Here is a 72,089-nt window from a genome sequence, read left to right as displayed (position 1 = left end):
ATGGTGGCATGCTGAGGTCAGCAGACCACCATATATGCAATAGTTTTTTAATACAGCAATCTTTTTTTTAAAATGCAGCTATTTTCTAGGCCTGGGCGAAAATTCCGTTCTGCTCGTGGAAATTGCGATAATTTGACATGTTCACGTTCTGCGGAGAGCACGAAAATGTCAAAATTTCCGCAATCCGCATCTTACCGGAATTTTTTTTCTTGCTCGCGCTGTGAAAAAATACATTCTCGCGTGCGCGCGATCGCCTTACCTGAATCCCCGTGTTCGCCGACAAGTTTTCCCGATCTGGTCACGTTCTCCGCGAGATGTTGGATTGTTGGTAGCCATTTGCGCTGTCTCGCGACGGTTCGCGCCTGCATTAACGTTATTTGTCGCGCGATCACGTCATTCTTCGCGCGATCACGTCTTTCTTCTCGCGATCATGCACCGCGAGAGTATGAGATGATTGAGATCTCGAACACGTCATTCTCCACCGCGAGCGTGAGCGTGAGGATGCGGGTGCGTCATATCGAACGCGAGCGGGCGGGACAAGTGAAAACAAGATGGCCGTGCCCGTGAGCAACCGCATGGGTAAGTTGGTGAGCCGCGATCACGCATAAAATACCACGAACGGGCGGGAAAAAAATCTTCCGCGTCTTCGTGATATTTCCGCTTGTTTGCGGAGATTTTTAACATTTTCGTGATAGTTTGCGAAAGTGAATTTCGCCAATTCCGCCCACCAATACTATTTTCCTTCAATGAGCACAGCATGTGTTAAAAAAACACAAAAAAACTTGCCAGTTTCATTTTTTAAGACTGGGTAGTGGTCTGTCGGACCACTGCTTGCTCTCAAAAAATATCTGGTTTCCATTCTCAAAGTGGAAAGAGTCCACTGGGCTCCCCTTTCCTTTTGTGAATGGGTTACCACATCCTTCAAGAAGGTGACAAAATATGTAATTTTGCAACCTTAGTTCTGTTGCAAACATTCATACATCACATTCAGATCCAGTATTTGGAAGGGTTGTCCCTTCCATCTACAGAATCACAAAAACAAATTGCTTTTCAGTAAAGGTGTTTTCTTTTAAGTCCTCATACGTACGCCATTAGATTTATCCAGAGCCAGTTTGATTTACTCTGCGGCCCCCCAGTTGATTGGCACCAGCAAGAGAGCTCTGGTCTAAATGGATGCACTTTACACAGAACCTCTCGTATTCGGTCTGTTCAGCTCTTCTTTCTGATTGGCCCCGAGAATTGACCCGAGTGGTGAAGTATTTCTATGTAGAGGCATAATCAGTGGACGTGTATTCCCTGATTTTCATAAATTATCCAACTAATCCTTACATGGCAACCAAAACTCTGTCTTTTTCTTGCTCTTCTTTTCCCTTATAGTCTTATCTAATTTCATTACATACTTAATGGAGTTTATCCAATCTAAGAAAGTCGGAGGTATACACTTTATCCAGCATTTACAAATTTCTCTCCGAGCAAGTAGAATGAGGTAAAAACACAGCTTATTTTTATCTAAAGATAGTAGTTCATAGCTCGAAAAATACCAAAGAATACTAAAAAGGTGCTCACCTGGATATCAAAACCAAATATGTCTTCCATACCTCTGATAATAGAACCCCAGAATTGGTGTAACACAGGACAATTTATGAACATATGCTCGTCCTCTGCTTTTTCCTGCTGACACTTTGGACAGCGTGGAATAGCTTCCCTCGTGAACTTAGAAAGCTTAGAAGGAGACCAGTATACTCTGCGGAGAGAGAAGAGATGATTTCTTCTTAAATTGGCAGCTTGTACTGTGGAATATAGTAAATCATAAGATACTTGCCATATTACTTCTGTGCTGGAACCCGGCAAGCACTCGCCCCACAACTACGATGGAAGGGTGAAATCACCATCTGCCAGATCAATCAGAAGCCAATAAAGGTTTGCCATTTCTTTCTTATTTCGTTATGTCTTTCTTAAGGCCGTCTCTAGATCGTTTGTGTAGCCAACCGTTATACCAATCACCTGGGATCAACTTTTTATTTGTAGATATTTAAGTTTGGATAGTTGATTGTCCGTAATTTCCCTCAGGTCTTCCCATGATAACAAACATCCATCAGGAATTAGTTGAGCCCAAGAAATTATCCCGAATGATTTTAGCGGTGTTAGTAGTGAATCTTTAGCCATTCAGGTGAGCCTGGTGTATGCCAGATAGGAGCCATCGCGCTGTAGTAGCTGATCTTTAAGAGCGTCCCAATTTTGTACCAAGTCTTGGCTAGGTCCTTCAGAGATTTCAAACGGACCTTCTTGAAGAAGCGTGGATCGCCAAATTTATATAGAAAAGCGTGCTCTCCTCCTTTTAGATCCTGCAGCATTTCCCTATACATTTTTCCTAAATCCGAGGTATTTGGTTCACACATGAGCATTAGTCCTCATTAGAAAAACCCATGGATAAAAAATTATGTCCGGCGCACATAGTCCTCCCTTATTCTCCTTTCTCCGAAGCTTTTTATACAAAATTCTTATTCCTTTGGAGGCCCATATTAAGGAATTTATATTTGCCTGTATTTTCCTTAGACCTTCTTCCTTAAAAGCTAATGGCATATTTTGAAATAGAAAAATAAGTTTTGGTAAAAGCATCATTTTTGCTAGGTTGACTCTCCCTATTAGTGTCAAGGGTAAGTATGCCCAGCTTTTTAGAGAGTCAGAGATTTCTTTATCAACTCTACGTATGTTTGTATTGACTATATAATTAATATCCTGGGTAATTCTAATACCTAGATACCTTATTTCCCTCTTCACTATAGAGGAGCAAACGTTCAAATTCCAAGCCATGCACTCAGTTTTAGACTGATTAATCTCATAACCTGAAATACAGCCAAATTGCTGTGCTAAACTGTCTATGATCGGGATAGCCGTCACTAGGTCGGATGTATACACAATCATATCATCGGCATATAACAATACTTTTTTCCCCAGTTTTTTCATTTAAAAGGAAGTTTGCTCTCATGCCTTCTAATCCTTTCTGCAAGAGTCTCTATATATAGATTGAAGAGCAAAGGTGAAAGAGGGCATCCTTGTCTTGTCCCTCTCTGAACTGCTATAGGAGAGGAGAGGTTGACGTTTATCAGTATTCTGGCTGTTGGGGTTTGATAAATCGAGGAATCTGCTCTACAGAAATTTTGCCCCAGATTACATTTATTCAATACATGAGTTATATAGATCCAGTTGACCCGGTCAAATACCTTGGTAGCGTTAAGCGTGATAATAGCCATTGGGGTTTTATATAGTGTCGCCATATCTATGGCTCCAATTAGGTTATATGTTAGGTCTTGAATGCCTCCCCCTCTGACAAATCCCTTTTGATCTTCATGTAGTAAACCAGTTATAATTCCATTCAGTCTCTCTGCTAAAATATTGGCAAAATCTTATAATCAAGATTTAGCAGAGATATTGGTCTGTACGAATCACACTGCCTAGGCGACATAGATGGTTTTAAGATTAGGGCAACAGTGGCCTCATCCCACGATGAGGGCATTTTCCCACCCCTTTCAAAAATATGGGAAAATCGTTTATCCATTATTGGAATGAGGACCTCGCTCAGTGATTTGTACAGCTCAGCCGGTAGACCGTCCGGTCCTGGCGCCTTGCATTTTTCCTGTCTCTATTGCCTTCTTGATTTCATTCTGGCTTATTGGTCTATTAAGATTGCTGGACATCGCGTCACTGATTTTTTTTTAAGGGAAGTGTTCGAGCCATGCTTCTATCATCTTAGCCTGTGGGGTCAGTTCTTCTCGGTAGACTTTGTTAAAGTGCTTTCGGAAGGCTGCTTCAATATCTGGGGGGCTCTCACATAGATTTCCAGTATTGTCACAAACTACTTTTTTATGTTGGCTTTTGCTAATTCCTGTTTAGTTTTCCAAGCTAAGAGCCTCCCACAACCTTCCCCATATTCAAAATGAGCCAACTTGTTTACCTCCCATCTCTTTCTCAGCCTAGCATCTAACACCCCTGCCAGATTTGATTTAAAGGATTGCAGGATCTCTACCTGGGGAGTAGGCTCATTCCCTAGCTTCTGAATTTCACATTCTATTTCTTCTACCTCTGATTTATATTTCTTCTGTCTAAAAATTTGAATTGAGGTTATGCGGCCTCTTAAGAAGGCTTTATAAGCATCCCATACTGTATCTATAGAGATACTTTCCATGTTAATCAAAAAGTTGTTATTTGCATCTGTTATTAAACTTTCGATTACTTCCTCCTCTAAAAGGATGGCTTGATCTAGGGTCCATCTTCTGTTGATTTTATTTGGGAATTTCAGAGTTAATATCACTGCCACGTGGTCATATAAGTATCCTCCTAGGTGCTTTGTGTCTTTCACCCAGTCCCACAACTCCATAATGACTAAGAAGAAATCCAATCTAGACTTATGGCCATATTTCTTATGATGGAAAGTGTTCCCTCTCCTGGTTCCCATTCTTTCTCTCCAAATATCTATCCATCCAAGATGTTTCATCATGTTTTTCACTAAAGATCTCATTTTACAATTCTGAGGTGTTCTACTGTTTAAAGACCTGTCCATTACAGGATCTAAGGCCAAATTAAAGTTACCTGCCAGTATTAAGGGATCTCGAAAAAACAGTAGCTCAGCAAATAGATCCTTTAAGGGGGCTGGGTCGTCTGGGTTAGGGCCGTAATATCCTACTACTGTGAATTTATATGTATGAAATCTTATTTTGGCTATAACCCATCTTCCCATTTTGTCAACTTTAACACCTTCCAATGATAAGTTTTTTTTTTTAATGATTATAGCCACACCCTTTGTTGATACCTGCTGTGTAGTACAAATTACTTTGTGGCTCCAGCTTTTGGGTTTGCACAGACTCCTCATTTCTTTATCGGTAAGGTGTATTTCCTGGAGAATAAGAATTTGTTCTGGAGTATCTTTCAAGTACTGAAATATCCTCTCCCTCCTATGTTTTACCCTCAGCCCATTTAGGTTCCATGACATCATCCTCAAATCTGTTACCTGGTCAACTGAAGCCTTTGTCATCTCTCTTTATTTGGGTAACAAGTTGCTTGTAGGATTTGTTTTGGCGAGTTGGACTTTTTTTGTTGTTTTTTTTCCCTTATGCTCCCCACCCAGTGACCATCTCTTTGATCCCACCTCCACCGAACCCTGTGCTACCCTGGAGAACCCCCATTCTTCCCCTTATGGCTCTACCTTGGCCTTTGAGGCTTCCCTCACGTTGGTCAGGACGTTAAGAATCTATGGCTCTTCATGTGATTGCTAGCTAGTGATTTCAACAATTAATTCACAAGTCTTCTCCTAGTTTGCACAAAATTTATTACGAAAATACCCTACAGATTTTTAAAGCGGAAAAGACTAACTGAGCTAATGAGCCGATGATCCACTACCTTGCCCTGAAATAAACTGCAAAAAAGTTTCTGCCTCCTCCACCCACCTAAATACGTGCATTTCGTTATTAAACATCACTTTTAATTTGGCCGGTAATTTAAGCTGTGCTGTTGCACCTAGTTGTCTAAAGGGATCTACTAACTTTTCCAGCTCCCACTGTTTAGACGCCGTTATGGAGGAGACATCAGACCGGATTTGAAAAGAGAACCCTTCCGCACTTAATTCGTTCGACTTCAATGCTTTATTCAGTATTTCATCTTTTAAGTTGTAGGTCAAGAAGTGGACCAAAATGTTTCTGGGTCTGGTTTTGTTTAGACTTAGTCTGAAAGGGATTTGGACTTAGTCTGAAAGGGGTTTGGACTTAGTCTGAAAGGGAAGAGCAATTTACGTCTTGTACATATGTTAAAGCATTTTTGTGGTTGAAAATGGCCCAATCGGCTGTTTCCAACCAAAAAAAGTTTTGAAAATATGGCTCCAGGATGCTAATCTTGTGGCAGAACTTCTTCCTAAAGTGGCATGGCAACACAAAGGACCTGTCTCTAAATGCATCCGTAAAATACACACAGGTATGTTCTTATGCAATTAATGTCACTAACGAACTGTAGGGGATATCTAAAGTTTTTTTGTTGCACCCTTAAAGTATTTTTTATTTGTTTTTTTTTAAGCACTAAGGGGCAGATTTATGTTGCACTTGCGGCACTTTTGCGCCGCCGTTGCGTCACTTTTGTGACGCAGCAGCGGCGCAAATCCTGCGCCATGGTGCGGGGCATTTACAAACGTGACGCATCTCCCAGATGCGTCACGTTGTAAAGCCCTGCGCTACATGTAGGCGTTCCAGGGCAGGTGGGGGCATTCCGGCGCAGGAACGCCTCCTAAAAGTGGCTGAGTGAAATCTACAAGATTTCACTCAGTCACTTTTAGGCCCATGCTGCGTCAAAACCCTGTGCCTGCTTGAAGCAGGCGTAAGGATTGACGCAGCATTGTACAGATAGGGCCCCCCAGATCATTGCTGGAGCTGCGTCGCGCTTGCGAAGCAACTCCAGCAATGCGCCACTTTTCGGCACAGATGCGTCACGCATCTGTGCCGTTTTTGCCCCATGGTGCGCCGCATTATAAATGCGGCACATCCATGGTGGCGCAGCTGTGGCGCATAATAACTGGCGCATCCCTGCTGATATGCAGGGATGCGCCAGTCGTCATAAATCTGCCCCTAAGTTCCTCAACTATCATATAATTATGTTTTAAACTTACAAGTATGACCATTCACTTGTTTTAAATGAGGCTGGCGATAAACTCCACTCCATCTGCAGAGTTCGTGGAGTTTGGTCACTCCACACTCCACTTGGAGCTTGGATTTCGGGAAAAACTCTGCCAACCACCACATGGTGGAGTTTACCAACCTCCCCTGAATGCAACCATAATGATTTGTGGTACCGTTACTTAACATCATCTCTCTACGAGGAGTCTGTGCCGCAATTTGTATGGAAACATTGCACAGAAATTCCATCCATCCCTCGACTGGTGCAGGGGTGTTTCCATGTCGTGTTTGTCAGGGGCTTTCTTTCATTTCGATAGAGTGTCATGCACAGGCGGGCTCTGGGAGGAGGGCTGCAGCAGACCTGAGGTGTCAAACCCTAGGTGCTACAAGAAACAGAGAGCCAGCTGAGTCCATCAGCAGCAGCAGGACACCGGACCCTACCACGGTGGAGCAATGCAACCCCTTCTGCGGGGCAGGCAGGTGCCTCCTTCAGCATCACCAGTCTGACCGGGGCTCCAACAGTGAGCGCAGCACTGACTCCCTACAGCCCGGCTCTGAGGACAACCTGAGCAGCCCTCACAGCCTGCCTGACACTGAGTAGATCAAGGATCACTTCCGGGTGGACCGTAAGACATTTGGAAACTCAAGACCATGCTGCAAGGTAAGGACTGGCCCAGCAGTGATTGGGATGTAATGGCTAGCCAAACACGCCTAGTTTACTTTTCTCATTGGGAGTGGACTTTCCTTTGTCCACACTGCAATGATGCTTCAGAAACTGGACAATTGTTACTGCGTATGTGCGAGACATGGGAACATTTAACAAGACTCCCCCTGAGCTATTTTTAAAATATAAAGCCTCTTAAATAAAGTATTTCAAAAATCGTGCTCTGAAATCCACCATGGTGTTCCTTTTTACATAAATTGTTGGAATCCACCTACTCAGGCCCATGGAAAAGGGCTGAGTGGGAAAGGGTTCATTCTTGCCCAGGTCCCACCTCTTCCACAAGATTCCGCATACCGTCTGTAAGTAAAATAATATATTTTATTTATAGATTTTAAGAACAAATTCAACTAGACAGTGCCTGATGCTGACCTGGCTGTTTTCTCTTTTCTCATAGCGCATGTCTATTAACTTTGAAACAGGTTTTCTAATATGCCCCAATTATATAGAAACAGGGTTCAGTTGGGATACCATTATGCATAGTTAAATTAATCCTATTGGCACTCCAGTCATTCCATTTTCAATTGAGTTCTCATGCTCTAATTGCTTTAAAGTATTTTTTTTTAATAGGGATGAATATTGTGTATTTGGGGTAGTGTGCTTTTAGCTTTTTAATGATATCAGTAAGTTACTTCTATGAAGGCAAATACAATGGTTACTCTGAAATAACTCTATTATTGATGAAAATAAATATATGAACTTTTAAATGTACTGAAGCCTACAAGTTCCCATACGGATAATCAAAACTATTGGATTTTTTTTCAGAGCTTTATATAGCACGAACTAGACCATATCAGAGGGCTTCAAATGAGCACCACTTTCATTTCAAATGGACACATTCATTTTTGCTAGGCACGGGAAGATTAAGTGATTTTCCCAGAATCACAGGTTGTTGAGCGTCGTTGTTTTGTTTTGGAATGAAAAGTCTTAAAGTCTGGACCCTACATTATTCTACAATGCTGTTGGAGTGTTTGGGTTATTTTGGAATAATATTCATGTACATTGTGTTTCTGTAAGATCCAGTGTGTAATTTAACACCTTGGGTAGTTGGGTGTTTATAACCTGATAGCACCATATCCTTATATCGTAATTTCTTGCTATACTGTAATCACGATAAGCACAGTTCTTCTTGCATGAAGTGCGAAAAACTGAACCACTACTACCCCTCATTTTTTAGTAACAATGGTTACTCTACTGATCGATGAACTCAGAGTCCTTACTGGGGTCTGATGGAATAGTGAGTTTGTTTAGAATCGGGAAACCATGATCTCATGATTTCTGGAAAGCATGTCTTGTAAGTTGTGAAGCAGCTGTTGAGGTTTTTGTCAGGTAGTGCCGTACGAAGGTGTGGAACAGAACTTAGTCGAATCCGTAGAGCTTTTAGGTACCACAGCAGAATTCCACACCGCGAGTTCCGCCCACCCCTATTTTAATACCCTTTCAAAAGCCTGTGTTGTTGACCTGTCCACCATCTGCCACCACCCCTACTTATGTTGCTAGTGGTGCACCAATACTAGTACTCAGCCCCCAGTTGGCCATAGGACCACTAGGTCTCACCAAGTGCCAGTGAGGCTTGCCACCTTGCACTTCCAGAGGAACAGTTGGGGAAGATTTGGACTTCTGTGCCCCAGAAGGAAAAAAGGAGAAAAGATGGCACAGGGAATAAGTGGAAGTAACGCCCTGGCACTTACACTGATTTTAAGACTGCCTGCTGGACCTACTGCTGGAGGATAGAGCTTATCACTGGGAGTAAAATGAGCACAGGATTGTTCAAATTGGCACAATAGGGCCTAAGTTATGGCCTTTTAAAGGCTGGCAGCATTTTTCCCCTTGTAGGAAAGTGGAGCATGTGAGGCTCTGCCACTGTTTCCAGAATTACGTCCAGGGTTACCCAATGCCCAGGGGTCAGCACAAGACTTAATTATGTATTTGCCTTTGGGAGGGGGTGCACCCTCCCGAGAGATCTTGATGCTCAGGAATCCCAAACCCCCGGACAGTTCCAGCACAAGGGGGCCTGAGATCCCAATTCTGGGCCCCCCGCCCAACAACAAAACTGGGGAAGCCTCGTTGTGCCCTCCTCATAACAGAAAAAAGGTCCCAGGAACCCAACACTGGTCCCCGTTGCAAGCAATCTAGAGGGAGCACACCACCTCCCCTGAGTAGGCCTTGAACTGCTCTGCTTCACTACTCTGGGAGAGTCTAGCCCTACTATAGGGTGCTTCTTTCCCTATAAGAGGAAATCGTGCATGCCTCACATCCTGCACAACTAATAACCCAATTTCTTACACATGGTCCATCTGTCTCCAGTTCTTTTCCTATGTCAGCATTGAACTACCCACTGCAATCTGCAGCTTTGCTGCATAATATTGTGGAGTACTTAACATTACATACCTATCATTTCACTAGACTGAATTTATAAGTTGCAGTAGAGCCTAGGAGGCCTACTCCTCCACACAAAGCTTGTTATTTGGCTTTGGATTTCATTCAAATATTTTGCATTCAGATATACAAGAAGGACCTGAAACAAGTCGAGAAGGCATGGGAGAACATTCATTTCACTTGCATTGATCCCGCCCATCTACAAAATGAAGAAGCCATTCATTGCAAGCAGTTGCCTAGATCTCATGCATTTTCCCACTTTGAATGTTTGAAAAGTTTGGAGAAATTAAAGCGTTTCCCCCTTTATACCTGTCTCAAACAGGCATTACATTTTACTGTAAAACACTATGTACTATTGTTAGTACATAGGGTGTATGCCAAAAACCATGAGTGGTTGCATGGCAATGCATATGAACAACTCATGGTATGCCCCATTGATCCAAAGTAAAGCAAAGCTGTGCAAAGCGCTGCCTTGCATAACTTTTTTATATATACAATGCCTTGCCAGAGCCCATGTGGGCGGGACTACTACTTTGCAATAAAAACAGGTGCACGACATTACCTTGTCTTTGTCCTCTTGTAGTGCAGCCAGTGATCAAGGGCGAGATGACGCCCGAAACGCGTATGGCAAGCCAGCGGAATGGGGTGTGTCAAGCTTGTTTTCAAACCGCCGGCAGCAATTGTGTGTTCACCTCCTCGGGTGTGGCCTCTCCACCTTGGGCAACCTTCTTTTGAAATATTATGCGGCCAGCCTGGTCGCGGGGAGGCCCCGCCGCTTTCACATGGCGGATCTGCGCTGCTTATTACCACAAGCGGCGATTGGACTGAGGAGGGCCTTAGCTGCAGGTACATATTGGTTTGATGGCAGCTTGTGTATATATCCCTTTCCACCCACTTGGGAGAGACATTTTCGCTACCAAAGGACTTTGGCACCCACAGCGGTTTGCGCCTGAAGTCCGGCAGGAACTGCTAAGACCACAATGCCTTGCCAGAGCCCATGTGGGCGGGACTACTACTTTGCAATAAAAACAGGTGCACGACATTACCTTGTCTTTGTCCTCTTGTAGTGCAGCCAGTGATCAAGGGCGAGATGACGCCCGAAACGCGTATGGCAAGCCAGCGGAATGGGGTGTGTCAAGCTTGTTTTCAAACCGCCGGCAGCAATTGTGTGTTCACCTCCTCGGGTGTGGCCTCTCCACCTTGGGCAACCTTCTTTTGAAATATTATGCGGCCAGCCTGGTCGCGGGGAGGCCCCGCCGCTTTCTCATGGCGGATCTGCGCTGCTTATTACCACAAGCGGCGATTGGACTGAGGAGGGCCTTAGCTGCAGGTACATATTGGTTTGATGGCAGCTTGTGTATATATCCCTTTCCACCCACCTGGGAGAGACATTTTCGCTACCAAAGGACTTTGGCACCCACAGCGGTTTGCGCCTGAAGTCCGGCAGGAACTGCTAAGACCACAATGCCTTGCCAGAGCCCATGTGGGCGGGACTACTACTTTGCAATAAAAACAGGTGCACGACATTACCTTGTCTTTGTCCTCTTGTAGTGCAGCCAGTGATCAAGGGCGAGATGACGCCCGAAACGCGTATGGCAAGCCAGCGGAATGGGGTGTGTCAAGCTTGTTTTCAAACCGCCGGCAGCAATTGTGTGTTCACCTCCTCGGGTGTGGCCTCTCCACCTTGGGCAACCTTCTTTTGAAATATTATGCGGCCAGCCTGGTCGCGGGGAGGCCCCGCCGCTTTCTCATGGCGGATCTGCGCTGCTTATTACCACAAGCGGCGATTGGACTGAGGAGGGCCTTAGCTGCAGGTACATATTGGTTTGATGGCAGCTTGTGTATATATCCCTTTCCACCCACTTGGGAGAGACATTTTCGCTACCAAAGGACTTTGGCACCCACAGCGGTTTGCGCCTGAAGTCCGGCAGGAACTGCTAAGACCACAATGCCTTGCCAGAGCCCATGTGGGCGGGACTACTACTTTGCAATAAAAACAGGTGCACGACATTACCTTGTCTTTGTCCTCTTGTAGTGCAGCCAGTGATCAAGGGCGAGATGACGCCCGAAACGCGTATGGCAAGCCAGCGGAATGGGGTGTGTCAAGCTTGTTTTCAAACCGCCGGCAGCAATTGTGTGTTCACCTCCTCGGGTGTGGCCTCTCCACCTTGGGCAACCTTCTTTTGAAATATTATGCGGCCAGCCTGGTCGCGGGGAGGCCCCGCCGCTTTCTCATGGCGGATCTGCGCTGCTTATTACCACAAGCGGCGATTGGACTGAGGAGGGCCTTAGCTGCAGGTACATATTGGTTTGATGGCAGCTTGTGTATATATCCCTTTCCACCCACTTGGGAGAGACATTTTCGCTACCAAAGGACTTTGGCACCCACAGCGGTTTGCGCCTGAAGTCCGGCAGGAACTGCTAAGACCACAATGCCTTGCCAGAGCCCATGTGGGCGGGACTACTACTTTGCAATAAAAACAGGTGCACGACATTACCTTGTCTTTGTCCTCTTGTAGTGCAGCCAGTGATCAAGGGCGAGATGACGCCCGAAACGCGTATGGCAAGCCAGCGGAATGGGGTGTGTCAAGCTTGTTTTCAAACCGCCGGCAGCAATTGTGTGTTCACCTCCTCGGGTGTGGCCTCTCCACCTTGGGCAACCTTCTTTTGAAATATTATGCGGCCAGCCTGGTCGCGGGGAGGCCCCGCCGCTTTCTCATGGCGGATCTGCGCTGCTTATTACCACAAGCGGCGATTGGACTGAGGAGGGCCTTAGCTGCAGGTACATATTGGTTTGATGGCAGCTTGTGTATATATCCCTTTCCACCCACTTGGGAGAGACATTTTCGCTACCAAAGGACTTTGGCACCCACAGCGGTTTGCGCCTGAAGTCCGGCGGGAACTGCTAAGACCACAATGCCTTGCCAGAGCCCATGTGGGCGGGACTACTACTTTGCAATAAAAACAGGTGCACGACATTACCTTGTCTTTGTCCTCTTGTAGTGCAGCCAGTGATCAAGGGCGAGATGACGCCCGAAACGCGTATGGCAAGCCAGCGGAATGGGGTGTGTCAAGCTTGTTTTCAAACCGCCGGCAGCAATTGTGTGTTCACCTCCTCGGGTGTGGCCTCTCCACCTTGGGCAACCTTCTTTTGAAATATTATGCGGCCAGCCTGGTCGCGGGGAGGCCCCGCCGCTTTCTCATGGCGGATCTGCGCTGCTTATTACCACAAGCGGCGATTGGACTGAGGAGGGCCTTAGCTGCAGGTACATATTGGTTTGATGGCAGCTTGTGTATATATCCCTTTCCACCCACTTGGGAGAGACATTTTCGCTACCAAAGGACTTTGGCACCCACAGCGGTTTGCGCCTGAAGTCCGGCAGGAACTGCTAAGACCACAATGCCTTGCCAGAGCCCATGTGGGCGGGACTACTACTTTGCAATAAAAACAGGTGCACGACATTACCTTGTCTTTGTCCTCTTGTAGTGCAGCCAGTGATCAAGGGCGAGATGACGCCCGAAACGCGTATGGCAAGCCAGCGGAATGGGGTGTGTCAAGCTTGTTTTCAAACCGCCGGCAGCAATTGTGTGTTCACCTCCTCGGGTGTGGCCTCTCCACCTTGGGCAACCTTCTTTTGAAATATTATGCGGCCAGCCTGGTCGCGGGGAGGCCCCGCCGCTTTCTCATGGCGGATCTGCGCTGCTTATTACCACAAGCGGCGATTGGACTGAGGAGGGCCTTAGCTGCAGGTACATATTGGTTTGATGGCAGCTTGTGTATATATCCCTTTCCACCCACCTGGGAGAGACATTTTCGCTACCAAAGGACTTTGGCACCCACAGCGGTTTGCGCCTGAAGTCCGGCAGGAACTGCTAAGACCACAATGCCTTGCCAGAGCCCATGTGGGCGGGACTACTACTTTGCAATAAAAACAGGTGCACGACATTACCTTGTCTTTGTCCTCTTGTAGTGCAGCCAGTGATCAAGGGCGAGATGACGCCCGAAACGCGTATGGCAAGCCAGCGGAATGGGGTGTGTCAAGCTTGTTTTCAAACCGCCGGCAGCAATTGTGTGTTCACCTCCTCGGGTGTGGCCTCTCCACCTTGGGCAACCTTCTTTTGAAATATTATGCGGCCAGCCTGGTCGCGGGGAGGCCCCGCCGCTTTCTCATGGCGGATCTGCGCTGCTTATTACCACAAGCGGCGATTGGACTGAGGAGGGCCTTAGCTGCAGGTACATATTGGTTTGATGGCAGCTTGTGTATATATCCCTTTCCACCCACTTGGGAGAGACATTTTCGCTACCAAAGGACTTTGGCACCCACAGCGGTTTGCGCCTGAAGTCCGGCAGGAACTGCTAAGACCACAATGCCTTGCCAGAGCCCATGTGGGCGGGACTACTACTTTGCAATAAAAACAGGTGCACGACATTACCTTGTCTTTGTCCTCTTGTAGTGCAGCCAGTGATCAAGGGCGAGATGACGCCCGAAACGCGTATGGCAAGCCAGCGGAATGGGGTGTGTCAAGCTTGTTTTCAAACCGCCGGCAGCAATTGTGTGTTCACCTCCTCGGGTGTGGCCTCTCCACCTTGGGCAACCTTCTTTTGAAATATTATGCGGCCAGCCTGGTCGCGGGGAGGCCCCGCCGCTTTCTCATGGCGGATCTGCGCTGCTTATTACCACAAGCGGCGATTGGACTGAGGAGGGCCTTAGCTGCAGGTACATATTGGTTTGATGGCAGCTTGTGTATATATCCCTTTCCACCCACTTGGGAGAGACATTTTCGCTACCAAAGGACTTTGGCACCCACAGCGGTTTGCGCCTGAAGTCCGGCAGGAACTGCTAAGACCACAATGCCTTGCCAGAGCCCATGTGGGCGGGACTACTACTTTGCAATAAAAACAGGTGCACGACATTACCTTGTCTTTGTCCTCTTGTAGTGCAGCCAGTGATCAAGGGCGAGATGACGCCCGAAACGCGTATGGCAAGCCAGCGGAATGGGGTGTGTCAAGCTTGTTTTCAAACCGCCGGCAGCAATTGTGTGTTCACCTCCTCGGGTGTGGCCTCTCCACCTTGGGCAACCTTCTTTTGAAATAATATGCGGCCAGCCTGGTCGCGGGGAGGCCCCGCCGCTTTCTCATGGCGGATCTGCGCTGCTTATTACCACAAGCGGCGATTGGACTGAGGAGGGCCTTAGCTGCAGGTACATATTGGTTTGATGGCAGCTTGTGTATATATCCCTTTCCACCCACTTGGGAGAGACATTTTCGCTACCAAAGGACTTTGGCACCCACAGCGGTTTGCGCCTGAAGTCCGGCAGGAACTGCTAAGACCACAATGCCTTGCCAGAGCCCATGTGGGCGGGACTACTACTTTGCAATAAAAACAGGTGCACGACATTACCTTGTCTTTGTCCTCTTGTAGTGCAGCCAGTGATCAAGGGCGAGATGACGCCCGAAACGCGTATGGCAAGCCAGCGGAATGGGGTGTGTCAAGCTTGTTTTCAAACCGCCGGCAGCAATTGTGTGTTCACCTCCTCGGGTGTGGCCTCTCCACCTTGGGCAACCTTCTTTTGAAATATTATGCGGCCAGCCTGGTCGCGGGGAGGCCCCGCCACTTTCTCATGGCGGATCTGCGCTGCTTATTACCACAAGCGGCGATTGGACTGAGGAGGGCCTTAGCTGCAGGTACATATTGGTTTGATGGCAGCTTGTGTATATATCCCTTTCCACCCACTTGGGAGAAACATTTTCGCTACCAAAGGACTTTGGCACCCACAGCGGTTTGCGCCTGAAGTCCGGCAGGAACTGCTAAGACCACAATGCCTTGCCAGAGCCCATGTGGGCGGGACTACTACTTTGCAATAAAAACAGGTGCACGACATTACCTTGTCTTTGTCCTCTTGTAGTGCAGCCAGTGATCAAGGGCGAGATGACGCCCGAAACGCGTATGGCAAGCCAGCGGAATAGGGTGTGTCAAGCTTGTTTTCAAACCGCCGGCAGCAATTGTGTGTTCACCTCCTCGGGTGTGGCCTCTCCACCTTGGGCAACCTTCTTTTGAAATATTATGCAGCCAGCCTGGTCGCGGGGAGGCCCCGCCGCTTTCTCATGGCGGATCTGCGCTGCTTATTACCACAAGCGGCGATTGGACTGAGGAGGGCCTTAGCTGCAGGTACATATTGGTTTGATGGCAGCTTGTGTATATATCCCTTTCCACCCACTTGGGAGAGACATTTTCGCTACCAAAGGACTTTGGCACCCACAGCGGTTTGCGCCTGAAGTCCGGCAGGTACTGCTAAGACCACAATGCCTTGCCAGAGCCCATGTGGGCGGGACTACTACTTTGCAATAAAAACAGGTGCACGACATTACCTTGTCTTTGTCCTCTTGTAGTGCAGCCAGTGATCAAGGGCGAGATGACGCCCGAAACGCGTATGGCAAGCCAGCGGAATGGGGTGTGTCAAGCTTGTTTTCAAACCGCCGGCAGCAATTGTGTGTTCACCTCCTCGGGTGTGGCCTCTCCACCTTGGGCAACCTTCTTTTGAAATATATATATATATATATATATATATATATATATATTCACTGAAAAAATCATAGGTTTCAGGGACATTATAGTTAGAATTTAGCATTTAAAAAACTTTAAGAAATTAACTAAAAAAACAAAGGTTTCAGGGACGTTATAGTTAGTTGGACATTTGTCTTGTACAAAACCAGAGAAATTTGGCCGTTATAGTTAGTAGAGCTATCTGTAACTCACGCCCAGCAATGCACTGTTGATGAGGTGGAGAGGTGTGGTGCAGCGGCCAGGGCAGCTGACTTCGGAGCACAGGGCTCAAGGTTTGATCCCCATCTCCGGCGGCTGATCAGCTCAGCACCATGTGACTCTGGGCAATAGCTCACTTAATTTCCACGACGGCCCCCATCATCCAGTGAATGTGTGTTTCTGTAAAGTTTAAATTTGTTTTATGTATATATGCCAAGGTGTATTGAAGAATGATTGGGTGTATACGTGTCTGAATAGATGATTTAGTAGGTGCATGACTGATTGTGTAAGTGACTTATTAAGTTTATCTTACTGAATGCATGGGTTAGTGAGTAAACTGTGTAAATGTCTGTATCAGTCTCTCAGTTGGTGTATAAGTGGCTGCCTGGGTTAGTGTGTAGCTACATGACTGTCTATATGGGTTATTGATCGCTTGTCTGAGTATCTGTATGGGTGCCTGCGTGTCTGTGTGGCTGGGTGACTCTGTGGATAGATGTGTGAGTGGGTGATTCACTGGGTGTATGGGTTCAAGACTGTATCAGTGAAGGGCTGTGTGGGTGGGTGAGTGTGTCTGCGGGTGTGTTGGTGAGTGAATGGATGCCTCAGTGGTATATGTGTGTGTAAGTACATGTGTAAAAGGTTGTATTTGTGAGTGTTGAAGTTTATAAATGACTATACATGAGTGTGAGTGATTGTGAGAGTGGCTGTATGGATGGGTGTGTGCTTGTATCAGTGATTGTATAAAAGAGTAAGTATGTGTTAGTTTTTTTTAAAATAAGTACGGTGGTCTCTGTATAACTGTATAGGTGAGTAAATTGATGTGATTGATTTTTTGTATAACTGAGGAAGTGTGTGAGTAAAGTCTATGGATGACTGGCAGTGTGTGAGTGTATATATAGGTGTATGAGTGCTTTATTGTTGAGTGACTGCATGTATGAGTTACTGTATGGGTGAATGAGTGGATGTGTGTGTGTAGAACTAGCAATCACTAAGCAGGTATCTACTTACTGCTATTGGTTTGTCTATGGTTTCTATATTGGTAGTCTGTAATTTAGAGTGGGTGTTTAAATGATTTTATTAGGGTGTGAGGAGGTGCATCAGATTATCACATGGATAGTGTCATCAGTGATGTCATCTGTGATGTCATTTGAGATGTCATCAGTGATGGCATCAGTGATGTCACTGACCAGAGCATGAGTGATGTAATATGTGATGTCATCAGAAGTGCATTGCAGGGGCCCAAGTTATAGTTAGCTCTACTAACTATTACTGTCAAATTTCTCTGGTTTTGTATGAGTGAAATGTCCAACTATCTATAACGTCCCTGAAACCTGTAGTTTTTTCACTGAATTTCTAAGAATTTATAAATGCTAATTTCTAACTATAACGTCCCCGAAACCTATGGTTTTTCAGGGAATTTCCAGGGTTTTTAAAATGCTAATATCTGACTATAATGTCCCTGAAACCTATGGTTTTTTCAGTGAATTTCTTTTTTTTTGTGTTGAAATTTGTGTATTGAACTTTCTAATATAATACAATACATATGCATAACAAGAGTAAAAAAGCAGCAATACATTGTTAAGAAGTATTTAACTCCTGGTAATAAATACCTGCAAATAAATACAAACTGTATAAATAGGCATATGATAAATGAATCATTAAATCAATAAATAAGTAAAATAGAATAAAAGGTAATGAAAATAATACATACATGAAATTGATAAAATACATATCGCTACTTGATGGAATATAAATAGATTAAGTATAAATATAGAGCTATAACTAGACATTGGAGTCCTATAATAATAGTAGAAAAATGCATTATCATAAAAAATACTCATCTATTAAAAGTTTAGTCTACAATAGGTTAAGACAATGAATAGATTTATATAGGAAGGGGAATAAGGGAGAAAAAGATAGAAGGGGAGAAACTAATTTGAGGAGTCATGTGAAGCAGAAGAGGTAGGGCCAGAGAACTAAGAAGAAGGTAGATATAAAAGTATTGTAGAAAAAATAATAGAAGATAAATATAGGGATTGTGAAAAATAAAGCAAGTACTGCTAGAGAGAATTTGGTTGAGAGGAAAGAAAATTAATGACTTAGTGTGCTTGACTGAATATATTGGGCGAGGCCGGGAGGTCAGCAGCATTATCAGCTTTGGTTTTAAGGAAAGGCAATCAGGTCTATGAGAATATATCGACCTGATCCTGGAGATCATAAATCACTCGTTCATATGAATCTATGTTAGTATCATTGCTACTAACCATTCCACCTGAGAGGGTGGAGATGATGACTTCCAATGACGTAGAATACAGATTTTAGCTGTAGCTAATGCAGTGTGGAAGAGGCGATGCTGTGGTTTAGAGAGCTTTGAAGAATGACGTAAATCATGTAAAAGAATATTGGCAGATGTGAGTGGTAGACATAAGGGCATTGTAGTATGCAATATTTTACCAACATAGGACCAGAAAGGTTGAATACTTGGACACTCAGAAACAGTATGATTTGTATCACAACCAGGAGTGGAACACCTGCTGGAGCGGGTAGTACAAATTTTTTTATCCCCCCCCCCATTTTGCATGTTTATATTAATCTGAATAATCAACTAATAGTAATCTTATTAATTTGTTTGAAGTGGAAAGTCACCAATTATATTAACAAAAGAATTACACGTGGGATTTGCATTTTGCATGGCTAAACTAATTGTATACTAATTTATGTACACATACTAATGGTAGAAAATTAGAATATTGCATGATATATGTTGCTTTTGTAATGTAATTGTAAGTTGCGCATCACTGGTGAGTATAAACACTTTTAATGTTGCTTTTATGCTAGATAATTACTTACACATAGAGGGATTAGTGAGGGTTTAACATTTTATTAGCCATTTCTATGTTTTAATTACGTTTTGTGTTTGTTTTGCTTAAGTTGACCATTTTTGGCCTTCCTTAAAATGGCTGACCGAGACGTACAACGTGACTGCTGCTGTCACACGAGGTTCTGGGTGAAGTGCGCATGCGTTACAGCAAGTAACAATGGCCTCGTCCTGACCCCAGGAGACGATGTTCTATCAAGGACACTCTGGGAGCTTCGCCAAGACTACCACAATGGACTGCCTTTAAAACCGGAACCAGCAAGTGCGATGACTTCATTTTGCGGACTATGTGAGAACTTTACCGGATGACCCCAAATCCACCAATGAGGACTGTCTAAAACCCCAATTTTGATACATTTTGACATTAGTTTCATTATAAAAGTAGGTAGGAAAGTGAATTAAAAAACTCCATTCTTTGACGAACTTCATTTGCTGTTATCCTGATTCTTTGAGAGACTGAATTGCGGCCTGACTTTGATGAATTTAAAGATTTTTCCACGACTTGACTGACTTAGAGGACGACTAATAGCCAGATTAGGTAAATATGATGTTCTGCGGTTTGGATGATGATTTATAACAATTTGCAATTTTATTAGATACACGATATTTGATTAATTGATAAATGTGTTGTGTCGATTATTTGAAGAAACTAGAGAGAAAGAGAAGAGTATAGATAAATGAATTAGATTACTAAATCATATATACAACTAACTGATTCATCACCCAATGAGGGGAATATCACAAGGTTGGAGTTAATAAAAGTGTTCAATGCGCATTTAGGGTTTTAGGTAAAGATATTCCTTTCATGTCAGCGTTTGGAAACGTATTCCTCTAGGGAAGCAGATCAATGAAGTATGAGTGTTGGTGTTATGGGCCCCACCAATGAATGTATTTGAGTGAATTTGTTATTGCGGTATTTGGTCTGTGACGAAGGGGGAATTTGATGTTCCACGCTGCAACAGTTTTTCTGGTAGCAGAGTTATGGTTGTTATTGTTTTGGTTTGGTGATTATAGCTTGTAAATTGCTTATCGATTATTGATTATTGAATATTGGTTTATGTACTAACACTCTATGTTGAGTCGCGTCGAGTTTTATGTTATTTGCACGGCTTCTGGGATGTAGGAGGTCGGAAGTTTGTAACGGTTCTGTAGTAGAGCAGAGGTAAGTGCTGCTCTCTGGAAAAACGGAATTGTTGATGCCCTGTAGGTACACAGGGAGAAACGTGTAACGATTGAAGTTGCATGACGCATTGTCTGGGTTCGATTCGGTGACATCGTCGTGTGTTGCCATCGAGACATTTTCTGTGTGAGAGAAGTGTGCATGATAGCGAAGGTCACCTGTGAAATTTTGGTCTTAGGTACCTGGAGTCCAAATGGCATTCCGATAACGCTTATCACTGGAAAGGTAACAGGTGTTCTCTGAGCTTGCTAGAAGGATAAAGTAAAGGGAAGTGCTACTTTGTTAACGTATGTCATAATTCTGTAGTAGGACAGACTGTTCGCTGTTCTCGGGAAAGACAGGATTCTGTGTGAATGTACTACATTTTCTCATATGCAAGTGCGTGAATGTAAAGGCATTCGGGTTAATTGTGAAACTCTAGTTTTATTTCTCAGGAGCATTGGGTCTCCAACTATGTGTCTTAATTCTGGAGAAACGGTTAGCTAATGCTTGCTAGAAGGGTAAGGGAGAGGGATGTGCTACTTTATCAACGGAAGTAACAAATCCGTAGTAGGGCAGAGGTAAGCGCTGCTCTCAGGAAAGACTGAATTCTCGTGAAAAAGGTCTATTGCTATTCCTTGGTTAGCGATGCTGACAATGGTGGTGTTTTTGTGTTGTTACTAACAGAATTGTAAATTCGAAACAAAACTTACCGAAAGGATTTTGTGAATGAGGGGTATACAGGAGCAGGAGCTGCGGCAGCAGTTGCTGACGTCAGAACGACCGCGCTGGGATTGGACAGTCGGTCAGAAACGTAGAACGCTCCGGATTGATGCGTTAGTGTGCACCGCGCTAGGAGTGGAGAAGCGCAGGGTGACGTAGACGCTCCGTATTGCTGCGTTAGTGTGAGTCGCGCTGGGATTGGAGAATTGCAAAAGTGACATAGACGCTCCGGATTGGTGTGTTATTGTGAGTCGCGCTACAATTGTACAGAATAGCGATACACGGAAAGACAGGAAAATGTATTACGATTAACCAGAAAAGGAGAAAAAGTCTTGGTTTGGTAAAATTAAAAAGTGGTTTAAAAAGGACAAACCGATTGTAACTAGGGAAGGACAGTTACTTCCTCCACCGAAAACCCCCGCATCCTTTATGGTTGCGAAATATGGATATCACACCTGTATTTGGTTAGACAATTGGGTCAAGTATACTGAAAAGGACGGAGTGTTGGCTTTTCCAGAACATGGTTCGCTTAATTTGGCAGTTTTGAGAAATTTATGAGAGAGAATGATGAATTTAGAACCGAGACCTAGACCGGCACAATTTGAAGCATTGACAGAATGGGAAGATGAGATGCATGACCGAGAAAGACAGAGAAGTGGCAGAGGGTATAGGCATATGTTTGGTAGGTCATACGGGCATGAGACTCATGATGATCGAATGAGAAGGTGGCGGAATGTGAGTATGACTGAGGGTTTGTTTCCCGTAAGAACTGCAGGAGAAAATGAAGGACGAAAGTGTGTCGAAAAGAGACATAATGTGGAATCGAGAGGGTATGGCGTGAATGAGTCAGAGGATGATGTTCTTGATGACATGTACTATAAAAATCCACCCCCATTTTGGACAGAACCAGAAATATTAACCCCAAGTGCCCCAATGAAAGAAACAGTATGAATCATAAAATCGGAACCAGAGTTCCAACAATTCTATTAGAGAGATAGAGAGGAAGTCCGGAGGCAAATTAAACGAAGAAAATTCAGCAGAACTAGCAGAAACGACCTTAGAATTAACAGAGAAAATAAGTGAATTTACAAAAAATCTGGAAGCTGTAACAGTTCCAGTAACGATAGGTCCAGTAATGCCTATTTTTGATTAACAGAAAGATAGCGAACATTGTCTGACGGTCCCGTATAAAAGTGATAAACAGGTTGAACAACCAAGAATGAGTCAAAAAGATAATCCATGGAGACAGACAATGAATATGATTGAACCGAATATTTCAAATAACCAGTTTGTAGGCCAAAACTGTGCAGAAAGGCGTACAACAATAGTGGAGTCAATATCAGAAACACAAAAGGATTTTGGACAAGGGAATGTAGAGAAGTCAATAGGACCATCTACGGAAGAATTGAGTGAATGGTTGAGAAGCTTGCAGAAGAAAGACAAAGAATCTCAGTCAATAGATGTGGCCAAATTACGAATGGTACTGGAAGAGTTAATAGTAGAAACTATCCCTAAGGAAAAATTAAAAACTTACCAAGATGAGGAGTTGTTATTTCTGTGTAAAAGCATAACGTGGAGAGCAAAAAGTCTCCATGAAAGATTAGAAGAAGAATCAAACGAAATGGGTATTGATATTGAAAAGGTAAAAGCACTGCAGAAACCATATTGGGTAGATTTCACTGAAAAAGACATTGAAAACATGAATACCACAGGACGAATGAGTCAGATTTGTAAAATTGTCCAAAGTATTGTGGATTGATCTAAATAGCTTGTTTGACATAATAGTACCAGCAGATCTATAGACAGAGTGCAAAATCATGATAGATTGGCCGACACAAGAATACCCAAGGGATCCAAAAACAGAGGCTCCAGACCCTGAGGTAATAAAGAAATACGAACAGGTTATGGCATTTTTGAAAAACAAAGTACCTCCTAAAGAGACAGACTGGGTAAAAATTGACAGAACACATCAGGAAAGCAAAGACTCAGTACATGCCTATTATGAGGGGCTAATCTTGGACTTTAAACAATTTAGTGGAGATGAAAATCTAAGTGAAAAGGATATGAGTCATTTTGTATACAGGTTTGTATATGGTCTTCGCCCAGAAATTAGTGAGATGATAAAACAGCATACCGTAGACTGGCAAAATAAGAATATAGATGAAGTATTGAGACATGCTAAATATTTCAGTGATGAGATAGAAGCAAAACAGCGAAAATTGAAAGAAACGGCTATGTGGGCACAAGTAAAGGTAGCAGAGAGACAGGAAGCTCAATTAGCAGAACAAGCAGGGTCAAGACAAACATTTAATCCTGGGAAAGGTAAAGGAAATATCGAGGAAGCTAAAAATAAATTTCCGTGTCATAATTGCGGTAGGATAGGGCATTGGAAATCCGAGTGTAAATTTCCTCCGAGTACTAACGATGAAAATGCATCATTGAATCCACAGGTGCAGAATGAGGTGAGTGGTCAACCGCAGCGACAACAGCAGGTTGTAACACAACAGAATCAGGTGCCAAAACCACCTTTTACACAGAACAAAAATTCCCAGAAGTATAGTAAGGAAACTGGATTCTACAATGGTGAACAGGTAAATAAACCGCTACGCGCTAGCGCTGCTTCGCAGTATTGGCTGCAACGCGATGAAAGCGATTCAGAAGAGGGTTATTGACGGTGCCAAAGGGAGGAAGAAGAGTGCATACTTGGCGCAACTCTAGAAGTACACCAGACGGGACCATTTGTAGATGGAAAAGTTAATAATGAGAATATTACTTTCCTAGTTGATACTGGTGCTACTCGATCAACTGTTAGATCATCTGATGTCAAAAATCTTCCTCTCTCGGATGAAACGATCCAAGTAGTTGGTGTATCCAACAGACAGATTAAAACTTACCTTACAGAACCAGTGAACGTTAGCATAGGGAAATTTTCTGAAATGCACTGGTTTGTCGTGTGCGACACCAGTCCTGTGAACTTGTTAGATAGAGATTTATTGTGCAAGATGAACTGCACTATATTTTGTACCCCAGATGGAATAGCATTTGAAACACCAGAAGATGATGTGCTGTATAAAATGACAATGGCAAACAGGGAGAAGGAGGTTACTGAAACCTATGCTGTATTTAACCCTGATGAATTACCTAAAGAATTAAAGCAATTTGTTAAAGCAGAAGTTTGGGATTTCACTGGAGAAGACGTAGAATTGATGAGAAATGTAGACCCAGTAAAAATAACAGTAAAAGAAGGAGTAAGGTATCCAAATGTCCCTCAATATAAATTGACACCTGAAATAATCGAAGGAGTTACTCCTGTGATTGAGAAAATTATAAAACAAGGAATTTTGAGAGAAATAATGAGTAGCCCATGTAATTCACCAATAATGGGACTGAAAAAGCCTAGTGGGAAGTCCAGGATAGCACAAGATCTGAGAAAGATCAACAAAATTGTTGTACCATGCTGTCCTATTGTACCGAATCCATCTGTGATTTTATATCAGATTCTCCATGACGCAGAATGGTATACAGTGATTGATCTATGCCATGCATTCTTTTCCATCCCCTTGCACCATGACAGTCAGCAAATTTTTGCATTTCGTTTCGGTGAGCGTATTTTGGCGTGGTGCAGAATCCCACAGGAGTATACAGAAAGTCCCTCAATATTTCTTCAGCTATTGAAGAAGTCTTTGGAAAGTCTAGAAAAGCCAGAAAATTCAGTACTTGTTCAATACATCGATGACCTACTTGTGGCATCGAAAACCCGTGTAGCTTGTGAGGTAGACACGGTAGCCTTGCTGAATCATTTGGCAGATGGAGGACTAAAAGTGTCACCATCGAAATTACAATTGTGTAAGAAGGAAGTACAATATTTAGAACACAACATTGAAAAAGGATTGAGAAGGATAACCATAGACAGAATCAGGATCATAAAAAGAATGAGTCCACCTATGACTCAAAGAGAAGTGAGAATGTTTCTGGGAATGGTTGGATATTGTCATCAGTGGATTAGCAATTTTTCATTGACCGCAAAACCTTTGGTACGACTGACAAGAAGTGATGTAAAAGATCCCATTGATTTGAACAAAGAGGAATTGGCAGCATTCAAAAGATTGAGAGATGGGTTGTGTGAAGCACCTGCGTTGGGTATGCCTGATTATGAGAAGGAGTTTGAGTTGTACTTGTATTGCAGTGAGAGAAATGGATGTGCGCTCTCTGTTTTGGTACAGAAGCATGGAAAACTGTGGAGACTAATTGCATATTTTTCATCCATGTTGGACCCGGTAGCTGTAGCCCTACCTGGGTGTTTGAAAGCAGTAGCTGCTACATGTCGAAGTTTGGAACAGAGTGAGGGAATTGTGATGGGATATCCTGTGAAAGTGTTTGTACCTCATGATGTGGCGATCCTTTTAACAAGGAGTCGTACTCAGTATATGACACACAGTCAGCTGACTAAGTACGAAAAGGTCATATTAGGTGCAACAAATGTGAGTCTTGTGAGATGTGTGAATGTGAATCCTTCAACACTGTTGCCTGATGCAGAAAATGTGGAAGTAAGAGATGAAGCAGATCATGACTGTTTGGATGTACTTGATATCTGTACAAAACCACGACCTGACATAAAAGATGAACCCTTACCAGAAAGTGATTTTGTTATGTTTGTTGATGGGTCTTGTCTGAGGACAGATGATGGAGTGCTGAGTGCAGCATATGCAGTATGTACAGTTGCAGCAGTAATGGAAGCATCCTATTTGAAAGGAGTAAAATCGGCCCAAGTAGCTGAACTTGTTGCTTTGACGAGAGCATGGAAGATTGGGAAAAGTGTGAGAGTGACTGTGATAACTGATAGCCAGTATGGCTATGGAGTTGTCCACGACTTTGGCCAGATATGGCTGCAGAGAGGTTTCCTAACCTCAAGTGGAACTCCCATTAAAAATGCTGAGGTGGTTGGAAAGTTGCTTGAGACGATGCAGCTGCCTAAGCAATTGGCTGTTGTAAAATGTGCTACCCATAGTCGCAGTGGTGATTATATTGCCACTGGTAAGAAATTTGCAAACGACATGGTGCAATACTGTGCACGAAATAAGAATTCAATCAATCGGGCTAAGGAAAAAGAAATGATCTTTTGTTTTCCAATGTTTACTAACATGATAGGAACATGGGAAGAAGTAAGACAATTGCAGGAAGAGGCAGGAGAGGAGGAAATAAAACAGTGGATAAAAGCAGGATGTGCACCAAAAGAGAAGGATCATGTGTGGGTCTATCGAGCTGGAAGACCAGTCATGCCTGATAGCATGATGTCTGCCATGGCACGGATGTATCATGGACAGGGACACATAGGGAAAGACGCTATGATCAGGTCCTTTAGGCAAACCTGGTATAATGCAAAGTTCAGACTTGTAGCAGAAAGTCTTTGTCAGAGATGTCTAATATGTCAGCAATACAATCCAGGAACAAAGACAGTAGTGAGTCTAGGAACAATAGGTCGAGAAGGAGGGCCTTTTACCAGAATGCAAGTGGATTTAATTGAAATGCCTCCCTGTAACAGGTTGAGGTATGTTTTGGTTATGGTCTGTCTGTTTTCCAGATGGGTAGAGGTATTTCCAACAAGAAGAAATGATGGGATGACAGTGGCAAAATTACTTTTGAGGGAATGTATCCCTCGATTTGGGTTCCCAGTGACAATTGAATCAGACCGAGGAGGACATTTTCATGATGAGATCATAAAACTGATTTGTGCAGCATTAAATGTACGACAAAAACTACATTGTGCCTACCGACCAGAGGCTTCTGGTGTGGTGGAACAGATGAATGGTACTATCAAAAACAGAATAGGGAAAATGTGTTTAGCCACAGGTATGAAATGGCCTGATGTCTTGCCTCTAGTACTCATGACTATTAGATCAATTCCAGACAGAACTACAGGGTTGAGTCCACATGAATTCATCATGGGACGAGCCATGCGCCACGTTTTTATACCAATCAACAAGCTGATGACTATAACTGATGACATGGTGTTGGAATACTGTAAAAGCCTGGCTGACGCAGTTCATTCTGTGTTTCATCAGGTTGGAGCGGATGCCACCACCCTTGAAAATAAGCCAGCCCATGATCTAAGCCCAGGGGACTGGGTAAGGATAAAATTCCACAGAAGAAGAAACTGTTTGGTTCCCATGTGGGGAAAACCAAGACAAGTCATCTTGACCACAACAACAGCTGTGAAGTGTGCTGGATTGAAGAATTGGATCCATGCAAGCCATACTTTGAGAATTCCAAATCCAGTCGACAGCACAGAAAAGGAGTATTTTAATGAATCTGAATCCAGTACTGAGTCAGATGACGGAGAGCCAAAAGACAAAGAAAACCCTGAACGGGGGGAAACAGAACCGAGTTTAACTTTTGTCCCCAGAAGTACTTCCCTGAGGAGAAGGTTGCAGATTTCTGATACAAGTTCAGACTCAGAGACAGAACAAAGAGCACAATCTTCCAGGGAAGAACAAAGAAAGAACAAAGAAAAGGACAGTGAAGAGACGATAGAAGATATTCATGAGAAGGAAGTGCCAAATGAAAGTTTGAGAGAAATTCCACCTGAAACAACACCTTTAGATGGACAGGTGCCAGATACAGAGAGAGAGGGAAAGATTATTGCGGAAGACCCCCGAGGAGGTGTAGGGAACTCCAACATCCAGTTAGAAGCAGGGACAAGTAGTCAGCAGGAAGATTGCGTGTCGGAGATTCGAGGAGGGACAGAAGTAGGGAAAACAAAAGAAGTGGTGGAAAAAGAAACTGTTGAGAGTAAAAAGCAAATTGAAACAGAGTCAGAGGAAAGCAAGATGAAGTACCAGAAGGCCGAGTTCTAAGAAAGAGAGCTTGGAGGACTGAAAAAGAACGATAAAGGGAGTAAATTGAAAAGAGCTGCAAAGGACGACGTTTGGCCGAATAAAATAAAAAGATTGAGATATCGACTAACACGAGTGAATTCACCAAGGGCTGAACAGCTGAATGAAGTGACGAGTCAGGAGAAATCAAAAGAAGAAGAAACAATTGTGGTTACAGAAAACAAAAGAACAAGGAAACCGAAGTATAAATCACCGGAATGGACATATGTGGCCTTGCCTGAAATAAAAGAAGAGGCGGATAGCCAAGGAAATCCAGAGGTGGTTGTACTGGAAGTGGTTGAGAAAGACGAAGAATCGGAAATCCTGAGAGTTATCTTATCCGACATCGGGGAAGAAGCAGATGTTCAGGACATTCTGTATACCGAAAACGAAAGGAAAGTGAAAGATGATGAAATGCCAAACTGAATGAGACAAGAAAACTAGTGATGGGAAGATAATTAAATACTGAAAAAGACAAAAACTGGTAGAACCTACTAGGTGCTTAGAGCCTTGGGTTAGAAAACTAGTTGTGAAGTAGAAAAGGCTAAGTCAAAAGACACGGTCCATTTTAGCAAAGATGGCAAACATAGATAGTAGCAAAGGTAGATGTACATTCTTGAGAAGATGGTGTAAAATGTGTTGTTGTTGTACAGGATTATTAATGCTTCTATGGAGTATACTTGAAAACATAACTAATATAGGGAGGATTCAAAAGGTAGTTCCAACTAGAATAGATAAAAATTATTTGCACAAAGACAGGTCTATAAGAGATTTTTCTAATAATGTGTTTTCTAAATTGTTGTATGAATATGTAAAGACCATGGACGTAAGGGACTGCTACGTGTGTATGCAGTTACCTGCATCTGTATCAGAAGGAGTGACTTATCATCACCTTCCAGTAACTTATGGAATAACATGTAGTGTAATAGCTAGTTTATCTTATCAAACAGATAAATGAGAGTATTATTTTTCAGATGTAGATACTATATTTTCACAAGTACCATCAATTAACAAATTAAACAAGGTAAAACCTGCAAAGGTATTAGGTGAAGTTTTCTTAGAGACTGAAGAACTAACATTAGAATACATATTTAGAAATAATGTGACTTGCAGTTTAAGGAAAGAAGAAAAGACATTTTTAGATATGGTTGAAGAAAGGAGACTGAAAATGCAAAGAAAGGCTTCAGAAGGGAAACTGGAGAGAACAGTCTGGGATGTAGAAATGGAAAAACACTTGAAAGGGGAAACGAGTCCAACTATGGCTTTAGATTGGCCTCAGAGAGGGAAATTGTGTATTAGAAGGAATCAAACAGCATATGATAATTATTTTGTAGGGAATAGCGAGTGCCATGATACATACCAAATCATGGGAGGATGGGGATTTAAAGGTGGAAAAGATCCAGTTTTTCCAGGACTGTATTTTATTTGTGGGAACAGGGTATATTATCGTTTGCCAGACCATTGGTATGGCATATGTTATGTTGGCCTGGTTTTTCCAAAGATTTTTCATATGGATAGAGGAGAAGATGGTGTACATAGTTTAGGTAGTTATTTAGCACGTAGTAAGAGGGAATCTTGGACAGAAATTGTGGGTGACATTTTTTGAGCATTGATACCCGCAGTGGGAATATCTCTGAATGCAAACAAAAATAGAAGACTTTCAACAGTAGTGGATCGCTTGTCAACAAGCACCGCTGAAGGATTTTTATTGGTAAATACTGAAATGGTTGCCATGCGTGCTCTGGTAATGCAATATCGACTTGCCCTTGATATATTATTGGCAAAAGAGGGTGGAGTCTGTGGAATGCTGAAAGTTCAACATTGTGGTACTTACATTCCTGACGAAAGTAAAGATTTGAAAATTTATATTAAAAATATTACAGAATTGCATGACGAAATTGCACCACTGGAGGTTGAAGGTGTTTGGGAAAAGATTGGAAAGAAATTATCAGCTATTAAAGATTTCGTAGTAAAACTAGGTAGTACATTTATAGGTAAGATTTTATTTCCATTAACATGTGTGATTTTCTTAGTATTAATAATTAGATTAGGATGTATTTGTCGTAAAAAGGATAAAAATCAGAACAGATTAAAAAGAGAAAATTTAAGGAGAACAGATAAGAAACAAGAAAGAGAATTTGAAGAAATAGAATTGGAAGAAATTAGGGAGAGTATGTATAAAACAGCAAAAAGAGAAGAAACAGGGGAAACTGAAGTATGAATAAAACAAGAAATCATTTGAAATTCCGTAAAAGGGGATACAACATTTTTGTTGGTGTGGTGATATAATCCCCAAAGGGGGGATTGCTGGAGGGGGTAATACAACATTTTGTATACCCCCCCCCATTTTGCATGTTTATATTAATCTGAATAATCAACTAATAGTAATCTTATTAATTTGTTTGAAGTGGAAACTCACCAGTTATATTAACAAAAGAATTACATGTGGGATTTGCATTTTGCATGGCTAAACTAATTGTATACTAATTTATGTACGCATACTAATGGTAGAAAATTAGAATATTGCATGATATATGTTGCTTTTGTAATGTAATTGTAAGTTGTGCATCACTGGTGAGTATAAACGCTTTGAATGTTGCTTTTATGCTAGATAATTACTTACACATAGAGGGATTAGTGAGGGTTTAACATTTTTTTAGCCATTTCTATGTTTTAATTACGTTTTGTGTTTGTTTTGCTTAAGTTGACCATTCTTGGCCTTCTTTAAAATGGCTGACCGAGACGTACAACGTGACTGCTGCTGTCACACGCGGTTCTGGGTGAAGTGCGCATGCGTTACCGCCAGCAACAATGGCCTCGTTCTGACCCCAGGAGACGATGTTCTTATCAAGGACACTCTGGGAGCTTCGCCAAGACTACCACAATGGACTGTCTTTAAAACCGGAACCAGCAAGTGCGATGACTTCATTTTGCGGACTATGTGAGAACTTTACCGGATGACCCCAAATCCACCAATGAGGACTGTCTAAAACCCCAACCTTGATACATTTTGACATTAGTTTCATTATAAAATTAGGTAGGAAAGTGAATTAAAAAACTCCCATTCATTGACTGACTTAGAGGACGACTAATAGCCAGATTAGGTAAATATGATGTTTTGCGGTTTGGATGATGATTCGTAACAATTTGCAATTTTATTAGGTTAAACGATATTTGTTTAATTGTTAAATGTGTTGTGTCGATTATTTGAAGAAACTAGAGAGAAAGAGAAGAGTATAGATAAATGAATTAGATCACTAAGTCATATATACAACTAACTTATTCATCACGCAATGAGGGGAATATCACAAGGTTGGAGTTAATAAAAGTATTCAATGTGCATTTAGGGTTTGAGTTAAAGATATTCCTTTCATGTCAGCGTTTGGAAACTTATTCCTCTAGGGAAGCAGATCAATGAAGTATGAGTGTTGGTGTTATGGGCCCCACCAATGAATGTATTTGAGTGAATTTGTTATTGCGGTATTTGGTCTGTGACGAAGGGGGAATTTGATGTTCCACGCTGCAACACACCTCCAACATTCATTGTGTGGAAGTAAACCAGCTTTGTGCAACTTGACCGGCGACCAGTGCCAGTCATGAAGAATTTTAAACAGACACAATTTAAGTCTTGCTTCATGCACTTCTTTATGCAGACCTTCTAATATCTGATCCCATTCAACAGTTGTAAAGGAAGTTGATAAGCGGAGTTGCCATTTAAGTTGAAGGTTGTGGGAGAGGTTCTGCGAAAAGAGATAAAGTGTAAAAATGTGGTAAAGGCGAGAAGTTACTCCTTTATGTTTCCCCCACACGTTCAAGTAAGATAATAATGGAGATGTTTGAAGCAACCATGGGGGCGAACCCAAATGTCTCTTCAGACCTTTTTGAAGTTGTAGATATTTGGTAGAATGTTGTATAGGAAGATCAAATTCCTCCCTCAATTGTGAGAAGGGTTTGAATTCTCCGTTATGAAGAAGATGATCTGGGGAATAGATGCCTGCTGTTTGCCACAAAGGCCAGGAAAGCATGTGGCCACTAATAGGTATACCTGAGTTGTTCCACAGGGGAGCCTTAACATGAATACGAGCATTTGAGTCCAATAAACGATGCCCTATTTGCCAAGATTTATGCATAGCGGACAAAATTGGGTTTTTAGGATCAGAACGACTAGTGCCGCTGCAATACAGAGGAGAGAGGTCTGAATCCGCAGATAATAAATAACACTGAATATGAACCCATTGTGGAATGTCTTTGAGCCCTAGGAGGAAATAACAGAATTGCGCAATGTGTAACACTAAGGAATAGTGTTCAATGGATGGGAGACCCATTCCTCCATATAATTGGTGTGCTTTTAATTTTGCCATTGCAAGGCAAGGCCTAGCTGATCCCCAAATCAAGATCTTAATTTTGAAATCAATTGATCGGAGTATAAATGAAGGAATCTGAAGGGGGAACATGCCTAAAATATAGATGAAACGTTGGAGAGTGACCATTTTGATAGCTTGGACTCTACCCCAGAGAGATAATCCCAAGATTTTCCATTTGTCTAATTTGTGCTACATTTGAGAAAGCAAAGGAGTTAAATTATCAGTGACTATATTGTCCAAGCCCTTATTGACTAAAATTCCCAGGTACTTAAGGCATGAGGACTGCCAATGAAAGGGAAAACCACATATAGCTGCCCATCAGAGATGGGTAAAGCTTCACTCTTATCCCAGTTCATTTTATAACCTGAAAAGGAAGAGAAGTCGTCAATAATTTTAAGAAGAGATGGAAGAGAGCGGGGAAGTTTTGTAAGTAGGATATCATCTGCTTATAAATAAATTTTAGAGTGTCCAATTGGAAGAGGGACCCCTGTGATTTCAACAGATTGGCGGATCGTGGCAGCTAGTGGCTCCATTGCCAAAAGGAAAAGAAGGGGTGACAGAGGGCATCCCTGGCGCGTACCTCTCCGAATCGGAAAAATATCAAATAAAAAACCCCTGCAATTCACCTGAGCAGAAGGATTGTCATATAACAAGCGTACTTTGTTTATACATTGATCTCCTAATCCCAAATTGTTACATTATGGTAAAGAGGTACTTCCATTCAATGCAATCAAATGCTTTTTCTGCGTCCAGTGAGAGGGCAAGTGCACCCTCTGAAAGATGTTTAGCCGACCATAGTGTATGGGCTAATGTACGTAGCTGGTTTCGGGAAGAACGCCCCGGGACAAAGCCCACCTGTGTCTGGTGTATTAAGGAAGGTAAGACTTTACGGAGGCGAGATGCTAGGATGCTGGCTAAGATTTTGATATCACAATTTAATGAAGAGATGGGACGATAACTACTGTATAGTAGAGGATCCTTACCAGATTTGGGTAACACGGCTATAACTGCATTGTTAGACAGTGGTCTCAGTGAAGACTCATTATCCGCCTCCTGAAATGCAGCATGTAATATGTCAATAACATTGTGCCCTGTCCATCAATAATATTCAGCAGGGAATCCGTCCTCACCAGGAGCTTTGTGATAAGGTAGGGTAGTTATGGCTCTAGAAATCTCATCCCTAGTGATTTCTCCTTCAAGCAAGGCTCTGCCCTCATCCGAAATGATGGGGAAGATCCACTCCAGTGAGAAAGGAAGACATTTTTCCTAAGTCTATTTGATTGCCTGGAGCATAAAGGGATAGGTAAAAGGAGGCAAATTTGTTAACAATCTCTTGTGGTCTTGTGAGAATATCGCCATGCGATGATCAAATAGCTGGAATGGCCATGGCTACCTCCTTTTGCAGTAGCTGTGCCGCCAACAATCTTCCTGCCTTCTCCCCCTGCTCGTAATGTCGCCCCTTCATCCTCTGCAGAGCATATTCCGCTTTAGAAGTAAAAAGATTGTTTAGAGCCATACGTGCTTGCTCTAGTGATTTTCGGTTTTGTAAGGTTGGGGTAGATGTGTATAACTGAGAAAGAGAATGAATGTTGATTTCCAGCTCCATTTGTCGTGCAGCAATTTGCGTATTAGCAAGTGCTGCATCACGCATTAGTTGACCCCTGATAGTGGCTTTAGCCGCAGCCCAGACAGTCCTACTGGAAGTTACAGAGTCTTTGGTAGTGAAAAGATAATCCTGAAGATGTGATTGCAGTTGGCGTTTACCCTCAGGAGTCCTATGTCGTTGGATGTTCAAATGCCAAGGTTTGCGTCCTAAATCTAAAGACAGAAGGACAGGGGAGTGATAAGATAGGGCTGCTTCTAGAATGCAAGATTCTGTGATCTGTTGGACTGCTCTATGTGATGTTAAAAAATAATCTAAACGGGAGAATGTGCCATGAGTGGGAGAAAATAATGTGTATTCTGTATCTGTTGGGTGATTAAGATGCCAATTATCTATTAGTCTGTTATCTGAAATTAAGTCATCTAGAATGCCTCTGTCTGCCGCATTTCCTTAATCAAAGGGGCCTGTTTTATCTCGAATTGTGTCTCGCACCAGATTCCAATCTCCACTAATGAGATATTGTGATGCATTCATTTCTGTTAGTATGCGGTTAAATTGGAGGAAAAAATACTTTTTAGTTCCATTCGGGCGTAGACCGATCTCAGACAAATGTGAGAATGGCCAATACGTAACTTAACAAACACCTAGCGACCATCAGGATCTGACCATGTTTTGGAGATTGTGACGGGGAGTGATTTGTGAATGAGGATCGCAACCCCACATTTATGGATGGGAGTAGTGTTTGTGGGTTCACCTTTTTGAATTCAGCTGTGGATAACCTTCGCCGCCTAGTCAGATTATAGCGCATCTAGGTGGGTTTCTTGCAATAATGCCACATCAACGTGTTTGGATTGAAGATAAGAAAGCAATTTTTTCCTTTTAAAGTAGTGAGTGAGACCATGAACATTCCATGTAATGGTACAAAGAGAGTGGGTGTTTGTCATGCTGGAATAATGTCAAATCAGTTAAGATGCCCAACTGAATATCACCCTTTTCACTATTTCTGTATTAATACTTATATCGCCTCTAAAACCAACCCAATCGATGCAGTTATCTGGACGCTGCAAATACGCTCGCTATAGCAGTCCCATTCATGTTGAAAGGAGCGGCGCTTCCGTTAGGGGTTCCATCCGAAGCGGAGCTCCTCTCCTAAGAGGCCATCTTCCTCGGTGGCCAGACCACGTCCCCCTTTTTCAGTGAATTTCAATGGTTTTTTAAATGCTCCTTTCTAACTATAAAGTGCCTCAATCCTAAGGTTTTTTTATTGACTCACCGATGAGCAAGGAGCAAGGAGGTCCGAAACGCCTTCGGCAGAGGCCGAATAAAGATCTGTTCTGAAGCACCCCACGCAGCATCGTCATTCCTGTTTGCGTAATACTACTGTGGCTTATGTTACGGACCTACTCTTTGAGGGTCCGGTCAGACGACACGACTTACGTTCAGGTGGCAGTGACATTGTGTCAAGGAGGCAAACAAAAGGAATATATATATATATATATATATATATATATATATATATATATATATAATTACAACCTGATCGTCTTTCCACAAGCAGGCACCAACTCCGTGAAATATTTTGGCACAGAAGGCGATTTATTTCAAACACAGGACAGACGCGTTTCGGCGGCAAAACCGCCTTGCTCACTGCATGACTTGTTCTGTCAGTGTCAACCATACATATACTACAGCCATTTATCCACAGTTGTCATGGCAACCACAAAGTGTCATAGACATAGAAGTTTTACATCCTGACTCTTCAAAAATGCAAATGTATGTAAAAAATATATATATACATGAAATAGAGAAATTATAATAATCAGCATAATGACATACATGCGTTCCAAAACTGGAATTGAGTTACATATTCACTCAAAATAAGGAATAACATAAATAACAAAGGAAAATAAACATATTGTTTTGGAAAGGCTGCGAACACCGCTACGGAGGAAACCTGATCCAACCGACTAGGTGTGTCTCAACTGCTTTGCCCTTTACCAGTGTGACGGTAAGTGAGTACAAACGGGGGTACCGTGAGTAATGAAAGATATGGTACTAGTGAAATTTCGAAAAGAAATTATGATTTTAAATATCGCTGGGGCGGTGATACCGGCCAAAGTCTGTCTCATAGGCTAATGCCGCTAATGAGAAATTCAAACCCAAATTGGTTGTGTGTCTCCGTAACTGGCCTCTAAGTCAAAACAATAGTGCCTAAGCAGAAAGAAGGGGCATGTTACGCACACTAGAGAGAGAGAGAGAGTGTGTGTTTCCGCCCAAGTGGGCATAGACGCACTAAATGTGATCTCTCTTGGCTGGAGAACACCAATCAGTATGTATAAGAAAATCAAAAAAAAATTTAAAAGGCTCGCTAGCACCATACTCTCCGACTGTGAAAGGAGGGAGGGAATAACTAAGATTACGGGTATATAAAAATATAGATACACAAAAAGGCGCAGAGAGTTTATATGTTCAGCGGTATTTTTTGTGGATAAATGGGTGGTAAAGATACAGAAATAGCGGGGTTTGGAACAGACATGTTACGAGGAAACGGGTATGGAACGATACGAAGGTCTCCTCCACAATGGAGGGTTAGAGATGTACACTGAGCGCTTCATCGGCATTCATCCCATGTGGGATTTTGGAGTTGAAGAGAATGATATACCTTGATTCCAATCTCCGTAATGCCAATTGTCTATCACCCCCCCTAGGATTTTTAGGGACGCTATTGATGACATAATAGGAGAGGTCTTTGGTCTTGCTTCCGTGGCATGAATTAATATGTCGTGCCACTGGGTATGTCTGGTCATCATTCGCAATTGCTCTCAAATGTTGCAAAATGCGAACGTGAACCTGGTGGATCGTGCTTCCCACATACACTTTTGGACACGTGCATTGTAACACGTATACGGCAAAGTCTGTTTTACAATTGTAACTGCCTCGGATATGGTACGGTGAGTGTCTGAAAGGCATAATCACGGATTTGGTGTTTGTGCCGTGATTGCAGGCTTTGCATCTACTGCACCTGCTGAAGCCTTTGGGTGATTGTAGCCAAGTTTGAGCTTTCGTTAAGGAGGGTGAATTACGTACCAATTTCTGGGGCATAGACTTCGCTCTTCTGAAGCAAATGGCCGGGTTTTTGGGGCATTTTTGTCCCAGGACCGGGTCATTGCGTACTGTTTGCCAGTGTTTGTACAAGATTTTTCGAAGTGTAGTGTGGTATGCATTAAAACCTGTAATGAGTCTTGGTATTCCTGCTTCTTTTTTCACATTCTGTTCTTGTTGGCTGAACAGAAGGTCTGCTCTAGTACGTAGCTCGCTTTTGTTTCTAGCTTTATTAAGTGTTTCAGCTTTATATCCTCTCCTTTGAAGTCTACTGAACAATTTGTCAGTGGATTTCTTGAGGCCCTCTTCCGTACTGCAGTTCCTTCTCATTCTAAGACACTCTGCGTATGGAATACTTTCCTTGACGCTGTTATGGTGAAAACTATCTGCGTGTAGGATAGCATTCCCTGCAGTATCTTTCCTATATGTTCTAGTTTGGAGGCAGTTGTTGTCAATGTACATTTCGATGTCTAAAAATTGGATACAAGATTTACTAGTGTGATTGGTGAATGATAAGTTCAGGTTGTTGTTATTTAGTTCATTTGAAAAAGTTCTTGCACTTTCCTCAGTACCCTGCCACAAGATAAAAACATCATCGATGTATCGTACATATATGATAACATTTTCTATCATGGCGGATTTGTGTTCCTTCATGAGTACTTGCTCCTCCCACCAGCCCATATGCAAATTAGCATAGCTGGGGGCGAAGCAAGTACCCATGGCAGTGCCCTGTAATTGTTTGTAAAACAATTTATCGAAAATAAACACATTGTTTTCCAGGCACCATTCAGCCATACAAAGTAGCATAAGGGAATGTTCTTGCATGTGCAACGGTCTGGTGTTTAAATAGTGCTTTAACGCATTTAGGCCATCCTTGTGTCTGATGCTCGTGTATAACGAGTTGACATCAAGGGTCATTAACACATAGTCATCTTTCCAATTGACATCAAATATTTTACATAGGAAATCACCAGTGTATTTGATATATATATATATATAATATATACATATATATATTTAATTTAAAGAAAAGTTGAGAATAATTTATAGATTGGAAAACTATATTCATTCTTTCTTTTTTTTTAATAATTTCAGAGAAGTTGCGCACCCTACGCGCACCCTACACGATGGCTGTGTGCATCTCGCTACCGCACACTGCTCTGACTTTGCACTGGCATCGCGACGCGCTCGCAACTTCGGCGTAATTTGAAAAGTATGAAATATCATTATAGAAATTATCAATACATTTTTTGGCTTTGGTGTTTAGAAAACTATTTATGAACTATTATTTTCAGTATACTATTAACGATATGAAATGTCACGAGTGTGCGATGTATACCCGTACGGTGTGCGGCTCCTCCTTGCACGTGTTTCCGTGTTTCCGGGTGCGTGCCGGGATCTCGCCTAGGTTGCGACATCGGCGTATTTCCTAAGTGTGAAATCTCACTATATAAAGTTCAAAAAACAGATTTGTATGAACACTTTCACTAATATTCTTTGAAAAATATTGTATAAACTTTTAATCATATTTTATAAATATGTAGACAATATTTCACGGGTGCGTGACGGCTGCACGCACTCTACGCGACGGTGTGTTAGCAGGAAAAGAAAGAATTTTATTGATTTAAATCATTTTCATTTATTAAGAGGGAGGTTCCTACCTTGTGATTTTCCTCTTATTACTTAGCTACCTTGGATAGAAGACCTGTTTGTTGTTTCTCTCTTCTTTTCTACTTTTTTGTGTTTATTGATTTTATTTTTGGGAACATTATGGCTTCCAATGATCCAACAATTGACCCCTTGGATATAGAAGAGGAGGAAGAAATTGTTGAATCCTTCAAAAAGAAAAAAGGAGAGTATTGTGTGGGCATTTCTTTCAGTTCCGGAGGGAGAAAAAAGGTGAACGCACATAAAGTTACGTTAACCTTATGCCAATGAATACTATCGAGAGGATCGGAGAAGAAATATTCATATGGGACCAGCAGCATGAAAAAACATTTGGAAACCCTGCACCCAAATCACCTAGCTTGAGAAGAGAGGAGACAACTTGCTGAGGTGGCAGAAAGAGATCCAAATGTCCCTTCTACATCATCCCAGCAAGTCCCTCCAGCGCCAAGGCCCCACATTGTTCCCGAACTATTTCAAGCTGCATTCATTTGCAAGAAGTGTGAGACTAAACTCTGCATTGGAGAGCAATGTCTTGATGTTATAACAGCTGCCATAAAAGCACATAAATATTAATTATTTTTTAGAATATGCTCTTATTTTTATTAAGCAGCTCCTTTGTTGTTTTTCATTTTTCTCTAATCTAAAAAAATCAAAAACACACAAAAAAAGAAAAAATAGGAGTGATTGCATGAGAGTAAGGACACTATGGTGCCGATTCCGATCCGTTAAAAATAATTTGCGTATGACCCGTATCCGTATTTGTTTACGTATGAGTCGGAGAAGCACCGTACAAACGGCCAAGTATGATTTGTCCGTGAAAAATATCTGCGACTAGCGTCGGAAAAAGTATACCAGAGTGCGTCGGAAAGTGTTCACGTCCGAATATCGTCGGGAAAAGTGTACGAGAGTGATCCGGACATTGTACGTGCAAATCGTAAAACACAAGTCCGAGCGCGCAAGTATGATCCCGACTGTCCGTCCGAATACACAATTGCACGTAAAAAGGCCCGTACAGAGCCAACGCAGTAGCACACATGTACACGGGTAAACTCATGCCCGTGTACGAAGCGTACAGCCCCCCCACCCCCAAATATGTCAGCACCGTACACCACCCTGTCCGCACTGTATCCCAGCCCCGCAACTGTACGCGCCGTACCCCCCCCATGTATGCGCCGTACCCCCCCATGTACGTGCCGTACCCCCCCTGTAGGTGCATCACCCCCGCATGTACGCACCGTACCTCCGCATGTACGCGCCGTACCCCAGGGCCGCACATGTACGCACCGTACCCCCACCGCATATACGCGCCTTACCCCCATGTACGTGCCGTACCTCTGCATGTATGCACCGTACCCCAGGGCTGCACGTGTATGCACCGTACCCCCACCGCATGTACACGCCTTACCCCCCCATGTACGCGCTGTACCTCCGCATGTACGCGCCGTACCCCAGGGCCGCACCTGTACGCACCGTACCCCCACCGCATGTACGCGCCCTCCCCCCCATGTACGCACCCCCCTCCCCTCATGTATGCGCCGTCTCCCCCATGTACGTGCCGTACCTCCGCATGTACGCGCCGTACCCCAGGGCCGCACGTATACGCACCGAACCCCCACCGCATGTACGCGCCGCACTCCAACACCGTACCCCGCACCCTCACCCAGCATCGCATATGTACGGATCGTACCTACGTGAATATGACTCTTACAGAACCAGGACACTGTAAAACAGCACAAGGAGGGTCAATTCGACTCGCACAACACCACAAAACACGTCTACATGACAAAATACATCCCAATGACTGACCTGGCACATCCAAACAGGCAAACAGAGGCCCCAAATCACAACCACCACTTATAACACACCCACCAAAATTCAAACACAGCCACACCCAAAAATGGACCAATAAAAAGGCCCCCCACACACAACCCATGAGCCTTTGCAACAGACCCACTGCTGCCAGACCCCACTGACAAACAACTCCACATAGAAACCACTCCATATCACTCATACCTCCACTACACCTACTCTCACACACCTTCACACAACCTCCTCCACAAACATCCCCCTCTTCACATTCACACACACACCGTCACATTCACACCCACACACCCACAACCATCCACACCCACACCCACACCCCACACCATGCCCACAGACAAGAATCCAAAGTTCACTACAGCGGAGCTAGACCTCCTTGTCAATGAAGTCATCAGAGTCGAGCCACAGCTGTTTGGAACATTGGTCAGACAGACCAGCATATCTGAAAAATCTGCCATGTGGCAGAGGATCGTCGACAAGGTGAATGCTGTTGCGCCCATCCGAAGGACCAGGCATGAATGCCAAGCCAGGTGGTTCGATCTGCGCAGGGCGGTCAAGAGGAAAATGAATGAAGAATATGCCTAGATAACATCACTGGAGGTGGACCGCCCCGCAGACCCGTACACTACCATCCCTGGGAGGAGAAGGTGATGGCCCTGCTACCGCCGGTGGGAGTACACGGAGTTGAAGGAGTCGCAGAATCTGGTGAGTACACAAACAACTTACGTAACATGGGGGCAATGGGGTCCACACCACATATACACCAAATGCACGCAACTACCCCCAAGAACTCACCGCAAACAACCACACTCAAAAACCACGCTCATGCCACTAACGTCACCATGCACCCTTCACAAATCAAGGCAAGGCCATGTTCAAGCCTACAACAACCACAAACACAAGACTGGATGTCCGGGAGACTGGGAGGGTGGGCCACACACAACACATTGTGAAAATGAGACGCAGACACCAATGCCCTCAGCCCATATGGCATAGGTACATAACCATGCACAATGCACAGAAACTGGCAAAGTACTGACAAGGTAGATGACACTTGGCCCTGCTGTATGCAGCACAAGGCCCTCCTGGGACCACTGTACACTCAAACACCAACTCCACAAGCACAGGTATCTAGCACAGTAACTCACACTCACTGTCATGCCAGCATGCACCATGAGGGGACACACACATCACCTGGGAGACCCAATGACAACTCACACTACACACAACAGCAGGCCCGGTCACAACCCCCCCCTAACACAAGCACACACACCCGGGGCAGGCAACGGATTTACACACTCCCACAATGGACATGTGACACAACAAGACCGATACAGAGCCAAATAAGCATCAGAGCAAACAATCTACAGGTCAAACACTCAGGAGAACTTCCCAATCTGTCCCCCGCAACATACCCATCCCCAAGTGGACATTGAGAGGAATGCAAGGCACATCCAACTACCTGGAGGAAATGTGTCAATTTGAATATGTATGAAACATAGATGTCGCATGAAACACCATTAACATTGTCTCTCTCTCACACACAGGGCAACGTCGTCGATCTCCCCCCAACACTGGGGGGGAAGAATCTCAGTCCCAGGCACTGCGTGAAGACGATCCCACCGGCAGCGACGACTCTCACCACTCCGTGGATGACCCCGACCAAACTGGACCCTCTGGTGCCCAAGCCCCTGCAGCACCTGCGTCAGGTACATCTGTGCCAACCACCACCCCCATTCCTGCCACATCCCAGGACACACCCAGGAGCCCTGCTCACACTGAACAACAGAGCCAGTCTGACCAGGAGGGACAAGGTTCTCCAGGCACCCAGGAGGAGGCAGGCAACCCTGCAAATGCCATCCCTCAGGGGTCCCGTAGACCGGATGTGCCCACATGGGCAGGCCAGGCTGTAGTGGGCAGGGGTGGTGGGAGTGGAGGCAGGAGGAGGCGCGAACCTGACCAGCCAGCTCAGGACCCCGGTATGTCACACATACGCAACATCCTGGACTCATACCGGCGTGACTCTAGAGGCATCAACCATTTCGTGTCAAGACTCTCCGAGATGCAGGGGACCCTCGATGACATTAAGAACCTGCAGGTCGAGCATCATGCCAGTCATCAACAACACCAAGGACAGATGGAGGCAAGACTGGCTGAGCTCCTGGCGGTGCACAGGGACGTGAGCCAATCACTCTGTCAGATCGCCCAAAGCCTGGCAAACCCTCCCTGTGCCACCAGGCGTAGACCAGCACCAGACACAGGGAGGGAGGAGGAGGAGGATTCATCTGACAGAGCGTCCCCAGTATCGTCAAGGCCTGCATCTGAGGGTCCCCGGAGGAAGGTGGGTCGTCCACGGAAAAGACCGTGAGAGTCAGCGGACCATCCCCATCTCCCAGGTCACCTGGCCTGGCACCTGGCCCTCTGGCACAACAGCAGCACCTCTGGACTCTGATGACTTTTAATGCCAAGGATACCATCTCCCCCTGTGAACTTTGGATTCTATTCCCCCAGTACAGCACCCAATTGCATCGACAAAACCACTTACCCCACCGTAAATAAATATTTCACTTTGGACATGAGACGTTCTTGTCATTTTGCATCATTCAACGACATATGTGTGTGGAAATGTCAAACTATGGCTGAGTGTTGAACCAACTCCAGCCATCCATACCCTGGGATCAGAGTCTGGTACAGGACACACATGGGTCACAAGGTATCATTCAATGTAGGCATGGAGCACAACACTCACCTGTGATGGCCTCTGGCTGCTGAGGGGGGGCTTGCTAAACTGTGCGGAGAGACCTATTTTGGAGATCTTCATCAAGGCGTAGAGGTCATGGCTCATGTGGAGGTTCCCCGGGAGGGAGTCCCAGGTATGTGTGGGCAGGTGGGAGAACAATGTCCTGTATGCTGGAGTATGGTGGATGTGAAGAACGGTGACCAGGGCAAGGTTGGATGCACGGAGATGGCACAACGGGATCTAGGATGACAGACGTACAAGGTTGGTTGGGGTCGGGGTTGTGGACGGCCTCCTGAGTGTGGGTGGGGAGTGTGCAGAAGACAGTGAGCCATTGCAGCTATCCATGGTGGACGGTGATGTGGCTGGGGCGCAGGGGGTTGAATCTGAGGTGTGCAGACAAGTTTCCTGGGAGTTTGGATGTACTTGCTCCATAGAGGGCAGGGCAGTATTTGACACGGATGTTGTCATGGACCTGGGGGATGGTCTGTCTTTTCTTGGAGTGGATCTATCTGTGGATCATGTGCATAATGCAGAGGGCCTTGCAGCATGAGGTACAGATGCTGTGGACTAGCATGGCAAATTTGAGCGAGCCAAACATGATGCACACCATCTTGTGTTTGTGGCCACTGGGTGCTTGTGCAGGGCTCTTGCGGGTGGGACACAGGCACTTGACCCAGCTGGAAGGGGACCATCCTCAGATGTTCAGCTCAGTCCTGTACAAGTCCAGCCTCAGGTGGCTCGTGTGCAGCCATTCATCAATAGATCTCATGCATACTTGAATGATGGAACTGCCAATGTCTGTGTCTTTGTTGAGGGTGAGGAGCACCTGGCTGTCAATGGCATACGAGCTGATGATGAGGTGCTGTGCACATGTGATGGTGGAGAGGGGGGTCCGGGACCCTCTGTAGATTGACATGCTGAGAGATGATACCTGTGCCATGTCCCAGACGATGACACCATACTACATGCTGAAGCCTTGAGTCCCACTCCCATGCCCTTGCTGGGCTACAGAGCCGGTGGGGAGTATTAGGGACGTGACCTGGTTGGTGTGACAGGGCCTGGAAGGCGGGGCAGCGCAGTGTAGGCCGTTGGAGTTGCACACTCAGCATGCAAAGGTGTTGTGTGTGTGCCCAGGGTATGTCTGACAGCAGGCGTTAGATGTGCGGATGTACATAGCTCGGAGTGTGGCTGATACATCAGACTGTAGCGTGATGTGGGTAATGCAAGGACAGGATGGTGGTGCTATGTGCACCATGCAAGTGCTGATGGTCCAGCCTTTGGCACCGCGTGGCGGCAACAGTGGCATAGACAAGCTGAGGACAGCAAAATGAATGGGTGGAGGGAGGAAGTGAGGAGCATCCTGGAGGCGTGTGTGTTGCCAAATCTGAATACTCTGTTGGCCCTTGCTGCAGGGGCCGCAGCAGCAGGCGGCATCTCCTTGCAAAATGACAGAATTTGCACACATAGACTAGGATGTCAGAAGGACAACTGCAACAGGCGCATGTGTAAAGTAAGGAGTGTCCAGTGTCACATGGCTCACCCAAACACAATGCATGCACAATCACCAAAGAAGCATGACGCTGGATCAGGAAACTGAAGGCCGACCTGCGCACAGGAGACACACCCTCAGCAGCTGTTGGTGGCCCATTGTGCGGACCAACATGCCAAAAAACATACACGACCATGTACTTCATGCCCAATAGGGAGCCTAACCCATGAGCAACTGCATGCATGTTGCTAAACTACACATGGACTCCTATGCATAATCTTCCACAACTATGCCAGATATGCCGCATGCAAAGTGGCAAGAGACCTGCATTGACAGAGATGAGGCGACTTGGAGTGTGACAAACATCTTTATTACTCAGCCTCACACTAAGGGAAATCCATCAATTGGAACAGACTCACAGGTCATTTGGCTGACCATGTGTGACCTACACTGGACACCCCCTTCAACACACAGATGTGTAAATCCTACTGAGCTGGCACACAAGTGAAGGGGTTGAGCCTAACACCCCTTGCTGCACACGGAGAGTCTACAATTCCCCATTGAGCCTCATGTGGGGATGTCCCACACTCTGTCCACCATTAGCATCCCGTATGTTCCTTGGAGACGTTATACACACATTGATGCCTTCATCAGAATCCACACACCATTACAGATGACTGTCAGGAAGGGTGACCATCAATTCATGGGAGCCATGCAACACGTCATGTGGCCCATGGTGAGTCGACATGTATGCATGGTAACACAACATGCACAGGAGCAGTCCCCACATATCACAAACACGTACCACCCACAAAATGCCTTGCTGCACTCCTTACCCCAAATGACTTTTCACCATGTCTGTGCATGTAGCTCTGATCCAGCGCACGTTGCAATACTCATGAGGAATAGCAGGAGGGCAATGATGACATGAGCAGACGACAGCCGCAAGAACCTGGGGAGGACAGACACACAACAATTCAGCGAAGAGCTAGTAATCCGCAGACATGTACATGTACTCTACAGGAATGATGTTGTCACCATGCCCTTAACAAAGTTTCCCAGCTAATATGTGTGGAATGACATCATGACTTGAATGACACATCAGAACACACCTCCAAGTCACTTAGCACACAGTCAGCTCGACACACACATTGCAACACATGCCACACAAGGCTCAAAGCGTGCATACTCAGACACAGGGACTCACCATCATGAGACGAAGTTGCGGATAAGCTGACTCCGGATGTCCTCATCCTCATCCTCACTTGCCCCGTGCCCGAGCCCTTCATCATCCACGGGTGGATTATCCTGCTCATCCGGATCAAGGATGAGTGGCACGGCCTTCTCCACTGCCATGTTGTGCAGCATGCAGCACACAAGGAAGATTTTGCAGACCTTCACCGGGGCATATGGGAGGGCGCCGCCGGTCTTGTGGAGGCACCGGAATCTGCTCTTCAGGAGTCCAAACGTCCTCTCAATCATGCGCCTCGTCTGCCCATGGGTGTCGTTGTACCGGTGTTCTGCAGCTGTTTTGGGGTTGCGGAGAGGCGTCATCAGCCATGGCATGTTGGGATAGCCAGAGTCCCCTACATGGAAACATCATGTGAAGAAGTGGGTCAGGAGATGCCGTAAGATACAAAGATAGCGCTGAACACAGGACTAACAGAGTATACCCACCAACAAGACATGCTCGTTCCGCGTGCAGCTGCAGCATCATTTCTGGCACCCTGCTACGCCTCATGATGTATGCATCGTGTGCGGACCCTGGAAAACGGGAACAGACATGGGAAATCAGCATGTTAGCAAGACACACCACAAGGGCATTAATGGAGTGGTAATGTTTTCTGTTTCTATAGGCTACCTCCTGTGCCTGTGGTGGTACCAAAGCCACATATGTCCCATCAATGGCCCCAATTACATGAGGCATCCCTCCCAGGGCATAGAACTCACCCTTGACACCTGTCAACTGCTCACGAGTGGGAAAATGGATGAATTCATCCAGGTGCAACACCATGCTTCTATAACATGATGCAGGACACGGCTGAACATAGTCTGGGACATGCCACCGACATCAGCTATGGTCAATTGAAACGTGCCGGTGGCAAAAAAATGTAGGGCTGCCATCACCTTCACCTTGGGGGTCAGAGCTGTAGGATACCTGTGTTGTGGTTGGAGGTGTGGTGCAAGCCGGCGGGTCAAGTCCTCTATCAACTCTTGCGAGAATCGGTATCTGCGTATGCAGTCATGCTCACGCATGGCATCCAGGTCTGGCATTCGTCTGGGGAGAGGCGGTGCCCTGCAGAGATTTGGAAGGAATAACGAAGAGTGAGTACATTACCACACCAATGTCACTGAGGTGAGCACATGTTCAACAGCTAATACACATCTGCTTAATACAGAGTCTGTGCTGTGCAATACATCCAGGACACGTGGGCCAGCCAGGTGATACTCCTACGAAGTATGGCAATGTTGACGTGACATGCAATGAAATAGCTGTTGGCCAGTGTAAGTGACAAGCCAGACACATTACATGAGTGACAGACATCCACATATCAGCATTAGAAGGATGTCATCACATACAGACAGCTGGCGGTAGTCTAGACTCACAGGTCACATGTTATCTTGAAATGGACAGATGACACACATTTCCATTAAGGGGTCCATGTCAAAAACTGATGTCACAGACATTGATACAATGCCGATATTGCCTCATGTCAGGAAGTCATCTTTGAACCATCATGACACATGTAACGTGTGAGTCCACATGTGGCATGGTGTGCGTATATGTGTGTCATGCACAAATGCACACATACACATGTTGGAAGCTGCAACAGCAGATGGAGTTGATGGAACACCAACGGAAAGCTCATGGGAACACATGACACACACATGACATAGTCACATCGTGGCACACTGGGAGTCACATGTGAGGTATAATTATCCGTGTACCTGCCATCAGGGGACAGTTGCGAGTATTGCTGACTGTGCCATACCAGTGATGCAGTGCTTGACATGTGTGTCGCACATGCACACATGTGCAAAGTGTGAAGGGGAAGTGTGCCACGTAGTGCCCCATCACACATGACATGTGTAAACAGCTCATCACACATCTATTGTGCCACAACATGAGGATACATGTGCCACATCACTGCCTGACACACCTAGGCCCTGCACATGAAGGACTGCACTGACAATGACTTGATGTACAGCCTTATGCGAGTCTGACACCTCCATTCCTTTCGTGTGCGCCACCTATCACCAGTGTAAGCTGTGAAATGCAGTACACACGCTCTGAGGGTGTGTGTAGGGCACGTACTCACGCGTGTACGGCCCGTACACGCGTGAGTATGGGCCGTTCACTATCGTTGGGGGTACCGTAGGGCCTAGTGATACGGGGAGTACACCTGTGAGTACGGCCCGTATCACTGTAGTGATGGTGCCCTAGGGGTACGTGTGAAAAGCGCCGTACCTGTGTGGGGATTTAAGAATTACAATGGGGACACATGAGGGACAAGTATTAGGGCCTAAATACATGCTGGTTGTCATGGATACCGAGTTTCAAGCTCAAAATTTTACATCATGTGATCTGGAAAAATCAGTTGACCACATTTAACATTGTTGCAAAGTGGTTGTTGACTTGACATGATGCTGCAAAATCGAAAGATGCAAAGGCTGTCACTGGTGTATGTTTAAAGGGGTTGGAGGAAAAGTAGGATGCAAATGAGTCTGATTTAAGGCAGGCAGAACCCATGAGAGGGCACTTGCCTGCACAACATGTCAGTCAATACCACTGCTGCTGTATTGTCTCCCTCTGGCACCATGTCAAGGACTGTGGAGAGGGCCCAGCCTTTCACCCAGGAGGAGAACGAGGCCCTGCTGGATGTGATCCTCCCACAGTACCCCATGCTGTATGGTCGACCTGGGGAGCAGGTGAGTGCTGACTCCACTACCTTTGCCTGTGCACCTTTATTGTGTCTGTCACTTCTGGCATTGTGGCCATGTGTGACAGACATGCAATGTTGGGTGGAGTGGGTCCCGGGGGGGGATGGCTTATGTCTCTCATGCAGGGCTTGATGTAGTTCATGTGTGCACTCCTCACTTGCATTGTGCTTACTGTGACATTCACTGCATAGTGCATGGCACATTCCGCCAGTCAAATCCTCTTGGGCATTCTTGTTCTATTGTCCTGCGGTGATTCAGTGGTCACCCCGGTGTGACAGGTGACTGCACCCACAGATGTGTGTGAGAGTTGAGTGGAGCCGTGGTGAGAGTGGTGAGAGTGTCCAAATGATGTGTACGCCCCCTGGACATTGATGTGTGTGAATGTTTCTTGTCATGTGGATGAGTGTCTAAGTGGAGTGTTGCACCACAGCTGCATGGAGGAGGCAACTGCTCAATCCATCTGATGTGTGAAGTAAGCCGTGCTGTGTGTCTGACTTGCTGATCTAGCCCCACACCTGTGACCCCCCCCCCCTGGCAAGTGGCACATGTGCAGAGTGAGGTTTGCAACCGCTGTTGCCAATGGCAGGTGATTGATGTGTGCCTGTGTGTGTCTGTGTACTCTGCTGAGGTTTCGTCAGTGGCCTGGGGCATGTGACTGCTTTGCTGTGCTGTCCATCAGCCTTGTGTTGCTTGGGATGCACAGTGTGTGCCATTGTTGGACAGGCCACACGAAGGGCTTGCTCCCTCCCCGCACGACAGGGCCCAAGCTCCGGCCCGCCAGGCGTGACCCACGAAAAGCACCTGCACCCCGTCTCCCGACGGAACTTCTGCCCTCGGACCTCCATGCATCACGGGCCCCAGCCCCACCGGCTTCCCCGGCCGGGTCAAGCCGCCATCTTGGGCCCTGCACCACGAGGCCGCGTGGCCTCCCCCCGACCCTAACCCTGGGCCTGGCCGGCCCCGACATCCCGGCACCACCATCCACCCAGGAGGTGAGCGGACCACTTGGCAGGTCGATGGGAGAACGAAGCGTCAAGAGCTCTTCCCCCGCCAGGTGCCGATCGCCTCCAGCTCCCCCAGGCGCTGGCTCCACCCCCTGCTGGGTGTCTGGACACCTTCATCCCGGACCCTCCGACCTCCAAGTGCGAGGGCCCGGACATCAAAGGGCGCCTGCCCTATAACTGGAGCAGCTCCGGAGCAGGATGGCAGTTGTATCCTGGAGTCGAGAGACACCGAGAGAACTCAGCCTTGACGGACTACTGGCGCTGCCGTAGCCCTATCTTGCGAACTATCGTCCTGCCTGCTGGCGCTGCCGCAGCCTTCTGCAACATCCATCCTCGTCGGGACCTGCTGGCGCTGCCGCGGCCCGTTGTAACGACCATCCTCACCGGGACCTGCTGGCGCTGCCGCGGACCGTACATCGACCATCTCCACTGGGACCTGCTGGCGCTGCCGCGAACCGTGTATCGACCATCTCTACCGGGACCTGCTGGCGCTGCCGCGGCCCGTACCAGCTACACCACCAAGCTCGAGGATTGTGAGCTAACCATCATCTCATCCGAACTACCTGACTGGTAAACAGACTGTCCCGCTACCCCTTCCCTATCCTAAGAGACCTAAATCGAGGGGACCCCTAAGTCCAGACCTCCTTGTACTATTTCATCGTACCTTAAGAAGTGCATATAAAGAACGCTAAATCTTATCCTTGTGTGGTGTCTGTCTGTGGGGGGGAAGTTACTTGTCTGTACGATCGCTGGAGACGGCTCTCCCCGGAGACCTCTCCCCCTGACCTCGGCCGACCCTCCCGGTCCGTCTAACATTGGTGGCCAGCGGCGCGATCCGAATCAACGCGTAATCGTAAAGAGAGTAGCTCACCCCACGACAAAACCACGATGTCAGCCAAAGATAGCGGTTCCACTGAAAAATTCCAAATGGATAAGTTAGAAGAATACAGCCACCGCGAACTGAAACAATTCTGCATGGAACTAGGCATTGCTACCACCGGCCTGAGTACCAAAGATGATTTGAAGCACGCCCTTGAGTCGTGGACAGAAACTGGGATCGCCGGGCCCTCCGACCGAAACAGTGTCGCACCAGAGGGGAACGCCACGGCTCCCGAGGAGCGGGGAACGGGCCTCTCGCAGGAGGAGATCCAGGAAAGAGAAAGAACCAGATTACACGAGTTGGAAATGGCACGGCTCAAGATGGACGGTGAACTCAAGTTAGCCGAGCAGAAACTAAATCTAGAGCATCTGCGGCTCCGAGAAGAACGAGAAGAAAAGCAGAGACAGAGAGAGCTTGAGGAAAAACGAATAACACTCGAACACGAGCGCAAACTGGCGGAAATAGAACTTCGGAAACAGAATAAAGAACCGGGGGTGCCTGAGCGACCGCACACCCCGGGGCCAACCGAGAAAAAAGTACACATCCCCAAGGATGTTGTCCGCGAGTATGTCCGAGAAGACGACATACAACAGTGGTTCAAAGCCTACGAGATCGCCATGACCTCCCACCGGATCGACCGGAGTGATTGGGGAGCCGGACTATGGGGGAGGTTCGTCAACGAAGGTCGCGATGCCCTGCTACAGCTCCCAGATCACCAAATGTCGTCCTACGACCACATGAAGGCTGCCCTCCTCACCCGCTACGGCCTCACACCCGAGATGTACCGCCAGAGGTTCAGAGATTGCACCCGGATCCCGGGCAACACTTGGGTGGAGTACGTTAACTATTTCAGCCGTGCCTTCGAGGGTTGGATCAAGGGGAGCCATGTCACGACCTACGAGCAACTCTTTAACCTTATGGTATGGGAGCACCTGTCGAACAACTGTTTCGTCGAGCTCAGGCAGCACCTCCTCGACAGCAAGCTGACTGACCCCCGGCAGCTCGCCGCCGAAGCTGACCGATGGGAAAGCACCCGAGTGGGCCGGAGAGGGCCACACGAGCAGAACCGAAGCAACCAAGGCCAGCACCGTCCTCGGGGAGGAGGAGGAGGCCAGGGGCGAGGGAGAGACGCCTTGCCGGCAACACCCGTGGCCAGCACCCCGCCTCCGGCCGGCCGGGGCAACCCCCCGATGCGTCCTGGGTTCCGAGCCAACGTCACGTGCCACCGATGCCAGCGAGTCGGCCACTACGCCAATGACCCGAGCTGCCCGCAGAACCAAACACCCAAGCCCCGCCAGGTAGCTGCCGCCGCCCTGGGGGAAGAGCGATTATCGGAGGAACAGGAAGAGTATGAGCCGGCCCAGCAAGAGTGGGAACCGGCCGCCATGGTCCTGGCGTGCCTAGGGGGAAGAGACATGGTCCCGCGGGCTCCCCTACCCGCTAACACCAGGAAATACGGTCATTGGGTGACCATTAACGGACATCGGGCCGAGGCCTTGCGAGACACAGGCGCCAGTGTGACGGCCGTCCGCTGTCACCTGGTGAAGCCCGAGCAGATCCTGCCGAACATTCTCTGCCCCGTCCGCTCAGCCGACAATTCTGAAAGTATGTGTCAAATGGCCTGCGTCCCATTCGGATGGGGAGGGGTCTCCGGCCTGTTGAAGGTGACAGTTTGGGACGATGCCCCCGTGGACTGCCTCCTGGGGAATGACCTCGAAAGTTCCCCGTGGGCCACCGTCGAGAGAAGAGAGCACCTGGGGATGCTGGGCCTCCCGGACTGGGCCTGCATAACCACCCGGTCCATGGCCGCCCATGCCGTCCCCCGATCAGAAGAACCGGAATGGCCAGCACCTCCGCCCCCGGTCGCCCCAGTAGAAGACAACGACGAGGCCAGCCCCCCAGAACCAACGACCGAAGGGGACGCGCAACCCCAGGACTTTCCCGGCCTGGCTCAGTGGCGTCAAGAAGGGGGGCCCACCCAAGAACAGTTCCGCCAGGAACAAAAGACCTGCCCCTCCCTCGAGGGACTCCGCCAACAAGCCAGCGCCCAGAACGCAGGAGACTCCACCGGATCTCACTGGGTCTACTGGGATAACGACCTGCTATACAGCGAACAAAGAATCGCAGAGCTAGGGGCCGGTCGAGTGCTGGTGGTACCTCTCCGCTTCAGAGACTTCCTACTCAACCTGGCCCACGATGTCCCCCTGGCTGGACACCTGGGCCAGGACAAAACTTACAGTCGCCTAGTGACCCACTTTTTCTGGCCGAAAATATGGAACGACGTCCTGAACCACTGCCGGTCCTGCCCCACATGCCAAGCCAGCGGGAAGAGTGGTCGGAAGCTGAAAGCCCCTCTGCAACCCTTCCCTGTGGTCACCACCCCGTTCGAAAGGGTAGGAATAGACATTGTGGGGCCTCTGGACCCCCGCACGGCACAAGGACACAGGTTCATCCTGGTACTGGTGGACCATGCCACCCGCTACCCCGAGGCGGTGCCCCTACGGACCGTGACAGCTCCGGTGGTTGGCCGGGCCCTAATGGGGATCTTCTCCCGGGTGGGCTTCCCCCGAGAAGTCGTCAGCGACCGAGGCACGAACTTTATCTCCAAATACATGAAGTCCCTCTGGCAACAATGCGGGGTCACCTACAGATTCACGACCCCCTATCACCCCCAAGGGAACGGACTAGTGGAGCGTTTTAACCGCACTCTCAAGGGGATGATTGGGGGATTGGAAGAGCCCCTCCGTCGCCAGTGGGATGTACTACTCCCGTGCCTCCTCTTCGCCTACCGAGAAGTCCCCCAGAAGTCCCTCGGCTTTAGCCCTTTCGAACTCCTGTACGGGCACCCTGTCCGAGGGCCCCTCAGCCTAGTCAAGGAAGGTTGGGAAATGGCCCCCCTAAAGACCCCTCCAGACGTCTTCAAATACCTCCTGGCCCTACGCAATCAGACCCGGCGCTTCAGAGAGATGGCCAAGGCGAACCTCGAGGCCAGCCAGGAGGACATGAAGAGATGGTATGATCACAATGCCTCCTCCGTTGAGTTCGAGCCTGGTCAACAAGTGTGGGTGATGTCCCCCACCGAACCATGTGCCTTGCAAGATAAGTGGACGGGGCCCTTCAAAGTGGTCGAGCGCAAAAGCCCCGTCACTTACCTCATCGACATGGGGACCTCCCGAAACCCCCTTCGGGTCCTCCACACCAACCGACTCAAACCACACTTTGTGCGCTCAGAACTCAGCCTCCTGATGGCTACGGACAGTGGGGCAGAGGAAGACTCCGAACCCCTTCCGGATCTCCTGAAGACTCAGGAGAATGACGGCTCCGTGGACGGGGTCCGGCTCTCTGACGCCCTCACCTCGGAGCAACGCCAGGGCTGCCGAAACCTCCTGCTGCGGTTCGCTACACTGTTCTCCCTCACCCCCGGGGTCACCCCTTGGTGTTTGCACGACGTGGACACCGGGGACAGTCCCCCTATTCGACACCGGGCCTACCGCGTACCAGATCGGGTACGGGCCTGCATACAGGAGGAAGTGGCCAAAATGCTCACGATCGGGGTCATCGAGCCCTCGGACAGTCCCTGGGCCAGCCCGGTTGTATTGGTTCCCAAAGCCGCTGCCCCCGGCACCACACCTGAACTGAGATTCTGCGTCGACTACCGGGGCTTGAACGCTGTCACCCGGACCGACGCTCATCCGATCCCCCGAGCGGACGAACTGATCGACCGGCTGGGGGCCGCCCGCTACCTCAGTATCTTCGACCTAACAGCGGGCTACTGGCAGATCGGTCTCACACCCCGGGCTCAGGAATGGTCAGCCTTCTCTACCCCCGATGGCCACTACCAATTCAAGGTCATGCCCTTCGGCATGAAGAATGCCCCCGCCACGTTTCAACGCCTTGTGAACCAGGTCTTGGCGGGGCTCGAAGAGTTCAGCGCTGCCTACCTGGACGATATCGCTGTATACAGCCGCCACTGGTCCGACCACCTCCTCCACCTCCAAGAGGTCCTACAGGCCCTCCAGCGGGCCGGCCTCACAATTAAGGCCGGCAAATGCCAAATTGGCCAAGGGTCCGTGACCTACCTTGGGCACCAAGTGGGAAGCGGGCTGGTGGCCCCGCTGCAACTTAAGATTGCTGCCATCCAGTCCTGGCAGCCCCCCGTCACCCAGACCGAGGTCCGAGCCTTCTTGGGGCTCACCGGCTACTACCGGCGGTTCGTGAAGGACTACGGCAGCATCGTGGGGCCCCTCACGGGTCTCACGTCCAAGAACCAACCAAAGCGGATTAACTGGACCCCCGATTGTCAAGCGGCCTTCGAGAAGCTGAAGGCCGCCCTGTGCACCGCCCCTGTGCTCCAGGCCCCCGATTACAGTCGGGAATTCGTGGTACAGACAGACGCCTCCGACCACGGCATCGGGGCCGTTCTTTCTCAATTAAACCCCGAGGGTCATGACCAGCCGGTGGCCTTCATCAGTCGACGTCTCCTGGCCCGAGAACAGCGCTGGAGCACCATCGAGAGGGAGGCCTTCGCAGTGGTGTGGGCCCTCAAAAAGCTCCGGCCCTATCTCTTCGGTACCCACTTCCGGGTACAAACCGACCATCGACCCCTGCAGTGGCTGATGCAGATGCGGGGGGAGAACCCAAAACTATTGCGCTGGTCCATTTCCTTGCAGGGAATGGACTTCACCGTGGAGCACCGACCGGGCCAAGACCACGCCAACGCGGATGGCCTGTCACGATTTTTCCGCCTCGACGAGGAGAGTCCCCAAGAAGATGGGTGACTCTCCCCGCCTTCAGCTGGGGGGGACGCATGTTGGACAGGCCACACGAAGGGCTTGCTCCCTCCCCGCACGACAGGGCCCAAGCTCCGGCCCGCCAGGCGTGACCCACAAAAAGCACCTGCACCCCGTCTCCCGACGGAACTTCTGCCCTCGGACCTCCATGCATCACGGGCCCCAGCCCCACCGGCTTCCCCGGCCGGGTCAAGCCGCCATCTTGGGCCCTGCACCACGAGGCCGCGTGGCCTCCCCCCGACCCTAACCCTGGGCCTGGCCGGCCCCGACATCCCGGCACCACCATCCACCCAGGAGGTGAGCGGACCACTTGGCAGGTCGATGGGAGAACGAAGCGTCAAGAGCTCTTCCCCCGCCAGGTGCCGATCGCCTCCAGCTCCCCCAGGCGCTGGCTCCACCCCCTGCTGGGTGTCTGGACACCTTCACCCGGACCCTCCGACCTCCAAGTGCGAGGGCCCGGACATCAAAGGGCGCCTGCCCTATAACTGGAGCAGCTCCGGAGCAGGATGGCAGTTGTATCCTGGAGTCGAGAGACACCGAGAGAACTCAGCCTTGACGGACTACTGGCGCTGCCGTAGCCCTATCTTGCGAACTATCGTCCTGCCTGCTGGCACTGCCGTGGCCTTCTGCAACATCCATCCTCGTCGGGACCTGCTGGCGCTGCCGCGGCCCGTTGTAACGACCATCCTCACCGGGACCTGCTGGCGCTGCCGCGGACCGTACATCGACCATCTCCACTGGGACCTGCTGGCGCTGCCGCGGACCGTGTATCGACCATCTCTACCGGGACCTGCTGGCGCTGCCGCGGCCCGTACCAGCTACACCACCAAGCTCGAGGATTGTGAGCTAACCATCATCTCATCCGAACTACCTGACTGGTAAACAGACTGTCCCGCTACCCCTTCCCTATCCAAAGAGACCTAAATCGAGGGGACCCCTGAGTCCAGACCTCCTTGTACTATTTCATCGTACCTTAAGAAGTGCATATAAAGAACGCTAAATCTTATCCTTGTGTGGTGTCTGTCTGTGGGGGGGAAGTTACTTGTCTGTACGATCGCTGGAGACGGCTCTCCCCGGAGACCTCTCCCCCTGACCTCGGCCGACCCTCCCGGTCCGTCTAACAGCCATGATCAGGGATTGGTTCGCACCCCTCATGCCACCTGTGTACTTACTATGCCATGTAGTGCATTGCTGCGTCCCCAGTGGAAAAAGTCCCTATGACTAAGGTGCCATTACTTGCCAGCATACTATGCCCTGTTCTACAAATCTAAGATGTTCAACTGTGTGTCTTTGTGACATGGTGCAGGTGTTGTGATGTTGTCCCACTTTGTCATCCACACAGGTATCCCACTACCACAAGGGGAAGATCTGGAAGGACGCCGTCAAGGCCGTGCAATCGGCGGAGGGTCGCAGTCGGCGCCTGCCACAAGTGAGGAAGAGATGGCAGGACATCCGGTGCTGGACCCGGAGGATCGCCCGGGTCATGCTGAAGGACTCACCTCCTCGCAAGCATGGCGGGCGCCGGTGCCTGACCCACCAGATGCGGCGTGTCCTGGCGGTCGTCTTCCCTGACCTGGATAGGCGGATACAGGAGTTACAGCAGCAGGAATAGGGTAGGTTCATGTGTGTTTGTTGTGTGTCGCCAGCTTTTGTTGCTGCTCAGTCGCCTGGAGACACAGCCAGGGTATATATGTGCAGTGCATATCCTGTTCCCCCACATTAAACCTGTGCTGTTCTTCCTCCCTTCCCCTCCTTGACATGTGTTACCTGGTCTGTGTGTGATCACTATTGCACATGGTCATCTAGGCTGCCAGTTTATCAAGGTGCACACTGCTTTCAGCATCATGTGTGGGGGTGGTCTGCCTGTGCCCTGTCCTGTACAGTCATTAGGGGGTGCATATTTGTTGCCACTGATGCTGAGTCCCAACATAGGAGTGTGAGGTTTCAAATGAACAGACTTGCTGCATGCATTGCCAATGTCGTGGCCTCAGACATGATGTGCATGAGTGGGATATATGCATAGTGCCGGGACGTTTGCTCCTGTAACAGTCAGCTCATTCCAGGACCATGGAGCAGTGTGCACACTACAGTCCCCTGTCACAGCCTGCCCTCCTACTCATGTGTGTCATCCAACACTGTGCACATTCACTGTGGGTTCATAATGGCTCTGCCTCTGTGGCATTGTTCCCTGGCCTAGGTAGTAGTTTTCACATGTGTGATACATTTGCCACCGGACAGGGATACAGCAGTTTGCTTGTGCATACTCACACTGGGCAGTGCCTGTGTGGGTATTCACAAGAATCTGTTGATGTTTGTTTGTGACCAATATGGTTTGCCAGCCCTACAAGGTGATGTCGTGTTAATGAAGCTATTGTTCAAGCACAGTTATTGTAACCCTGAATAAGAGCTTTCACTTCTTGATTGGTATCAGTCACATTGACTCAGGTATGCGTGGGTGTGCGCGGGAGGGGCGTACATGTTCAACCCTGATGTTTCATTGCCAGTTCTGACTTGTGTGTGATGATTCGCAGTACAGAAAGTCATCATGCAGTGCCCCCGTGATGTTGGCCAGTGCTTGCTGTTGGTGATTCATTGCCTGTGTAAGTTCTTGGCAATCATGTATCCTGCTTGGACATTTTTGGCACCTGTGTGTGGTTCAGATGCTACACAGTTGTGACTTTGTGTGCTGACATCTGTGGGTACATTCTGGCTTGCCATGAGGGGGAACCCACAGTACAGCTAGGCTTTTTTGCTAAACAATTGCAGGCCCATTAGCTTATGCATTGTCCTGGGTGTGGACATGTGTGCCACTCCAGATGACAGTCAGTAGGTCATATGTGTAGCCAACTGTGTGATCAGGTGACGGATAGCCATGTGACAAATGACAATATTCAAGTTCTTACTCTGGGAAAATGTCCATTGGCACTCACTACACATGTCAACATGTCTCAATGTTTCATATGCTTGACCTTGTTGTTTGGTTGTGAAGGACAATGATGTGCCTGCATGACAGATGTCTCCCAAGGAAGTACACAAGAAACCACCTTTACACTTCCCAGGGACACGCTGGCACATTCGAAAGTAAGGCACAGTTTGGACAACACTTGTTTGGAGTTCATACATATACATGTTCCCACAGTGTGCTAGCATTTGGGTTAGTCCTTGGTTGTTGCTGATACCAACTTACGAGTGTCAAGTCATCCAGCCACCCTGGTGCCATGTATATGTACTTACTGCTACGCCATTTCTGCCTAACAGTGGCTGATTTGAATGAGTCTGGCAGCTCAGACAATGACTGTGTACATGTAGTTTGGTGTGCACCTACTTGTGTGACTTCTGCTATACAGACACATGTGTTGTGTTCACAGAGTGCCACATTCACACATGCTAGACATGTCCATTTTGTAAAGGGTTGTGATTCTCCAGGAGTCACAATGTATTTATTTGGGGTGTCAAAAGTACTCACTGGTCTCTGAGTGTGGGGACACCTTCTGCATTGCCATGTGGTATTTGGCCTTGGGTGCGACAATACTGTTTGTTTCCCAGTGAACAAGAGGTGGCATGCCTTCATAGTCTTGCTGTGCTCAAGTGATCCCAGACACTAGCTGCTCATGATCTTGTGATTTCAAGTTATTTGCTGTTGTGTCCTAATTTTCATTGTTTGCAAGTGGCATGGTGCGTCAACCAACTGGGGAGTGCAGGGCTTACATATGTGGGGAGTATCCTAGATGTTACTCCTGATGCCTTTCCTGATATGCACTGTTGCCTATTTTGTTTGGACTAATGTGTCAGATGTATACAGGTGACTGATTTTTTCCTGTTTCTTCACCTTGCCCACGGCATCATCGGAGGACACCGAGGGAGACACCGGCACGGACGTGGAGGAGGGATCGAGCAGTGGTGCCACCACTGCTGTGGAGTCGGTGGAATCTAGTGGCACGGAAAGCGAGGGGAGTGAGGCGGAGGACCTGCCCAGTACCAACACAGACTATGAGGCAGACGGATCCGAGGCTGAGCTCCCAGAGGGGGCAGAGGCTGCTCCCAGAGCTGAAAGCAGCAGTACATCTCTCGCCGCCCCCTCCATTCCCATCACCGCCCTCCCACTTGCTCGGGTCCCTTCTGTCCGTGCTAGGCCACACCGTGTCTCCTTCGTGCCAGGCACTGCACCCCCTGCCCCTGTCCGCCCTGCTGCCCTCACTGCCGAGTCTGTGGACATTCAGCGGCAGTTGCAAGTTGGGCTGACTGTCCTCCATGGCCACACCAGACTGCTGACCCAGATGGTGTCGTACATGGAGGGCATGTCATCAGCGATGTCTGACCAACGGATGTTCCTGAGGTCCCTGGACTCGTCACTGACGGCAGTAGCGAGTCACCTGCAGCGCTGCCTCCCCCCCTACCCCTGGCCTATCCACAAATTTAACACCCATGCCTGTCCCAAGCACACCAAGACATCCACACACACGCACCCCACCAGACACAAGCAGCACACCACCACGTAAGGGGAAGCACACACCTCCTGACACGCACACTCAGGGGGTAGCAGGCACACCCACTGGATCTGGGGAACACAGGCAGGCACGCAGCCACAGTCCTCATCCACATGACTCACTCCGCAGTCCCTCCGATGTCACTCCCATTGGCTCCACTGCCCCAGATTCGGAGAAGGAGGCCTACTTTGCTGGGCTGGGCCTCAGCCCCACTAGTTCACCTGGACGCAAACGGTCACGGCACTCCACGGGTAGGGGAGTTAAGTCCCCCAGCCCGTCCACCACCTCCCACAGTGGCGCTGCAACCCTCCCCTCCGACCCACCCCCTCCTTGGGGCCTGTTGTTTCTCTATGTGCAGGGGAGACGCTTGAAGAACTGGCAGAAGTGTGCAGCGCTGAGCTCGCCTCCACCTTTGGCGCTGCCCCACCCCCTGTGTTGGAGTTTTCCGTCCCTGCACCCACAACACCTACCCTTCCCCCTCCTGTCCCTGCGGTGCCTGGTCCTTCCCCACAGGATGCCCCCCCCCCCAGTCGACGAACCACTCTTGTGATGTGCAGGCAAACTAGGGGAGACGCATGGCCATGTGTCCCCCCCCCCAAGGACTGCTGATATGGACTGGCCATTGGCCTTTGTGAATAGTCTTGTTTACACATTATTATTTTCATGCTGAATAAAGCATTTTCTTTTTCTTTGGAAAAGTCTTGCATTTCAGGTATTGATGTTGATGCTACAGGAGTTGGGGTTGTGGGCATGTGTTATGTTTCTGGGAAATGTTGTTGTCTGCTGCTCATGGGGTGGAACCTGGTATCTGCGTGCCATCACGCGATCTCTGCAAAGATTCTTTGTTGTGTATGCTCTTTGTGTTTGGAGACATCGTCCCAAGGGGTGTTCCTTCCTCTGTGGCACCTGACATCTCCCCTGCAGAGAGTTGCACAATTGTTGTGTTGCCCTGTGTCTACATGTCCTTTGTTGGTGATGGGTCCCTTCAACTCTGGCCATGCCTGCTCAGCAATGTGTCCGGCTGCATCGTCTGTGCCATCCTTGGTACTCACTGTACTTGTGTATGGAGTATTTTGCCATGCCTTCATGGATAAATGGTCCCTTTTCCGCACAATGCACGTGTGTAATCCCAGCCTAGTACACATATGGTACTTGTTCTGCTGGGTATTTGAACACCTGACTCACAATTGTGGTCATTGTATCTGTGTGAACTCCACCCTATTCCTTCCATGGCAGACAACATCTTGGGGGCTAGCCCAGCACCTGAATATTCCTATCAGTCCTGGGATGTGCATGACAGTGTGTGTTCTCTTTGGCTCTCTTAGTTTCTTAGGCAGTGACATGACTATACAGTCTTGTGGCATGATCTCAGTGTGTGTATTGTGCTGCATCTGCCAGGGGTGGGTATGCATGTGTTATTTGTCCTCACACCCACATGTGGTGTGTCATGCAGTGAGGGTAAGACCTCCTTCCTCCTGGGAGTGGGACACTGCTGTCAGTGATGTGTTGTTATGGCACTATCATCATTGTCCTAAGTTAGGGATACGTACATTCACCCATGGAGCTGTGGTCATCTGATAATGATGTACCCCCCCATGTCTCTGTCCACTGCTGGGAGTCCTCTGCACCCACCCCTCATATGTCTGGGCACTGCTGGGAGTGTTAGGCACCCACCCCTCATATGTCTGGGCACTGCTGGGAGTGTTAGGCACCCGCCCCTCATATGTCTGGGCACTGCTGGGAGTGTTAGGCACCCACCCCTCATATGTCTGGGCACTGCTGGGAGTGATAGGCACCCACCCCTCATGTCTGGGCACTGCTGGGGGTCCTCTGCACCCACCCCTCATATGTTTGGGCACTGATGGGAGTGTTAGGCACCCGCCCCTCATATGTCTGGGCACTGCTGGGAGTGTTAGGCACCCACCCCTCATATGTCTGGGCACTGCTGGGGGTCCTCTGCACCCACCCCTCATATGTCTGGGCACTGCTGGGAGTGTTAGGTACCCACCCCTCATATGTCTGGGCACTGCTGGGGGTCCTCTGCACCCACCCCTCATATGTCTGGGCACTGCTGGGAGTGTTAGGCACCCACACCTCATATGTCTGGGAACTGCTGGGAGTGTTAGGCACCCACCCCTCATATGTCTGGGCACTGCTGGGAGTGTTAGGCACCCGCCCCTCATATGTCTGGGCACTGCTGGGAGTGTTAGGCACCCACCCCTCATATGTCTGGGCACTGCTGGGAGTGATAGGCACCCACCCCTCATATGTCTGGGCACTGCTGGGAGTGTTAGGCGCCCACCCCTCATGTCTGGGCACTGCTGGGAGTGATAGGCACCCACCCCTCATGTCTGGGCACTGCTGGGAGTGTTAGGCACCCACCCCTCATATGTCTGGGCACTGCTGGGAGTGATAGGCACCCACCCCTCATGTCTGGGAACTGCTGGGAGTGTTAGGCACCCACCCCTCATATGTCTGGGCACTGCTGGGAGTGATAGGCACCCACCCCTCATATGTCTGGGCACTGCTGGGAGTGATAGGCACCCACCCCTCATGTCTGGGCACTGCTGGGAGTGTTAGGCACCCACCCCTCATATGTCTAGGCACTGCTGGGAGTGATAGGCACCCACCCCTCATGTCTGGGCACTGCTGGGGGTCCTCTGCACCCACCCCTCATATGTGTGGGCACTGCTGGGAGTGTTAGGCACCCGCCCCTCATATGTCTGGGCACTGCTGGGAGTGTTAGGCAACCACCCCTCATATGTCTGGGCACTGCTGGGGGTCCTCTGCACCCACCCCTCATATGTCTGGGCACTGCTGGGAGTGTTAGGTACCCACCCCTCATATGTCTGGGCACTGCTGGGGGTCCTCTGCACCCACCCCTCATATGTCTGGGCACTGCTGGGAGTGTTAGGCACCCACACCTCATATGTCTGGGAACTGCTGGGAGTGTTAGGCACCCACCCCTCATATGTCTGGGCACTGCTGGGAGTGTTAGGCACCCGCCCCTCATATGTCTGGGCACTGCTGGGAGTGTTAGGCACCCACCCCTCATATGTCTGGGCACTGCTGGGAGTGATAGGCACCCACCCCTCATATGTCTGGGCACTGCTGGGAGTGTTAGGCACCCACCCCTCATGTCTGGGCACTGCTGGGAGTGATAGGCACCCACCCCTCATGTCTGGGCACTGCTGGGAGTGTTAGGCACCCACCCCTCATATGTCTGGGCACTGCTGGGAGTGATAGGCACCCACCCCTCATGTCTGGGAACTGCTGGGAGTGTTAGGCACCCACCCCATATATGTCTGGGCACTGCTGGGAGTGATAGGCACCCACCCCTCATGTCTGGGCACTGCTGGGGGTCCTCTGCATCCAACTGTTAGAAAAGGTAGACGGACCGGGAGGGTCGGCCGGGGTCAGGAGGAGAGGTCTCCGGGGAGAGCCGTCTCCAGCGATCGTACAGACAAGTAACTTCCCCCCCACAGACGAATATCACACACGGATAAGGTTCAGTGGTCTTTATAGGCACTTATTTAAGGTACGGTGAAATGGTACAAGGAGGTCTGGACTCAGGGGTCCCCTCGATTAGAGTCTCGCAAGGTAGGGAAGGGGGTAGCGGGACAGTCTATTTACCAATCAGGTAGTTCGGTTGAGGTGATGATGAGCTCACAATCCTCGAGCTTGGTGGTTAGGTGGTATGGGCCGCGGCAGCGCCAGCAGGTCCCGGTGTGGATGGTCGATACAACGGGCCGCGGCAGCGCCAGCAGGTCCCAGGAAGATGAATGTTGCAGAAGGCCGCGGCAGCGCCAGCAGGTCCCGGTGAGGATGGTCGATACAACGGGCCGCGGCAGCGCCAGCAGGTCCCAGGAAGATGAATGTTGCAGAAGGCCGCGGCAGCGCCAGCAGGTCCCGGTGAGGATGGTCGATACAACGGGCCGCGGCAGCGCCAGCAGGTCCCAGGAAGATGAATGTTGCAGAAGGCCGCGGCAGCGCCAGCAGGCAGGACTATGGTTCGCAAGAGCGGGCTACGGCAGCGCCAGTAGACCGTCAGGGTTGAGTTCACTCGGTGTCTCTCGACTCCAGGATACAACTGACTTCCTGCTCCGGAGCTGCCTCAGTTATAGGGCTGGTGCCCTTTGATGTCCGGACCCTCGCACTTGGAGGTCGGAGGGTCCGGGATGAAGGTGTCCAGACACCCAGCAGGGGGTGGAGCCAGTGCCTGGGGGAGCTGGGGGCGATCGGCACCTGGCGGGGGAGAGCCCTTGACACTTCGGTCTCCCATTGACCTGCCAAGTGGTCCGCTCACCTCCTGGGCGGATAGTGGTGCCGGGATGTCGGGGCCGGCCAGGCCCGGGGTTAGGGTCGAGTGGAGGCCATGCGGCCGCGTGGTGCAGGGCCCAAGATGGCGGCTTGACCCGGCCGGGAAAGCCGGTGGGGCTGGACCCCGTGATGAGTAGGGGTCCGAGGGCAGAGGGTCCGTCGGGAGACGGAGTACAGGTGCTTGTCGCGGGGATATGCCAGGTGGGCCGGAGTTCGGGCCCTGTCGAGCGGGGAGGGAGCGAGCCGTCTGTGAGGCCTGTCCAACATGCGTCCCCCCCAGCTGAAGGCGGGGAGAGTCACCCATCTCCTTGGGGACTCTCTTCGTCGAGGCGGAAAAATCGGGACAGGCCATCCGCGTTGGCGTGGTCTTGGCCTGGTCGGTGCTCCACGGTGAAGTCCATTCCCTGCAGGGAGATGGACCAGCGCAAGAGTTTTGGGTTCTCCCCCCGCATCTGCATCAGCCATTGCAGGGGTCGATGGTCGGTTTGTACCCGGAAGTGGGTACCGAAGAGATAGGGTCGGAGCTTTTTGAGGGCCCACACTACTGCAAATGCCTCCCTCTCGATGGTGCTCCAACGCTGTTCTCGGGCCAGGAGACGTCGACTGATGAAGGCCACCGGCTGGTCATGACCTTCGGGGTTCAACTGAGAGAGGACGGCTCCGATGCCGTGGTCGGAGGCGTCGGTCTGCACCACAAATTCCCGACTGTAATCGGGGGCCTGGAGCACCGGGGCGGTGCACAGGGCGGCCTTCAGCTCCTCGAAGGCCGCTTGACAATCAGGAGTCCAATTGACCCGCTTTGGCTGGTTCTTGGATGGGAGACCCGTGAGGGGCCCCACGATGCTGCCGTAGTCCTTCACGAACCGCCGGTAGTAGCCGGTGAGCCCCAAGAAGGCTCGGACCTCGGTCTGGGTGACGGGGGGCTGCCAGGACTGGATGGCAGCAATCTTAAGTTGTAGTGGGGCCACCAGCCCGCTCCCCACTTGGTGCCCAAGGTAGGTCACAGACCCTTGGCCAATCTGGCACTTGCCGGCCTTAATGGTGAGGCCGGCCCGCTGGAGGGCTTGTAGGACCTCTTGGAGGTGACGGAGGTGGTCGGACCAGTGGCGGCTGTATACAGCGATATCGTCCAGGTAGGCAGCGCTGAATTCTTCAAGCCCCGCCAAGACCTGGTTCACAAGGCGTTGGAACGTGGCGGGGGCATTCTTCATGCCAAAGGGCATGACCTTAAATTGATAGTGGCCATCGGGGGTAGAGAAGGCTGACCGTTCCTGAGCCCTGGGGGTGAGGCCGATCTGCCAGTAGCCCGCCGTTAGGTCGAAGATACTGAGGTAGCGGGCGGCCCCCAGCCGGTCGATCAGCTCGTCTGCTCGGGGGATGGGATGAGCGTCGGTCCGGGTGACAGCGTTCAAGCCCCGGTAGTCGACGCAGAATCTCAGTTCAGGAGCGGAGCCGGGGGCAGCGGCCTTGGGAACTAATACGACCGGACTGGCCCAGGGACTGTCCGAGGGCTCGATGACCCCGATCGTGAGCATCTTGGCCACTTCCTCCTGTATGCAGGCCCGTACCCGATCTGGTACGCGGTAGGCCCGGTGCCGGACAGGGGGACTGTCCCCGGTGTCTACGTCGTGCAAACACCAGGGGGTGACCCCGGGGGTGAGGGAGAACAGGGCAGCGAACTGCAGCAGGAGGTTCCGGCAGTCCTGGCGTTGCTCCGAAGTGAGGGCGTCAGAGAGCCGGACCCCGTCCACGGAGCCGTCCTTCTCCTGAGTCTTCAGGAGATCCGGGAGGGGCTCGGAGTCTTCTTCCGTGCCACTGTCTGTAGCCATCAAGAGGCTTAGTTCGGAGCGCACAAAGTGCGGTTTGAGCCGGTTGGTGTGGAGGACCCGAAGGGGGTTCCGGGAGGATCCCATGTCGATGAGGTAAGTGACGGGGCTTTTGCGCTCGACCACTTTGAAGGGCCCCGTCCACTTATCTTGCAGGGCACAAGGTTCGGTGGGGGACATCACCCATACTTGCTGCCCCGGCTCGAATTCAACGGAGGAGGCATTGTGATCATACCACCTCTTCATGTCCTCCTGGCTGGCCTCGAGGTTCGCCTTGGCCATCTCCCTGAAGCGCCGGGTCTGGTTTCGTAAGGCCAGGATGTATTTGAAGACGTCTGGAGGGGTCGTTAGGGGGGCCATCTCCCAACCTTCCTTGACTAGGCTGAGGGGCCCTCGCACAGGGTGTCCGTATAGGAGTTCAAAGGGGCTAAAACCGAGGGACTTCTGGGGAACTTCCCGGTAGGCGAAGAGGAGGCACGGGAGCAGTACATCCCACTGGCGACGGAGAGGTTCTTCTAATCCCCCAATCATCCCTTTGAGAGTGCGGTTAAAACGCTCCACTAGTCCGTTCCCTTGAGGGTGATAGGGGGTCGTGAATCTGTAGGTGACCCCGCATTGTTGCCAGAGGGACTTCATGTATTTTGATATGAAATTCGTGCCTCGGTCGCTGACGACTTCTCGGGGGAAGCCTACCCGGGAGAAGATCCCCATCAGGGCCCGGCCAACCACTGGAGCGGTCACTGTCCGTAGGGGCACCGCCTCGGGGTAGCGGGTGGCATGGTCCACTAGTACCAAGATGAACCTGTGTCCTTGTGCCGTGCGGGGGTCCAGAGGTCCCACAATGTCTATCCCCACCCTTTCGAACGGGGTGGTGACCACCGGGAAGGGTTGTAGAGGGGCCTTCAGCTTCCGGCCACTCTTCCCGCTGGCTTGGCATGGGGGGCACGATCGGCAGTGGTTCAGGACGTCATTCCTCATTTTCGGCCAGAAAAAGTGGGTCACCAGTCGACTGTACGTTTTATCCTGGCCCAGGTGTCCAGCCAGGGGGACATCGTGGGCTAGGTTGAGCAGAAAGTCTCGGAAGCGGAGCGGTACCACCAGAACTCGACCGGCCCCCAGCTCGGCGATTCTTTGCTCGCTGTAGAGCAGGTCGTTATCCCAGTAGACCCAGTGGGTTCCGGTGGTGTCCCCGGCGTTTTGGGTGCTGGCTTGTTGGCGGAGTCCCTCGAGGGAGGGACAGGTCTTTTGCTCCTGGCGGAACTGTTCTTGGGTGGGCCCCCCTTCTTGCCGCCACCGGGCCAGATCCGGAAGGTCCTGGGGTTGCGCGTCTTCTTCGGTAGTCTGGTCCGGGAGGTCGGACTCGCCGTTGTCCTCTACGGGGGCAACCGGGGGCGGAGGTGCTGGCCATTCGGTTTCTTCTGAACGGGGGGCGGCACGGCCGGCCATGGATCGAGTGGTTATGCAGGCCCAGTCCGGAAGGCCCAGCATCCCCAAGTGCTCTCTTCTCTCGACGGTGGCCCACGGGGAACTCTCGAGGTCATTCCCCAGGAGGCAGTCCACGGGGGCATCGTCCCGGACCGTCACTTTCAGTAGGCCGGAGACCCCTCCCCATTCAAACGGGACGCAGGCCATCTTACACATGCTCTCAGAGTTATCTGCCGAGCGGACGGGGCAGAGAATGTTCGGCAGGATCTGCTCGGGCTTCACCAGGTGACAGCGGACGGCCGTCACGCTGGCGCCGGTGTCACGCAAGGCCTCGGCTCTCTGTCCATTAATGGTCACCCACTGACCGTATTTTCTGGTGTTGGCGGGTAGGGGGGCCCGCGGAACCATGTCTCTTCCCCCTAAGCATGCCAGGACCATGGCGGCCGGTTCCCACCCTTGCTGGTCCGGCTCACACTCCTCGGGTCCCTCCGACGACTGCTCTTCCCCCAGGGCAGCGGCAGCTACCTGGCGGGGCTTGGGTGTTTGGTTCAGCGGGCAGTTCGGATCGTTGGCGTAGTGGCCTACTCGCTGGCACCGGTGGCACGTGACGTTGGCTCGGTACCCAGGCCGCAACGGGGGGTTGCCCCGGCCGGCCGGAGGCGGGGTACTGGCCACGGGTGTTGCTGGTAAGGCGTCTCTCCCTCGCCCCTGGCCCCCTCCTCCTCCCCGAGGACGGTGCTGGCCTTGGTTGCTTCTGTTCTGGTCGTGTGGCCCTTTTCGGCCCACCCGGGTGCTTTCCCACCGGTCAGCTTCGGCGGCGAGCTGCCGGGGGTCAGTCAGCTTACTGTCGAGTAGGTGCTGCCTGAGCTCGACGAAACAGTTGTTTGACAGGTGTTCCCATACCATAAGGTTGAAGAGTTGTTCGTAGGTGGTGACCTGACTTCCCTTGATCCAACCCTCGAAGGCCCGGCTGAAATAGTTCACGTATTCCACCCAAGTTGTACCTGGGATCCGGGTGCAATCTCTGAACCTCTGGCGGTACATCTCGGGCGTGAGGCCGTAGCGGGTGAGGAGGGCAGCCTTCATGTGGTCGTAGGACGACATTTGGTGATCGGGGAGCTGCAGCAGGGCATCGCGACCCTCATTGATAAATCTCCCCCAAAGTCCGGCTCCCCAATCACTCCGGTCGATCCGGTGGGAGGTCATTGCGATCTCATAGGCTTTAAACCACTGTTGTATGTCGTCTTCTCGGACATACTCGCGGACCACATCCTTGGGGATGTGAACTTTTTTCTCGATTGGTCCCGGGGTGTGTGGTCGCTCAGGCACCCCCAGTTCCTTATTCTGTTTGCGCAGTTCTATTTCCGCCAGTTGGCGCTCGTGCTCGAGCGTTATTTTTTTCTCTTCCAGCTCTCTCTGTCTCTGCTTTTCTTCTCGTTCCTCTCGAAGCCGCATATGCTCGAGGTTGAGTTTCTGTTCAGCTAACTTGAGCTCCCCATCCATCTTGAGTCGTGCCATCTCTAATTCGTGTAGTCTGACTCTGTCTCTTTCTCGTATCTCCTCCTGTGAGAGGCCCGTTCCCCGCTCCTCGGGAGTCGTGGCGTTCCCCTCTGGTGTGATGCTGTTTTGGTCTGGTGTGACGCTGCTTTGGTCGGAGGGTCCTGCGACCCCAGTTTCTGTCCACGACTCAAGAGCGCGCTTTAGATCATCCTTGGTACTCAGGCCGGTGGTAGCAATGCCAAGTTCTATGCAAAATTGTCTCAGTTCGCGGTGGTTGTATTCTTCTAATTTCTCCATTTGGAACTTCTCGGTGGAGCTGCTATCTTTGGTCGACATCGTGCTTTGTCGTGGGGCGAGCTACTCTCTGTACGATTACGCGTTGATTCGGATCGCGCCGCTGGCCACCAATGTTAAAAAAGGTAGACGGACCGGGAGGGTCGGCCGGGGTCAGGAGGAGAGGTCTCCGGGGAGAGCCGTCTCCAGCGATCGTACAGACAAGTAACTTCCCCCCCACAGACGAATATCACACACGGATAAGGTTCAGTGGTCTTTATAGGCACTTATTTAAGGTACGGTGAAATGGTACAAGGAGGTCTGGACTCAGGGGTCCCCTCGATTAGAGTCTCGCAAGGTAGGGAAGGGGGTAGCGGGACAGTCTATTTACCAATCAGGTAGTTCGGTTGAGGTGATGATGAGCTCACAATCCTCGAGCTTGGTGGTTAGGTGGTATGGGCCGCGGCAGCGCCAGCAGGTCCCGGTGTGGATGGTCGATACAACAGGCCGCGGCAGCGCCAGCAGGTCCCAGGAAGATGAATGTTGCAGAAGGCCGCGGCAGCGCCAGCAGGTCCCGGTGAGGATGGTCGATACAACGGGCCGCGGCAGCGCCAGCAGGTCCCAGGAAGATGAATGTTGCAGAAGGCCGCGGCAGCGCCAGCAGGTCCCGGTGAGGATGGTCGATACAACGGGCCGCGGCAGCGCCAGCAGGTCCCAGGAAGATGAATGTTGCAGAAGGCCGCGGCAGCGCCAGCAGGCAGGACTATGGTTCGCAAGAGCGGGCTACGGCAGCGCCAGTAGACCGTCAGGGTTGAGTTCACTCGGTGTCTCTCGACTCCAGGATACAACTGACTTCCTGCTCCGGAGCTGCCTCAGTTATAGGGCTGGTGCCCTTTGATGTCCGGACCCTCGCACTTGGAGGTCGGAGGGTCCGGGATGAAGGTGTCCAGACACCCAGCAGGGGGTGGAGCCAGTGCCTGGGGGAGCTGGGGGCGATCGGCACCTGGCGGGGGAGAGCCCTTGACACTTCGGTCTCCCATTGACCTGCCAAGTGGTCCGCTCACCTCCTGGGCGGATAGTGGTGCCGGGATGTCGGGGCCGGCCAGGCCCAGGGTTAGGGTCGAGTGGAGGCCATGCGGCCGCGTGGTGCAGGGCCCAAGATGGCGGCTTGACCCGGCCGGGAAAGCCGGTGGGGCTGGACCCCGTGATGAGTAGGGGTCCGAGGGCAGAGGGTCCGTCGGGAGACGGAGTACAGGTGCTTGTCGCGGGGATATGCCAGGTGGGCCGGAGTTCGGGCCCTGTCGAGCGGGGAGGGAGCGAGCCGTCTGTGAGGCCTGTCCAACACCAACCAACCAACCAACTGGCGCCCTTGCTGTGGTGCACTGCTGTCCTGGGCATACACCACCCCCAATTTACAGCTGATGTGCTGCACCAAGCCGTACACCTACATCCGTGGCATGTGTACGCCTTGTATCCATCATGTAATGGGGCTGTAGGGGCACGCGTGGTACGGCCCGTACCCACGCTCTGGGGAGCGTGGGTACGGCCCGTACCACCATTGTAGTGGTGACGTAGGGGTACGCGTGTACGGACCGTACCCACGCTCTGGGGGCGTGGGTACGCTCCGTATACGCGTACCCCTACATCACCACTGCAATGGTGGTATGCCCCATACCCACGCTCTGAAGAGCGTGGGTACGGGCCGTACCACCATTGTGGCGGTGACGTAGGGGTACGCGTGGTACGGCCCGTACCCACGCTCTGGGGGTGTGGGTATGAGCCGTATCACCATTGTGGCGGTGACGTAGGGGTATGCGTGGTACGGCCCGTACCCATGCTCTGGGGGCGTGGGTACGCTCCATACACGCGTACCCCTACATCACCACTGCAATGGTGGTATGGCCCATACCCACGCTCTGTAGAGCGTGGGTACGGGCCGTACCACCATTGTGGCGGTGACGTAGGGGTACGCGTGGTACAGCTCGTACCCACGCTCTGGGGGCATGGGTACGGGTCGTACCACCATAGTGGCGGTGACGTAGGGGTACGCATGGTACGGCCCGTACCCACACTCTGGGGGCGTACCCCTACATCACCACTGCAATGGTGGTACGGCCCATACCCACGCTCTGTAGAGCGTGGGTACAGGCCGTACCACCATTGTGGCAGTGACGTAAGGGTACGCGTGGTACGGCTCGTACCCACGCTCTGGGGGCATGGGTACGAGCCGTACCACCATAGTAGCGGTGACGTAGGGGTACGCGTGGTACGGCCCGTACCCACACTCTGGGGGCGTGGGTACGGTCCGTACACGCGTACCCCTACATCACCACTACAATGGTGGTACGAGCCGTACCCACGCTCTGGGGGGCATGGGTACGTCCCGTACCACCATTGTGGTGGTGACGGGTATGCGTCCACGTCCACTTCCATTGTGGCGGGACGTGGGATTGGTGGACACGCCCCCTGAAGTGACCAGACCATGGAGGTAATTAATGTGCAGGATGTATTAGTATTTTGTGGGGTGTGGGTTATGTATCCTGCCCCTTGCACACACAACCCCCCCCTTTGCCCCTGGGGGTTGTTCTGACCTTCTGCGGCATCTGCGTCGGTTTCTGTACACGAGGTGGTAGGCTATGTGGTAGTCGCGTATGCGCCGTCCAGAATCAGATTTGTATGTATGTATTTATTTGCTGGTCGGTT

The sequence above is a fragment of the Triturus cristatus genome, chromosome 10 (genome assembly GCF_964204655.1).
Source record: "Triturus cristatus chromosome 10, aTriCri1.1, whole genome shotgun sequence".
NCBI classification, from domain to species: domain Eukaryota; kingdom Metazoa; phylum Chordata; class Amphibia; order Caudata; family Salamandridae; genus Triturus; species Triturus cristatus.
This window is presented reverse-complemented; position numbering follows the sequence as displayed.